The sequence below is a fragment of the Alexandromys fortis genome, unplaced genomic scaffold, assembly GCF_014885135.2.
Source record: "Alexandromys fortis isolate MF-2015 unplaced genomic scaffold, M_Fortis_MF-2015_v1.1 scaffold_21, whole genome shotgun sequence".
Lineage (NCBI taxonomy): Eukaryota > Metazoa > Chordata > Mammalia > Rodentia > Cricetidae > Alexandromys > Alexandromys fortis.
The window spans coordinates 15,028,987-15,089,891 of NW_026067905.1; the positions used below are offsets into that span (position 1 = coordinate 15,028,987).

General features: G+C 46.2%; 3 protein-coding genes across 3 annotated transcripts; all 3 read right to left on the reverse strand.

Annotated features, from left to right (window-relative positions):
* Positions 1-21,477: 21,477 nt before the first annotated feature.
* On the reverse strand, positions 21,478-31,039 carry Glul (glutamate-ammonia ligase). Its single transcript, XM_050135357.1, has 7 exons — positions 30,887-31,039; positions 28,125-28,303; positions 26,579-26,740; positions 24,792-24,938; positions 24,133-24,260; positions 23,775-23,974; positions 21,478-23,289 (listed from the first exon to the last, which is right to left on the reverse strand). The coding sequence occupies exons 2-7, from the start codon at positions 28,288-28,290 to the stop codon at positions 23,052-23,054; spliced, it is 1,041 nt and encodes a 346-aa protein (XP_049991314.1). The 5' UTR covers positions 28,291-28,303; positions 30,887-31,039; the 3' UTR covers positions 21,478-23,051.
* Positions 31,040-38,756: 7,717 nt separating this feature from the next.
* On the reverse strand, positions 38,757-39,674 carry LOC126497370 (transmembrane epididymal protein 1A-like). Its single transcript, XM_050135363.1, has one exon. The coding sequence runs from the start codon at positions 39,672-39,674 to the stop codon at positions 38,757-38,759; it is 918 nt and encodes a 305-aa protein (XP_049991320.1).
* Positions 39,675-50,280: 10,606 nt separating this feature from the next.
* Positions 50,281-51,174, reverse strand: LOC126497372 (transmembrane epididymal protein 1A-like). The gene has a single exon (XM_050135364.1). It carries the CDS (start codon positions 51,172-51,174, stop codon positions 50,281-50,283), a length of 894 nt encoding a protein of 297 aa, XP_049991321.1.
* Positions 51,175-60,905: the final 9,731 nt, after the last annotated feature.

Below are 60,905 nucleotides of genomic sequence, written 5' to 3' on the forward strand. Positions count from 1 at the left end.
CTGATGAGGGAGGGGGAATTGATTGGGGGAGGGGGAGGGAAAGGGGAGGCGGAGGTGGGGAAGAGACAGAAATATTTAATAAATAAATTAATTAATTAATTAAAAAAAAGAAAAAAAAAGTAACCAAGACAAAAGTCAAAGTGGGAATGGTGGACAAAGTTAGAAGGAGAACCTACAAGAGCAACAGTTAAATGTTAAAGGGGAAGAGCATTTGGGGAAGTGAGCCAGCCACATTCTTTTTGAGGGCAGGGAGGACTGGGATGAGTCGGCTTCCCAGATAGATGTGTGAGTAGCTGTGTTTGTCTGTCTGTCCTTTCTTCCTTTTTTGCTTTTTGTTTTTTGTGAGGTGAAGGGAGTGGGAGTGTTTCTGAGACAGGGTTTCACTTTATAGTTCTGGTTGTATGGAACTCACTCTGTAGACCAGCCTGGCCTCGAACCAGCTTTGAGAGTGCCGGGGATTAAAGGCATGCACCACCACTATCTGGCTGTCCACCTTTCCAGAAGTCTTTGGTTAACAGAGGGTAAATACACTAACAGCTTAACAAGGGTGATGTTAGGAGAAAAGGAAGGTGGGGCTTGTCTAGGTGAAAGCAGCCTGTTAGACACCAGCTTACTGGGAATTCGGTGTTTGTGCCAGGCCACACCATGTCCCTCTGCTGCTCCACCTCAAAGGTAGGGGTGTCCTTGCTTCTCTTTTACTTAGAGTCCATTCATCTTTTTTTATTTTATTTTATGGTTCCCCCAGAAGATATGAACTTCAGTTGGATACCCTTTAAAAAGCTAAAGCCACCACAGAAAGGGCAAAATGTACACAAAGTCCTACTCCTAACCAAGAAGCTATATACAATTTCTGCCTGCTGGGACAGAAACAATCAATGTTCTCCTGCACAGCAGCACTGGGTATATCAGCCACACTCCAGGAGTAGCAGTTAACCAGCACAAAACACACTCTCTGTTTCTGTATGCTTTTTATTTTGTTTTTTTTTTTTTTTGAGTTAATGGTTGTTATTTGTTTGGATTTTTGTGAGTGGAGGCATTTTGGAGGAGTTGGGGCATGGGAAAATATGATACATATAATATGATAAAAATTAAAAATTTCTTAGTTAAAGAAAATGACTGTTAACAAAATGTCACGAGCCATTTCCCCCCTAAAAATCATTACAGGAACCATCACCCTGGGGAGTCTGCAGGGAACCCCACACCCATAATTATATTCTATTGACAGAACCTGCCCCACACCCAATTAACTGTTATCTGTTAGCGGAACGCGCCTCACATTCCAGCTATCCAGGGAACCAGGTGTGGCAACTTGTGACTTCTTGGCCTACCTGTCCGAACGTCCTGGCCTACAAGACGAACCTGAACCACGTGACCTGGAACTCGCGGCAAGAATCTCGTTTCCCTACCCTTCAGGGGCTATATAAGCAGCAACCATGATCCTAATAAAGGGGGCTTTGACAAATCTGCTTGGCCTCATTCTTCTGTCCTAGCTCATTCCCTTCCAGATAGCACCCCTTCGAGACCCTGGAATAACTGATTGCAGGGTGGGTTACAAACCCCTAGACTGAGTAACCCACCCAACGCAATTGACAACAAAATGCATAATTTGTTTGATTGTTTTAAACATTGACATTTGAAATAAAAAGTGACATCTCAAACAGAAAAAAAAAAAGCTGAAACCATGTGTAATGTCCAAAGACACACACTCATAATGGTAGATGCCAAGTGACCAGATTAATGTGACCACTTAAATTATACAGCAGACTGGGGTTCAATCCCCAGCAACTCAGAATAAACTAAATTAATTTCATTGTACAGGCAACACTGTATTGCCAGACCTCTATAGAAACTTGAGTGTTTTCCAATAAGAGGCTGGGAACCTAGAACTTGAATGTTGGAAAGAACTTGTGTAGTAGGTTTTTTTTTTGGATCCCCAGTCCCCAAATCACTACACAGAGAATTATAATAATTATGAAAGCTCAGCCTTAGCTTAGATTTGTTTCTAACTAACTCTTGTAACTTAACTAACCCATTTCTATTAATCTGCATGCTTCTGTGTGGCTCATGGCTTTTACCTCTCTTCCTGCATATCCGACTTCCTCTGCATCCAGTTGGAGACCTCACGTTTTTTCTTCCCTGAGACTTCTTTTTCCCCAGAAGTCCCGCTTAACTTCTTCCTGTCTAACTATTGAACTTTCAGCTCTTTATTAAACCAATGACACATCTTCACACAATGTAAAGGAATACTCCTCAACAAACTTGGGCCGCCCAATTCAACCCTCTTAACCTTTATAAAACCGAAGGTCAGAGAGGAAGTGAGTGACCTAAGATGCAGAGCTGGTTTGGGGTTGTAAAAGCAAACACAGGGTGTGTACACCTTCGCTGTACAAGTCACGTCATAAGCTCCTAGGATGTGCATTCTCTGATAGGCTGAGAAATTCCCATAACTCAGGGCAGAGCTGAGGCTTGATGGTGAATAATCTGGCTTCAGAGCTTTGCCTGGGTCCTCAGTAGCTTTTTCTCCAGTGTCTAGCAGCAGCAAGAGGGAGGAGTAAGAAGGAAGAAGGAGTTAACAAGAGGGTGGAGTTAGCAAGAAGGTGGAGTTAGCAAGGGGGTGGAGTTAGCAGGAGCTGTGGTCTCAACCCAGAACAGGATAAAACCGGCTGTGAGTGACTCCAGCCCTCCTTCAGAGATTCACTCACCGCAGAAACCAGGAAGACCATTACTTCAGCCTTAGGCCATGGTTTTGAGTCAGTGCAAAAGCCACAAAAGCTAGGTGATAGCAGCTGGTCGTAGGGAAGCCTCAGCATTTGACTTGAAGCTAGGCTGACACAGCAAGCACACTTTGCCAGTGCTCTTTAGTTTGCTTCGAAACTTATCTCTATTTAAAAGGAGTGGCAGCACACACCTTTTATCCAAACACTTGGGACGCAGGCCCGCATCTCTGAGTTCCCCACCAGCCTGGTCTACAGGGTGATTGCCAGGACAGCCAGGGTTACGTATAAAGGCACTGCGTCAAAACCAAAACAGAAATCTTACCAGATGTGACAACCAGCACCCTGACAGGGCCTTTGGGGAGGATGAACTATCTTTGTCATTTGGTCCAGTCTGAGGGGTGTAGACAGAGCTCAGCTGCGGGAGGGGGAGAGGACTTTCCTCGCCTATGTTTGATCTTCAGGACCTGGGGGAAGAGAAGACTTTCTTTTCCCATAAAACTTCCTATTAAGAAATGCATTTTAAGCTGGGCCATGGTGGCACTTGCCTTTAATCCCAGCAGAGGCAGAGGCAGAGGCAGAGGCAGAGGCAGGTGAATCCCTGTGAGTTAAAGGCCAGCCTGGTGTATATGGGGAGTTCCAAGACACAGACCCTGTCTGGAAAAGAGAGAGAGAGAGAGAGAGAGAGAGAGAGAGAGAGAGAGAGAGAGAGAGAGAGATTAATTTTAAGTATTTTCATTATGTTTTTAAAACATTTAGAAAATGATAAACTAAATTGTAGTTCTAGAATTTAATTTTAACATTTACTGTAATTTTTTTCTAGCTTTACCATACTTTTCTTTGTCTTAACTTTAGTAAGAGGTCCACTAAAGACACACACACACACACTTCTGGAGCTGGAAAGATGGCTCAGCAGCTGTCTTAGTCACTGTTCTATTGCTGTGAAGAGACAGCATGACCAAGGCATCTCTATAAATGAAACACTTCACTGGGAGCAGGGTGTTGTTAGTACATAATCATCATGACGGGAAGCAGCCAGACATGGAACTGGAATAGTAACTGAGAACCATCCTGATTCACAGGCAGCAGGTAGAGCGAAACAGACCTGTTGCAGAATTTGAAATCTCAAAACCCACCTCCAGTGACATACCTCCTCCAAAGGCCCACCTGTTCCAAAAAGGTCAAACCTCTCAATCCTTCCCAAACATTTCCAGCACTCAAACACTTGAGCCCATGGGGGCCATTCTCATTCAAAGCATCACACTCTACTCTCGGCCCCCCAAGGGCTTGTAGCCATTTCATTTGCAAAATGCAGTCAGTATAACTTCAAAAGTCCCCATAGTTTTTTCAGTCTCAAGATTGTTTGTTTAAAAGTCCAAAATCTCTTGAGACTCAAGATAATCTCTTAACTGTAACCGGCTGTAAGAACAAAAATCAAGTTACATACTTCCAACATGCAATGGCATGGAATGCCAATTAGTATTGTAAAAGGGGGGAAGGAAACAGGTAGGAAATACTGGACCTAATCCAGACCAAAACCCAGCAGGGCAAACTTCAAATCCTGTATCTCTATGTCTGATGGAAAGGACTTAGATGACCCCCCTCACCCCAGCTTTGTTGACAGCAACACTTCTCTCTCTCAGTCTGGTTCCATGCCCGGTCTGCAGCTCTCCTTGGCAGGTATCCCACATCTCTGGCATCTCTAACAGCTTAGGTCCCTAACACAACCCAGGCTTCACCTTCACAGCTTGACATAGTGGCTTCTCTTGGCCTCCACGCAGGGAGGTCCCTGGCACAAGCCTGGCCTTGGTGGCTTTCCTTAGCCTTGGAGGAAGATTCCACAACCCTTTTCTTGTGTTCTTCTTGACTTTCAATCCATCCAGAACCATGTAGCCAAAACTGCTAACTTCTGCTTTCTGGGGTCATTCTCATTCAAACTCTTTTTTTTTTTTTAATATTTATTTATTTATTTATTTATTTATTTATTTATTTATTTATTATGTATACAATATTCTGTCTGTGTGTATGCCTACAGGCCAGAAGAGGGCACCAGACCCCATTACAGATGGTTGTGAGCCACCATGTGGTTGCTGGGAATTGAACTCGGGACCTTTGGAAGAACAGTCAGTGTTCTTAACCTCTGAGCCATCTCTCCAGCCCTCATTCAAATTCTTGTAGACTAGGCTGGCCTTGATCTCACAGAGATCTTGCCTGCCTCTGCCTCCCAAGTGCTGGGATTAAAAATGTGTCCCCACTGCCCACCCTTTTTTGATTTTTCAAGATAGGGTTTCTCTGTGTATCTCTAGCTGTCCTGGAACTAGCTCTGGTATACCAGGCTGGCCTTGATCTCACAGAGATCCGCCTGCCTCTGCCTCCCGAGTGCTGTCAACCAACCTTCTATTTCTTTTTTTTTTTTTGTTTTTTGTTTTTTGTTTTTTTTCGAGACAGTGTTTCTCTGTGGCTTTGGAGCCTGTCCTGGAACTAGCTCTTCTAGACCAGGCTGGTCTCGAACTCACAGAGATCTGCCTCTGCCTCCCAAGTGCTGGGATTAAAGGCGTGCGCCACCACCGCCCGGCCTCAACCAACCTTCTAACTACAAAATCCAAGCACAGATTGCACATCTGTAATCCTAGTATTCAAAGATGGAGGCAGGAAAAGAGTTTGTGCCTCGTGTATATAGCAATGTGGTGGTAGTGGGGGAAGGTTAGTGAGGGGGAGGGACAGAATTCACATTTGATCATTTCTTTTATTTAATCACAGAATAGAATTTTAAGTGTGAATACATGGTGTATTCTTTGGTTCTCTGAGAAGAGAAGATGAAATTGATAGCATGGAATATACACATACATTTCTGACAAGAGAAAAGAGAGATTTGTATTAAGAAACTGCCAAGGGCTAGCTCTGGGTTCATTAGTAGAGTATTTGCCAGCATGTGTGATGTGTGATGGTTTGAGACTCAGTGCCATAAAAGAAAGCTGGGGCGGGGATGGGAGAAAAGAATGGGCTCATGTATGTGTGGAGGCTGTGTGAATCCAGGCTCTGATGGGTAAACCAGTTGGCTGCAGACTCTGGGAAGAGGAGTGGTCATCTGGGTCTGAAGGTGGTCAGGTGACCGCATCCCTTCTCACTGTGGAGGTCAGGGTTTGGTTTGAGTTTTGTGTTTGTTGTTTTTTTTCGGGGGGGGGGGGAAGTTGTAATGGTCTGTCAAGTCCCTTTAAGAGACAAGCCTTATCAGTATTTGCATCCAGCTTTGGAGAAACCATCTGAGGTGTCTGGGTTCCAGCTCTCTGAAGGAGGAGTTTCCTAGCTGTTGTAGTGTATATAAGAAGTGGTTTTATTGGGGGAGAAAGCACATTGTTTGTGGGATTTTTGTCACTGTTGTTGTTTCCAGTCTGCAGTACATGGAACTGAACCTGGAGCCTTGGACGGAGCTCTACTACTAAACTAAGTAATTTTCTTTGCTGTGGGACTGGGAGTTGAAGCCAAGCCCTCTCCCATTGGATTAGATCCCTAGCCAAACACCTTCTCCTTGTTGGTTTTGTTTTGTTGTTTTTGTTACTGTTTGGGATTTGTTTGTTTGTTCCTTTGGTTTTGGTTTTTCGAGACAGGATTACTCTTTTTAACAGCCCTGGCCATCTTGGAACTCCTTCTGTAGACCAGGCTGCCCTTGAACTCACAGAGATCCTTCTGCCTTTGCCTCCCAAGTGCTGGGATTAAAGGTGTGTGCCACCACCGCCCAGCTGTTTGTTTGTACATCCTAGGCCAGGTTAGAATTTGCTTTGTAGCCGAAGATGATGTGGAATTTTGGATTCTCCTGTCTTCTGCTTGCATGATGAATTACAGGTGTGTACCACCTTACCTTAGTTCAGGTGATGAGAGAGAGACAAATAACATTCCCAGCCCTAACCATTAGCTCGTGTTTCTAAATTCTGTTTGGAGACAATCCTGCCACATTGCACAGGCTGGCCTCCAACTCTCTTAATCCTTCTGCCTCAGCCTCCCAGGTGGCTGGGATTCCAGACGTGAACCACTGTGTTTGGTTAAACACTGGATTTGTTTAGAGTATTTGATGCTGGTTCAGTGTGTCACGGTGAGAACATGGTGAGGGTTACAGAACCCTGGATTTCCCAGGGATGCTAGCATTTGGGGGTAAGAGCAGAAGGTCTGAAGACCAAGGTCATTTTCAGATATGTAGCATTTAAGGGCACTCTGCACTACATAAAACCAGGCCCAAATTAAACAGAATGCCAGCCCTTCTTCTGAGGGTATTCCTGAGTTTGCAGGATCCTGACAAGGAAATGGGTTCCTGACAGTGCCTCCAAAGCAAATGATAAAATAATTCTTCCAGATTCACATCTTCTGGAATGCCTGTCTGCCAGCCCAAAGCTGCGACAAGACTCCAAGACCCTCAGGAAAGGGCTCAAGACATCAGCAGGAAACCAAAGCTCTAGCTACACTGGACCAAAGGGAGGAGGGAGCCTGGAATCCCACACTGCTATTTCTGTCTTCCCCAAGATTGCTGGCAGGCAGACCTCTCCAACAAGAGAAATCTGCAGCACCCAGGAGCCAGAAGATCATATGGGTCTGACAAATAGACAGCCCCACCCCTGCCCCACCTCCCAACACACCCCCAGGAACCTCTGTCGTAGGCCATCTTCGTCATCACCTGCCTAAGATAGAGGCTTCTGGAGCGGTTACAGGAAAGATCAGTTGACTTAAAATAGCTGTCACTGAAGCGACGACTTTCCTGGCTGGAGGAAAGAAACCCAAGTCATGAAAGATGAGGCACCGTGGGGCTCTACCCACCTCTGGGGTAGGGGAGCAGAGGACAGAAAAAGAGACTAACAAGATTTGTCCGACATCTGCTATGTTCCTGACACAGTACTTTGGCACGGCCACAGAGTGGCCTTACTTAGTCCTGAGTGAGGACTGTAGGTCGACATAAGCACTTCAGAGGTGATGAAACTGAAATCTCAGAGAGATTAATGACGTGACCTACCCCAAAGGTAACAGAGTCAGACGCTCTTCTCTACCCCCGAGTGTCCCAGAATCTCAACACTATTCTCTGAGACAGTCATAAATCCGTGATTTTAGAATCTCCCCACTGTAGAGAGAGACACAAACAATTCTTTTCCATCCTCGTCTCCAGGTTCTCTCCTCAGAATGTCATGGCTATCAGTAATCATTATTTTGCTTTTCGTTTTTTGGTGATTTAAGACAGGAGTTCATGTAGGCCAGGCTCATCTGGAACTCCCTACATAGCTGAAAATGGCCTTAAACTGCCGATCCTCTGGTTCCACTTCCCCAGTGTTGGGATTAGAAGTCTGTGTCTTGGTTTTTTGTTTTAATTTGTCTACTTGACACACCTTAGAGTTACCTTGGAAAAGGAACCCCAGCTGAGAAAGGCTTCCATCAGATTGGCCTGTAGACAGGTCTGTTGGGCTTTTCTTAATCACTGATGGTTTGGGGAGGGTCCAGCTCACGGTGTGTGATGCTATGCCTGGGCAGGTGGTCCTGATGGTATCAGAAAGGAGGTTGAGTCATGGTGGACAAATTGGTAGGCGGCATTACTCCACGGTCTCTGCTTTAGTTTCTGCCTCCGGGTTCCTGCCCTGACTGCCCTTCTCTTCATACAGAGCATGACTCTAAGCTGAAATAAACCCTTTCCTCTGGAAGTCGCTTTTGGTTGTAGTGTTTGTCACAGCAATAGAAACCTAACGACAACAGCATGCGCTACCGTGTGCAGGTGTTGTCATAACTGTACATCTCCCAGGGATAATCTATGAATAAAAGCATACATTATGTGATTGCTATCTGTACAGGAGTGTGCATAGATATCTATGTATTTGTATACTACAGAATATACTTATGTAGAAATAGATGTTATAACATATCTAAATTCTCCCATATATAAATAAATACATGCCTCTGCACCCCACCCCCACAGTTGCTCCCTTATTCAGTCTCAGTCAGTTCAGGGTGACCTACATCTGAAAAAAACACTAAGTGAAAAACCCCTGGCTGTGAAGGTAGATCGGAAGTAGGGTGCTTGCTTAGCATGAGCGAAGCCCAAGGTTTGGCCCTCTCCATCCAAAGACAAACAACTCCTAAGCTTTAAATTGTACACAAGGCATTCTGAATAGTAAGAATAGCCATCCTCCTCCGCGCTGCCTGGGTGGTGAATCACCCTTTGTTCAGTATTTACGCTAGCAATGCTAAGCAGCGACTGGGTAGCAGCCTCTATCTTCAGATCAAGGTGCTTGTGTTAAGTACCCCGCGTTAATTACCCCGTCTTCCTTAGCGAGGGCAGGAGTGGTGGCTGATAATCGGGATATATCTAAGAGAAGCCTCGGACTGCTCTACGTGGCAAGATAAAAGTTCTCCAATAACTAATGACAGAAAAAAAACATATACCAAGCGCTGAAAATGCTAAAACACATGGTTAAAAACACGTCGCCTGGCTGTAAAATAGGACCAACAAAAGAAGTGTGTGCTCTTCTGACTGTGAGGCCTCAAGCTGTGAGCGGTTCAGGCCAGAGCAGGGTAGGCAGTTATGAAAGGCAGCCTGGCCTAGGGGCTCACACCTGAAAGGCCAGTTTTGGACAGCCGACAGGGAGAGCGCCTCTGGTTTGAGTCCCAGAGGGGTGAGTTTTATTTCCCAAGGATTTATTTTTAATTCTGGGGAGCAGGCATGTCCACCTTCTGCACAAGCCAGAAGGAGTGTGTTTCCTGGAGCTAGAGTTACAGGTGGTTGTGAGCTGCCCCAGGTAGGTGCTAGGAACTGAATTTAGGGCTTCCTGCAAGAGCAGTGTGTGTGCTTAACCACTGAAACATTTTCTGGGTCCCTGAGCTTTTAGTTATATATGAGACCTTATTAAGAGAGAGAAAGAGAGACAAAGACAGAAACAGAGAGAATGAATAACCTGTGTGTGATTAAGAAAAAATGTGGCATTTATGGCATTCATTCCTATCTGAATTTTCTTTCTTTTTCCTTTTCCCTTCCTTCCTTCCTTCCTTCCTTCCTTCCTTCCTTCCTTCCTTCCTTCCTTCCTTCCTTCCTTTTTTCTTCCTTTCTTTTCAAACCTTTTGGTTTTTCGAGACAGAGTGTAGCTGTCCCGAAACTCACTTTGTAGGTCCTTCTGGCCTCAAACTCACAGAGATCCTCCTACCTCACCCTCCCAAGTGGCCTGTGCTACCGAAGCTGGCTCCTATCTGAAATTCTGAAAGCCTCTAGCATCATGGGATGCACCCCCTTTAGATAAGAGGCTGCTTAGCTGTACCGCCATTGCTCTCTAATAAGTTTATCTGTATTGGCAATCAAGAGTGGCCTTGTCCTTAACCTGGAGTGTCCCGGGACTCTAAGGACAGGTTCTGTCAGCTTGGGAGCAGATTCTATCTGGGAATTCCTAGGCTTTCTGGACCTGCCCGAGCTGGAACTAAACAGCTACCTGGGGAGGTGATAAGTGGCTTCTGCTGCAGGGGTCCCACCGCAGATCTGGCTTGCTCAGTGCTCTCTCTGCTCCTGCCCCTTCGAGTAAATCCTACAATCCTTCCCTTAGGAGGGTCCATTGTCCTCCTATCTCACCCTGCAAAACTTGTCTACACCCTTTCCGCAGTGAAAAACTTCTTAGATGCCCCTTCCTATTGTTTCCTTGTTGTTTGTGCTTTCTCTAGGGACTGCTGGAGGGAGGTTTTGCCGCAGTCTCCTGCATCCACCTAGCCACCTTAACTGCTAGCAGGGTTGGGGGTGTGGGGCTGCTGATGTCTTTCTGGGGCCATCTTTAGTAAACTTGGTGGTGACACCAAGAACAGAATCTTGGCCAGGGTACAATGCACTGGGTGTGTGATAATAACCTGGTCATTTCCAAACAGGCTGATGAAGGGGACGCCATGATAGCGCCTGGCTGTGTTTTTGCTTTGTTATTTTTTGTTTCTCTTCTCCTTTTTTTTCTCTCTTCTCCTTTTTCCCCCATTTTTTTTTTTTTTTGCCTTTTTTTGTTTTGTTTTGTTTTTGTTTTTGAGACAGGGTTTGCTTGTCTCTTCTAACCCTGGCTGTCCTGAAACTCCCTCTGTAGACCAAACTGGTCTCGAATCCAGAGATAGGCCTGCCTCTGCCTTCTGAGTGCACCACCACCACTACGTTTTATTTGTTTCTTAATCTGGGTAACTTTAAACATTTATCTGTTTACATACACACTGTCTGTCTGTGTCCTCCAAGGTCAGTAGAGAGCCTCAGATGGATTTCCAGTCAGTTTGAGGATGCCAACTGAAGGCAGGATGCCTGGAGGACTAGGGAGCATTATTAACCACGGAGCCAACTCTCTAACTCCTTTGTTTTATTTTGAAAGATCAATTTATTTTTATGTTATATGCATGAGTGTTTTGCCTGCTTGTACGTTTGGGTACCACATGAGCGTCTAGTGCCCATGGAAGACAAAAGAGGGTGCAGGATCGCCTGCAACCGAAGCTTTAGAAGGTCGCGAGCCATCATGTGGGTGAACAAAATGTGTCCTCAGCTACGCGACACAGCCCACCAACAACAGACTAAAGGAACTCTTGCCCATAAGTCTGGCCCGGGGAACCAGCGCGCTGAGTGGGCTTTCAGGAGCATGGGGGGGGGGGGATGACAGTGTCCCAGTAGTTGCCCAGATGGAACTGATAAGGGCTAATGGTTGTCACGCCAGGAGGACAGCATTCCACAATACCAGGCCTGTTTATGTCCTGCCAGAACCGGCCACTGTCTCCAATAAGGACAGTCATTGGAACAGACCCTGGGGTGATACCCGCAGGCTGCTGGCATGCGGTTCAGTCCTTCAGAGTGAGAGCTGGAAGATGACCCAATGTCTAGATAACATGGAGAGAGGAAAGAGTGCTTTTCAGGATAATATGTGCTGTCCCTCGGGACCAAGAGCTATGAACAGGCAGCAAATATTAAATAATCTCACCCATGTCCACTCTCACCTCTTTCCCCCTCCCTTCTCACTCCCTTTCGTCATTCTCTCGGCACTTTCGTGACCATCCTTTCTCCCTTTCCCTCCTGATGTGACCTCTAGGTTGGCTCAGAGCCACTGTTCAAGATGTTTATGTAACATGGCTTATAAAAGCAAAATAACCTGCTGTGGCCCCGTCCTGCCAGGTTGTGAAGCCCAGTGCAGGGAGGGAGTGTGGGGCTTCTGTGGGGGTTGCTGAGGCTGGAGAGAGGACTTACAGGTTCTGCCTGTACTTGTCTCTTTTTCCCTCCCCCTCCTTTCTTCTCCCCCTCCTTTCTTTCCTCCCTCCCCCTCCCTCTCCTTCCTCCTTCCTCTTCCTCTCCTTCTCCCTCCCCCTCTCTCCTTCCTTCACGCCTTCTCTCTCTCCCTCCCTCTCCCCAGGGTTTCAGGTATCCCAGGCTGGCCAGCTCACTTCTGATTCTCGGACTTCCACCCCTGCCAAGTGCTGAAACCACAAGTGTGTGACACCAAACCTGATTTATGGTGCAGTGCTGGGGATCAGACCCAAGGCCTTGTGTGTGCTAGGCGGACACCTACCAGAGCAGTTACAGGCCCAGTTCTCAGTCTTCTTTTTAAAAGGCACTCTGCCAGATCCGCAGAGAGGGAGCCTATCAGAGATAGGAGACAGTAAGGTAAAGAGAAGCTGGGGACCAAGTAAGGCAAGAACTAGGGTAGAATCTTGGGCTCAGGCTGTCCTGTCACAAGCTGTGGAGTTCTCCTACGAACTTTGCGTGACTCACATTAGCTCAGTAGCACCTAGAAGTTTCGTGTGTAGCCCTGTGTGTGTGTTTATATGTATGTGTGTTTATATGCATGTTTCGTGTATACCCTGTGTCTGTGTTTATATATATGTTTAACTTTCTGTGTGCTAGGCAAGCACTTCACCACGAAGCTATCCTTGTGGTGGTGGTTCTCTGAGCAAAAGGGTAGAACCTCAGCAATATTTACAGATTCCCAGGAGGGATTTTCAGTAACCTTGTCCCCTGGGGAATGTCCATGGCTCCCAGATTCTGGTTATTCAAACAGAAATATCTGCTTAAATAAACCCCAGTAAGAGTCACTCCTGACAACAGGTCAGTAAAACCATAACAAAATTTTGCAGCTTCTGGGGTTTTCTTTCTTTCTTTCTTTCTTTCTTTCTTTCTTTCTTTATTTATTTATTTATTTATTTATTTATTGTTTCTGTTGAAGACTTAACTGTCTTCTCTGAGGGCCAGGAGAAAGACTGACCCATAGAATCACTTGGCTCAGGGTACTAAAGGAATTAATGTATATGTTTCTGTAATTAAAAAGAAGTATTTTTTTTGCATTTTTGAGACAAAGTGAAATACCTTATCTTTCTACTTTTTGTTTGTTTTTTGAGATAAGAATTTGCTCGTAGGACGTTCTGGAAATTGCTGTATAGCACAAGCTGGTGTGACGCTTGCAGCAAGCATCTTGCTTTAGCTTCCTGGGTCCTGGATTGTAGACATGAGCCCCTGTCCTCAGTCAATCCAAATATTTTAATATAGGTAAAGTCTGATAATGGCTATTATCAAAGGAGTCTTCGAAGCTAGTTCTCGGAAGAATATGCAGTTGTGGGGTTGAGATCAGGCAAACTATATAAACAGTGCAACTGGATTTGTAAAGTGCAAGGACCTAGTCTGCTAATTCTCTTCAGTGCATACATACTTTGGAGGGTTTGTGTGCCTGTGGATATTGTCTCTTTATTCTTCCCCACTCCATGTGTGTTAAGAAGCTTCTAGAGGGCTCTCGCTGTCTGAGGGTGGAAAAGTAGACAGGAGTAATCGACATTCTCTGTGTAGACACGGACCTGGAAATGCTTTCTCTCTGTGTGGTGCTGGGCGCCTGACAGAGTCTCGCAGCTGGGCAAGCACTTTATGACTGAGCAACATCAGAAGCCCTGATTTGGGTATCCTTGATGCCATTCTCCGACAGACAAGAGGGTATAATTAAATGAATTATGGATTAAGGAATTAAAGACATCAAAAGAAACCCAACACCTTAAATAAAAGACTTTCTCTCTGGGTAACATTTTAACCTGGATTTTAGTCTCAGGGCCAAGCTGCCTGTTGTAAATGGGAAGAAGTTCACAAATTCTTTGATAAGCCTTCTGAATGAAAATGAGGCTGTGACTCTCCAAGGCATGGTTGAATGGAAGGGTTTTAACTGTAGATACGAAGCAGAGTTCAGACAGAGGATTCTGGAAGGGTTCAGACTGAACCAGACCATGAGAGGAGAGAGGAAGCATTGAGGGGAGGTGGAGAGAGAGGAGAGGAGAGGAGAGGAGAGAGCAAGTGGACCAAGAGAGGAGCTGAAGACCAAGGGAAAGCATGGCCAAAAACGGCAGGTTTATGTAGGAAAGAAACTGGGGGAAGAGAAACCCAGCCTCTGGGCTAGAGACATTTAGGGTAGGGGTGGGGAGGGACGTTCTGGGGGAAGCCACAGGTACTGAGGTGAGACTTGTCCCAGGTTTCTTTGGGACCTGACACCTTCCATCTCAAGGTGGAGTTTTCCTTTCGGCTTCAGTGAGCTGAATTTAGCCTTCCATCCTCTCTCTGACCACCAGCCTGGACAGAAACATATCAGGGGATAGTACCATAGAGGGGCCCCTGTAGCAAGGAACCTAGACAGAGTTCATGCTCCACCCCAGATGGAGACCCCAAGGCAGAGCCACTGAGCAAAGCACTTGCACATTCCCCGTCCCCAGAAGCAGTATCCTGATGTGCCTTTGCTGCATTAAGCTGCCTGGCATAGCTTGTTATGCAGTGATGGAGAACACATAATGATTCAATCAATGATGTAGATCCCTTGGGGATGGATTAGCTGGGTTAGCTCTCAAGCTAATTAGAAATTTTTAGAGAGTTTAAGAACTCCTATAGCATCAGTACATAGAGGTAGAGTTCTCAGAAAAAAATGGACCTCCCTGAAAGAAGTGGGTTAAAGTGCCCATAGTCACCCCTTTTCCAGCTAATGGAAGATACTGGCTCTTTCCCTCCCCCCAAAGAAATACAGTCTTATAAATTGGAAAAGCACTCTTACCCTCCAAAACACAAATTTGACTCAACTGTTTTTTGTTTTTTTTTTTTTCCATGTGGGTGTGATGGTTCATGGAATGGAATTGTAAATCTAGAAGGAATTTGGGGGCTGTGCAGGCTTATCACAGTCAAATTCCAGAGGATGTTATCAGTTCCTGTGGAAGTTAATCATTTAATAGATCACTAGCCGCATTTGGAATCAGGGAGAAGAAAAGTGGTCCCGGACAAGGTACCCGACATTAAGTGTGACAGCTCACACGTAAGTCAGTAATACCCAAGACTAAAGTTATCTGACCCCCCATGTACCCCTACCCTGCTTATACATATACTTCCAGGAGTCCTGGCAATAACTTTCCTCTTTAGTTCAAGTTACTAAAGACTTTCTTGGCTAAGTAATGGCCCCAAGCGTATTTATTGAAACGTTGATAGGTTGGTAGTTTCTAGACCCTAAATTCGCTTAGAAATGAGCTTGCTTGGGAAGGTGAGTTGTTTTACAAGGGAACTCTGATTGGATACTCCTACTGAATTGTGTCCTTAAAGTTAGCTCCTAATTGGATCACAAGTTCCTTCTCAGAAACGAGTTGTGTTGACTTCTATGTAAAATTCCCTCCCTTCCCCAACATATTGCACTACTTTTTATAGCATTATTTGAGTAGTTACCAAAACAGCCCACACGATCATTCGAAGATTAGCTTGTTGGCTGGGCGCACACCTTTAATCCCAGCACAAGGGAGGCAGAGGCAGGTGGATCTCTGTGAGTTCGAGGCCAGCCTGGTCTACAAGAGCTAGTTCCAGGACAATCCAAAAAAAAAAAAAAAAAAAAAAAAAAGTTACAGAGAAACCCTGTCTCAACAAACAAAACAAAAAAAAAAAATTAAAAAAAAAAAAGATTAGCTTGTATACATAGCAGAAAGTTCCAGAGCCCCACACTGCTTGGTAGTCCCAATGAAACATGCATACCCTAAGAACAGACCTAGGAGGAAGAGGAAGTACAGAAGAGGAAGAAAGAGAAGCACCCCCACCCCTCAGTCACAAGCTTGTATCACAACATCAGCTGGTGCCCATTAGTGCCTCAATTTGCTCTCACGTTCATTTGCTTGGTTGAGACGGGCTCATGTAGCCCAGGCTGGCGTCAAACTGGCTACATAGCGGAAGATGGACTTGATTCTGCCCCTTCTGTCTGCATCCTGAGTGCTGGAATCAGGCATTTCACAGAACTTCTTAATTTCTTTTTAATGTGCTGTCCAGGGCCTCTTGCCCGCTGGAGATAAACTGGGTTATGTTGTAGAATATTGTTTTAAGGGTGGGCAGTGGTGGCGCACGCCTTTAATCCCAGCAATTGGGAGACAGAAGCAGGCGGATCTCTGTGAGTTCGAGACCAGCCTGGTCTACTACAAGAGCTAGTTCCAGGACAGGCTCCAAAACCACAGAGAAACCCTGTCTCGAAAAAAACCAAAAAAAAAAAAAAAAAAAGAATATTGTTTTAAGGTGTATCACTTTGTTTATACCACATTTGTTTAACCCTGTGAAGCTCTGGTTCTTTGCCTGTCTGAAACCCCTGATGGTCAAATAAAGAGCTGAACCTCCAACAATGAGGCAGGAGCAAGGATAGGCGGGGCTGGAGGGCAGAGAGGATAAACAAAAGGGGAAACCTGGGAAAAGGAGGAGGAAGGAGCAAGGAGAGAACAAGGAGAGGAGGATAACTAGGGGCCAGCCACCCAGGCACCTAGCCAGCCACGGAGTAAGAGCGAAAGTAAGATATACAGAAGTAAGAAAGGAAAAAGCCCAGAGGCAAAAAGTAGTCAGGATAATTTAAGAAAAACTGATTAGAAACAAGGTAAGAATAAGTCTCCGTGTGTATTTATTTGGCAGCTGGGTGGCAGCTCCCCCCCCCCCCCCCCCCCAGAAAAGCAAAAACAGCTAACAGGGTTATATCCCCACCCCCACCCACCCCGTTTACTTATTAAATCTTCCACAGTGTCTTGACTGCCTCTCTGGTTTAGCATCCGTAAGGCAGAATGATGGAGTCACAGGGAGGAGTTATCCTAAACTTTAACTGGAGGGCAGAGGCAGGGAGCCCTCAACACAGTTAGATACAGTGACTGAGTGTCCACTGAGTTCAAGCACGGGATCTGCCTCCGCAGCAGAGGAGCTAGCCAAGCCAAGCCAATGCAATTCCAAAACAACCCAAAGAACTTGCTGGGTGACAAGGCTCCCAGAAGAGCAAATCATAGAATGACAATTGGAAGTAGAATACTTCTGTCACGTGGGACTGAGCCACCATTCTCTTCCTTCGTTGGGAGCCACACTGCAGACGTGTCTGTTGATTGGACGTGAGGGAGGAGTTCGGAGCCTTGCTACTGGAATGGTTAGAATGTTGGGCATGGTAATACAGTCTGTACATTCCCAGCACTCAGGAGGCCAAGGCAGGAGGATTATTACAGATTTGAGTCCTGCCTGGGTGATATAGCAAAATCTTAAAATAAATTTTTTTGTTTGTTTGTTTTTTGAGACAGGGTTTCTCTGTAGCTTTGGAGCCTGTTTTGGAACTAGCTCTGTAGACCAGGCTGGCCTCGAACTCAGAGATCCACCAGCCTCTGCCTCCTGAGTGCTGGGATTAAAGGTGTGTCACAACCACCCGGCTTAAAATAAATTTTAAAAATTCAGTTTGTCTTTCCAGTTTTTCAACCCAGCCAATTTCTGAAAGATAAATTCCCAAGCCCCTTGCCTCCTTTTAAAGATGTTGTCTTGCCAGGCGGTGGTGGCGCACGCCTTTAATCCCAGCACTTGGGAGGCAGAGGCAGGCAGATCTCTGTGAGTTTAAGGCCAGCCTGGTCTAGAAGAGCTAGTTCCAGGACAGGAACCAAAAAGCTACGGAGAAACCCTGTCTCGAAAATCAAAAAATAAAATAAAATAAAGATGTTGTCTAGCCGGGAGGTGGTGGTGCACACCTTTAATGTTGTCTTGCCCGGAGGTGGTGGCACATACCTTTAATCCCAGCTCTGGGGAGGCAGAGACAGGCTTATTTTTGTGAGCTCAAGGACAGCCTGGTCTACAGAGCTAGTTCCAGGACAGGCTCCAAAACCTCAGAAACCCTGTCTCAAAAAACCCAAAAATAAAAATAAAAGATGCTGTCTCTTTGTTATTCCTTGGAAACTACAGCTCCCAGACTTCTCCTGGATTACCGTCACCTGTGTGCGTGCTGGCCGCGCCCAGGTGAAGGCCATTCCTCCCAGATAACCTTGCGCCCCCCGTTAAAAGCGAGGGTCCACGAGGTTTCGCTCTCTCTTGGCCCTTTTCCCCCTACCCTTGTGTGTCTGCACGTCCCACCCCTTGCTGTGTTCCCCTCTCCCCATTAAAGCGCACCCACGTGGGAGCCGCGTGTCCGTCTCTTCCTTTTTGCGTCTCGTCTATCCTGTGTTTGTCCACACACCCACGCCGCCGCCGTTTTAAAGGAATAATACTCTTGACGGGAGGGCTCCTAAATAGGATCAGTACTGGATATGTAATGTGTGCACATGTATGCTCTTACAAACTTGATGCTGTGTATATACTTCTGCATATGTGGACCGTGAGTTATCTTTATTCTTCACATATTTTCAGTACTTATACTTTTATGGCTGGTGATTAAGCCAAGGCTATAAAGTATAGAGGCTCTGGCTGCTCACTTTGTTGACAGTAGCAATTTACTTCAAGCCTTTGGGGGTTATATGAGGAATAGCCACTTTATACTAGTTATAACCCTTAAAGTAACATGAAGCTCACAATTTCATTCCAGCCAGAATGAAGAGCAGGCAGGCATTCTTTCCCTCCACACATGCTTACCCAGGCTGCAGCAGGGTCTTGACGTTTGAAGTGAAAAATAATGTGTTCAATTCTTTATCCAGCCCTGGACAACCAGGGCCTCATAGATTTGACAACCATCCAGGAGAGTTGTATGTAGGCTTAAAGCTCACAAAACTGACTGACCCTTAAACAGAAATCATTCCAAGAAGCAGTGTAGGCCACGTGACTGGTCTGGGGACACGGTGGTGAGCTAGGAAAGCAAGTCCCTGCTTACATGATGTTTGCAACGGAAAAGTCCTGAGCGAAGCATCCATTTTCTCTGGGTTAGCACGTTATTCTCTAGACTTTGCACCGTGCTGGAACGGGGGAAAGCAGTAGTTGGACTTGTGAAACTTAGGGTGAGCTATTTGGAGCGCCAGCACCAAGCATCAGGTCAGACTCATCGTCCGTCGGCGAGTGCTCCATCCTACCTAGACAGAGAGCCCTGACTTTCACATGGTAAGGAACTCCTGAAAACCCTGGTAACCTGAGATGCCTTTCAGCCCTTACTCGCTGACAGGATACTAATTCATGGTTTGTTTGTTTTTTTGTTTGTTTCTTTGCTTTTGTTTTCAGAAAGTGAATGTCTCAGGTAGCTCAGGCTGGCCTCAAGCTGGCTATGTAGTGGAGACCGACCCTAAAATGAACTTGTGATCCTCATCTGTTTCTGCTGAGCTTACAGGCATGCACCACCACACACCTGATTTCCATGGCTGCCTACTTGCTAGCAGCCTAGCTCCAGCTCTGGCCTGGGACTTCAGGATTAAAGTTTGTGAAGCATTTTGATCCAACACCTCACAGTACTGAGAGAACTGGGGCCTCACACTCTCCACGGAGCCAGAGCCATAGTCTGTCTCTTTAAAGGCTGAAGGCTTGGCAAACATTGTTTAATACAGCCCCTCATTCTGTTTAATCTATCACTGATAAAGTTATCGTGTAACTGCACCTGTTAAATGAGAAAAGAAAAGAAAAAAAAAAACCAAAAAACCTTAGAAATACAAGGGGATTGGACCATGACCTGGATGTCAAACCTAAGTCTAGCGTTCAGGGTGGAGGAAGGAAATCCCGATCCTATTAAGTTAGAATTCCTTTCCACGTCATCTTGAGGACTGGTTACAATCAAACGCGTCCTTCAGTTCACCTGGAGAGTGACCCAGTAAAAGGGAGCTACAGCTGGGAAGGGGAAGTAGAGGGAAGGGCTGTTACTTTTACCATGAAGACCAGAAAAATGCTAAGGCAGAGAAGGGCACTTTAAAAAAAAAATTATGTGTGTGAGTGTTAGCACGCATTTTACATGCCCAGCACCCAGGAAACCCAGAAAATGGGTACCAAATCTCCTGGGGATTGAAGTTGAGTGGTGGGCTGTCTGATCTCTGAACTGGGGTCCCCACAAGAGCATCAGGTGCTTTTACCTGATGAGTCTTCTCTCCAGCATCAGGGCTCTCAGTCACGCCAGGCTAACAGGTGGCAAACTGGGGCCATGCTCAGCAAACGACTAGATTGCTATCTACTCTGTAACATGAACAAGAGAACACTTGTCTGAGAAAACGGCCAGTTTAAGGAACCGTTGCAGCAGGCCTCTAACTCCTAACTCATACTACGTAGTAGTATGTACCACCCTTAAGTGAATACTGCCCATGACAGTAAATGTGCAACTCATAGTACTAGCCTGGCACATCTCTGAGACTAGCCTGGTCTACAAGAGCTCCAGGCCAGCCAGGCATACACAGCGGAGACCCTCAAAACCCAAACACACCAAGCAGAAACAGTGGAGCTAATATGCTAGTAGCCAGCCACCTTTTCCTATCTGGGCATGTGCGGAGCGCCGTGGTGAAGAGAGCTCCTTTTATTTTTAGCCTAGTGAGGAAAAGTGCTTAAATAACAACAGGGCAGACTGTCTGAGGGATTAGCTGGGCTTGGTGCCACACTGTGGGGACAGGATTAAGGCTCTCCGGACCCCTGGATTAGTGAGTTCCAAACTGGAACCTTCAGAGGTGTAAACACGGGAGGTTGGAATCGAGGCTCAGCGGTACACATCTGTAGTCTCGGCTGCTGAAGGTTTGGAGCCCAGGATTTTCAAACCAGGCTGGGGACCTCGAGACTCCAACTCACAACAAAGCAGGACAAAATGTCAAGAGAACTGAAAATTCACTGGCTAGTGCTGGGCCAATTAAAACCTAGGAAAAGCCAGTATGCCAGGAGCACACCAGCCTCCAGCAAGTTTACTGTGTAGGTGGCTCATGGCAGCTGGATCCAGGAAGTTCCCGACAACAGGGGCAGTAAGACAGTTTACCACACTTTTAAATAATCTGATGAACTGGGGCTGGCCCCAAGCCCTGGTTCGTGGACCAGGAAATCCTAGCATATCCAACCTGCAGGGGCACGTTGAGCCGTGGACAGTTGTGCAAGTGGCCAGGCCCAACATAAGCCGTGTTTAAAATGTTCCTTAGGTTTATGTGCAGCTTGCTTGCATGGATTCTGAAGCCTGCATTCTGCAGATGACAACACTGCTTTGAAATGTAAAACGATATAAAACAGGGAACTAGGGATTGCCAGGACTCAATAATCTATAAATCCTAGTTGGAAGCAGAATTGCAAGACAGAAGCCAGCCTGGTCTACCAGAGTGAACTCCAGGTCAGCAATGGGTTGCACTAAAACCCTGCCGAAAAAAAAAAGAAAAAAAAGAAAAAAGAAAAAAAAGAAAGAAATGAAACTAAGAACTCTCACTTTACCCCAGATTATAGGTACAAGAAAAAAACTGGCCAACGCTCGACTCCATCTTAAAAACTAAAAAGCAGATAAACAAGACAGAACCACCTCCTCCTCTTTCGGCAGGAAAGACCAAAATATTGCACGTTGGTTTTTTTTTTTTTTTCTTCCCCAACCACAAAGAAACAAGTCAGAGGAAATCTTATAAACGTTAGGTTGATTTATAAGTACTGCTCTGGCAGCAACAGCCTGTTTACAATGAGGAGTTATCTAACTGAACATACTGTACATGGCAATTAGAAGTCGTCACGGCAAGAGAAAACCACAGGCAGCCAGCCTGCTGCGGATGGCACACAAGCAACCAAGCACAGCAGGGCAAGCTGGGGTGGAGGTGGGGTATGTTTATTATAAAAGGAAAAAACAAAACTCCATAGAATTCTTAAGGAGGGAAGGAATATTCTGCTGGGAGAGAAGACACTAAAATACAACATGACAAACGTTTTAACTCCAGGCCTGTCCTCAGTTCCTCCCAGAGCAAACTGGAAGGAGACACTGATGTAAACAGGCAGTTCTGCAACGTTAGAAACCCTACCCTACAGAGCTGATTAAAAGCTGAACTTGTTTTGCTTTACAAAATATATCAAAAGGCCTGCTTTAGTGACATGCTAGTCCCATCGAGAAATAATCCCCACCCACCCCCACCCCCCGTCAGTAACAATGTTCAAGTTGACCAGCCAACTCATACCTCTAACTCGTGTGTGGATATATATGCATCTTAGCCTAAGCATGGGATCAGGTGGTGGCAAACACTGGCATCCCACCTGCTACCTGTCCAGCATCTGCTCCTGCAGAGTGGGCAGGGAAACCCTATGTAGTAATGAAGAAGCCGAGCCCCAGACAACCAGCATTCCTGGTACTTCATCCCCATCCCTGCTCAAGAGATCCTTCCTTCCAACCAAGCTCTTCACTTAAACTTGGCAAACCCAGGGATGAGGGTGGTTTTCTCAATTAGAAAGACACATATATCCACACATCCATATATATAACTTTTTTGTTTTTACATTTAAATATAAAAATACTACTTTTCTTTGTTATAAATGGAGGACCAAGAACTAAGGACCTTCTCTTCTGTTACAGCAGGGCTGTCCTGTCCATCAGGCGACACACTGAGCTGTCTTCATGGAGGGCATAAACTCCCCTAAGCAAGGGAAACACGGTACAAGGGAGCACCCTCCAACTGCTCCTCACCTAACTTCCACTGGGAACAGAAAGTCGGTTTTACCGGAAGAACTAACAGCTCTCCACCAACAGGGAATCGTCAACGCAAGCAGTGGACCCGTGCTTTCAACTATCCTGAAGAAAAATTCCTCCTCTCACAAATATACCCGCTCTGTGACAGCCATGCCTACTGGACATGCATTCCTGATGAGATGAAGCAGTGGTTACCTTCCCTTCCCCTCCCCCTCCCCCACTAAAAAGCTAGATAGAAAAACAAAGATGAGGGTTGGGTGTGTAGAGATTAAGAACTTGACCCCTCTATTCTGACCAATGAAAGCAAGATTAACTGGGCATGAGGAATAAAAAGACCTTGATATTCCATCCTTTGAGTTACAGTGGGGGCAGAGCTGGGACAGGAAAGAGTTGGAGTGGGATGATTAGGAAGGGCTCAGGATCATTCAAAGCCTAGTCCACTTAGTTCTTGTATTGGAACGGCTCATCGCCAGTCTCGTTGAGAACGCAAGTGCGGACAATGGCCTCTGTCACGGCAAAGGGGTCACAAGTTGGCAGAAGGGCGACGGTCTTCAAAGTAGCCCCTCTTCTCCTGGCCGACAGTCCGGGGAATGCGGATGCTGGCACTGCGGTTGGCAACGCCAGCAGAAAAGTCGTTGATGTTGGAGGTTTCATGGAATCCAGTCAGGCGCCGGGCATTGTCCAGGCCCCCCTTGGGATCGTAGGCACGAATGTGGTACTGGTGCCGCTTGCTTAGTTTCTCAATGGCCTCCTCGATGTACCTAGTGGAAGCGGTAAAGATGAGTGTCTTGACTGTCACTAGAAACCTGACCTTCAATCAAGGGCAGGGGCAGATATGAACCCAGAAAGAAATCAACAAGTACTCCGTTGCAGGCTGCGTCTGTCTGCCTTGTGACCCGAGTCTCGGTGTCTCAGACCAGTCCTTAACATGCAGTACAGATGATCTGCTGGATGGGAAGACCACCATCACCTGCCTCTTCCCACCGCTAAGAATTAAGTTACCCACTTGCTTGTATTTTTACTCAAGACTTTCAAATGCCCGAACCCACGTGACAACTTTTCCATATCACAGCTGTAATTCTATTCCTAGGAGTATCACTTCTCCAACAGGTACAATGACAGACTTACGACAAATATGGAGAGTGACACGTACAGCCGTGTGAGGAATCCAACTTTCCCAACCCTAACAAAGCCCCTCCACGCCATGAGGATAAAAATAAAGACGGATCCAGAGGAAGGCACTCACTTCAGACCGTTCTCCTCCCGCATGGCCTTGGTGCTAAAGTTGGTATGGCAGCCGGCACCGTTCCAGTTCCCAGGGATGGGCTTGGGATCAAAGGTTGCTATCACCCCAAAGTCTTCACATACACGATGCAAGATGAAACGGGCCACCCAGAGATGATCTCCCATGCGGATTCCTTCACAGGGTCCTATTTGGAATTCCCACTAGAAAGAAAGCGTTGACCTTTAGAATAAGCCCGTTCAAGCTCCAAGCTTGTTCTACTACCTCTACCATGAACCACTCTTAAGTTACCCTTGCTAGCCAAAGTCCCCACGTGCCAAGTCTTCAGAGGGGAGGAAAGTGACAGAATAGTGCCATTTACCTGGGCAGGCATGACCTCGGCATTTGTTCCTGTAATCTTGACTCCAGCATACAAGCAGGCCCGGTAGTGAGCCTCCACGATGTCCCTGCCATAGGCTTTGTCTGCTCCCACACCACAGTAGTATGGACCTGAAGGAGAATCAAGACCCACACTCAGGGAAGAGTCAGAGAATCCATAAACCCCCAAAGCCAGAAAATTCGAAGGTTCTACCCTTGTTTCCAGAGCCACTTAGTCCTGCCTTCACCTGCAGGGGGGGAAAGGCATTGCCTCTGCCACAGCCTCAGCAGAGCCGCTGCCCACTCTGAACGGTTTCTCTCACACTTCGTGTGTACACGCATGTGCAGTCTGGCCAGAGGATAAACTGAGGGGGTCATTCCTTGCCATCTATCTAACCATAGTGGGTCTCAGGGATAAGACTTGGGCTGTCAAGCCTGGTGGCAAGCACCGCTACCCACTGAACCATCCCCCCCCCCCCCAGTCACTTTAGATTCTAACTACCTCTGGATGTAAGGGATGCAAGGGCAGTCCACCATTAGTTCCCACTGCCTGTCTGCGTGTTTTCTGATTCGGGAGTTGCTCCTGTCTCTAGAGAAGGGGGTTTTTCCTGGACGTAAGAACTTAGGGGAGGAAGCTTTTCTTTCTCACCCAGGTGAACTTACCTTGGGGCCCAGGGAAGCCATTGGAAGGCCAACCAAAAGGGTGTCCGTCTGTTCCCATGAGAGTATATTCCTGCTCCATTCCAAACCAGGGGTGCTGGTTGCTCACCATGTCCATTATCCGTTTACAGGTGTGTCTTAGATTGGTCTCTAGAATAAAGCATCAGCGTGCTATATATAAGGAGTGGTGCCCTCGTAACCTCTCACACAACTGAAGTCATCACAGGCTGGACTGACCCAGGCCCAGCCACTGTGTGCTATCACCGAGGGAGATGGAAGAAGCGGTAATTGCAAATTTGCAGGAAAAGGCTGTGAGACTCTTTATAATTAAAGTCAGCTATGAAAATCTCATGGGAATGGAGCGAGAGCAAAACAAGAGTTCGCCCTATCTGCATGCTGGCCACGTTCCAAGCACCACACGCCAGACACTAACACCCTCTGTTCACAAGACAGCTGCTTCTAGTTGTCAAATGGATTCCCTGGTTTCTCAGGCACTTAAGGCCAGATCTGTCATTTTATTGAGAATAATTTGTCCATTAGGCATCCATTGCAGGTGAGTTTAAGTGCTCAGTTACACAGTATTGTCTGGTACAAAGAGAGAGAGAGAGAGAGAGACAGGGAGAGAGGCGAGTAACTGGAAACCATTCCCAAGCTAGGAAATCGTGAACCATTTAAGCGCGTCTGTGGGGAGTACCAGCAGTCTTCCATTTTCTCAGATGAGAACACGAAGCCCCAGAGGTGTCAGGTGACACGCCCAGGTTAAAGGCAAGCAGCAGAGCCAGGAACCCCATGTCTACCACGCTCAGGGTGCACGCCCTTTACCAAGAATATTTCCTTTCAAAACAGAGGCCCTGAAGGTGTAGGGCTACCAAGGCAGGGCTGGAAGAGACTTTGCGGAAGTGAAGTCTTTTTTAAGAAATGATGTAAAAACTGAGTAGGGACAACATGGCACAAACACAACTCCACGCATGCAGGTGGAGTAAGCCTCACGGAAAGACAACTTCTCCGGGAACCCCAGTGCTCACAGTCGTGGGCAGACAGCATCAATATGCTGTCTTGAGAACAGTACTCCAGATGATGCGCACGTAATAATTCATTTGATCTTGCAAATGGCTTTGAGACAGACTTTATCTTAAAAAGGATCAGCAGCTGCCACACAACCCTGGCAACCTGAGTTCCACCTCCAGAACCCAGATACAGGCAGAAGAGAACCGATTCCATGAGTTGTCAGTTGACTCCCACACCCCCGGCACGGTGTGCCCTCCCCTCAAGCACAAAACCACGCACAACTCAGCAAAAACAGAAACACAGGGGAAAAGTATGCCAAGGGCACTGGCAATAAACAGCAGATCTGGTATTTAAACCAAAACTCTTCCGAACTATTAAGTGTGGAATACAGGTTCTTTTTTTTTTTTTTTTTATTTTTTGGGTGGAGTGTTCTATAGATGTCGGTTAAGTCCATTTGCTTCATTACCTCCAATGATTCTCCCAATTCTCTACTAGGTTTCTGTCTGATTGACCTGGGAATACAGGTTCTTAAATGTACACGCAGGTCAAGACTCACTGGGGACACCTATCAGCTAACAAATGGAAGAAGAGTTCCACCGTTTATGCAACCAATACAAGGGACCATGAAAGGGTGGACCACACTTGTTTTTCAGCAGGAGAGTTCAGGGTATGATGGACATTCAACTAGCCTTAGATTCTTAAAATACTTTCCAAAGGACAGTCCCTGCCTTTTCAGAAATCACAAGACCGGACTAGGACAGCCACACCCACCCCATACACACCTGCAGGCTTCCGGTTGTACTTGAAAACTTCACAGAACACCAACTTGTTGGGCTCTTTGCGGAAGGGGTCCCGGAACATGGCGACCGGCCTGAGATACATGTCACTGTTGGAGCCCTCAGACTGAAAGGTACTAGAGCCGTCGAAATTCCACTCGGGTAATTCTGGGCCAAATAAAGAGAAATTAATTTTTTTTTAATTATTATGTATACAATATTCTGTCTGTGTGTATGCCTGCAGGTCAGAAGAGGGCACCAGACCCCATTACAGATGGCTGTAAGCCACCATGTGGTTGCTGGGAATTAAACTCGGGACCTTTGGAAGAGCAGGCAATGCTCTTAACCTCTGAGCCATCTCTCTATCCCCGAGAAATTAATTTTTAAGGAGACGCATTCATTTTTTATTGTATGGGTATTTTGCTTGCATGGATATATGTGCTGGTGTGTGTGCACCTGGAGCCTGCAGAAGTCACAAGAGGGACACACACATACACAGGCAAAACACATACACAGGCAAAACATTCATTCATACAAAGTAAGTTTCTTTAGTTTCTTTTGCCTCTTACAGATGAGGCAAAGGCTGGGTCCCTACCACGCTTCCTATCGCTACTGTTTTAATGGCTGGTTTCTCTCTCCAGTTCTTGAAGGCAGAGACCAAATTCTGCTAAGTGCCAAGTGCACGATACATGCTGTCTCCTAGTCACTCAGACAGCACCATCTCTAGAAGAGGAACTCATCCTACACTAGGTAGGTGACAGCTGCCCAGCCCCTTCCCTGAAAAACAAAGGGTTTCTATGTCTAAGAGTCCTCACTGTACTGGAACTTGCTTTGCAGACCAGGCTGACCTCAAACTCACACAGGCCCACCTGCTTCTACATCCTGAGTGCTGTGATTAAAGGCGTGCACCACCAGGCCATTTAAAAGCTTTTAAAACACCCCCAACTAAAAACAAACGGCCAGACCAAGAAAAACTTCTTTGGAGTATGTGCTTTGCAACACAGCACTCTAAAAGGGTCTGTTAACAATGGTTCTCAACCTGGGGCTCACAATCCTTTGAGAGTCGTCTAAATCTTTTCACAGGGGTCTCTTAAGACCATCTGAAACCACAGACATTTATGTTATGATTCTTAACAATAGTGAAATTACAGTTAAGAAGTTAGCAGTGGTTGGGGGGGGGTCACCAGCACATGAGGAATTGTATTAAAATGTCAAAGCATTAGAAGGTTGAGAACCACGGCTCTATAAACTACACAGCATACATATCCCAGTTACAACGGTTCCTTCAAACTAGGTTCCTGGGTTTGGCCAGGTTAGAGGTACTCCAACCTCCCACCCCCTACAAATATGACCCAATATTTTCCTTCGGTGTACCAGCACACACGCGATTTCTAGCTAAATAAAGGTCTCCATTGTTGCTATGACTCCAGACTGCTCAGCAGCTTACGGGTAACTGACTGAGGTCTCAAGAGCCCTGCTTTTGAAAGGCTTTGCCAACAAAAACAGAAGGAAGGCCAACTCTCAGGCTGCTCGTCCACGTCCAGGTGCTCACCTTCGACACACTTGGGCTCGCAGTCCAGGGTGCGGGTCTTGCAGCGCAGCCCTTCGCCGGTCCCATCAACCCAGATATACATGGCTTGGACTTTCTCACCCTGGGGCAGGGACATGTACATTTGCTTGATGCTTTTGTTCAGGTGGGAACTTGCTGAGGTGGCCATGGTGGAAGGTGTTCTGGGGAAGACAAAAAGCATTTTATTAACATCTACCCCGAAGAGGGTCTCCCGGCAGGAATGAGGATCAGAGCGTGTGGCTGATTTCTCCTTTGGAAGTCCACACACTAAAGGGTGCAGTATTCGCTCTGCTTTCAAGAATTAACGTTTATAATTAGACAAACATCATCCCCCTCAGGGTGGGCTAGTTAAGGGATTTTAATATCCCTCGACTTTGAGAAAGGTGACAGGAGGGCACAATAAGATGACAAAAAGTTCATTAATAGGATGTCTTATTCCACCCAACACAACAATAAATTACTGCCATAAAGAACTACGTAATTGACATTGGTTTAACGGACATACACCTCCCCCCCACACACACACCTCCTAAGTTCCTGCATTTAGATTATTTGAGACAAAAATCTCACTGTGTAGCCCTGGAACTTGCTGTGCACACCGGGACAGCTTCCAACTCAGAGATCTGCCAGCCTCAGCTTCCTGAATGCTAGGATCAAATAAAGGTGTGCTGCCCCCATGCCTTGACTCCATAGTTAGATTTAAAGATAAAACAAGGGGACTAAGATTTAAAAGGCTAACATTCCTGGGAGGAAATTAGCAAAAGATCCGTACTATTTGCCATCATCAGGGTGGTAAAGAGGAAAGCCATAGTCCAAGGACCACACCACTGGTTTTACTTTTTTTTTTTTTTTTTTTTTTTGAGACAGCGAGTCTCTACCTTGCCCTGGATGTCCTGGTACTGACTATGTAGACCATGGGTCTATCATAGAGATCCACCCGTGTCTGCCTCCGTAGCCCTGGGATTAAAGGTGTGTTCCTCCAGGCCAGGTCTCAATTGCTGACTTTTCGCTGGCTTGACAGAAAGTCATTAGTCCACAGACAACTCTGACTTCAATGTAAAAACGACCATATTTGAAGATATCACTAGATAGTATGTTTTGGTAAGTAGAAATTTCCCAGTTCAAATGACGATGTGGGGGAAAATCTGCTCTAAGAATCTGAAGCTACAAAACCAGCTTCAACACAAGAGGAAATGTCCCTCCTCCCTAATCGCCCAGGATGGCTGGAAAGGGAACATATTGTTCTCCAATGACTTGGGCAACTTTCTGAAGTACAGTGGCAAAGTTTCTACGGGCAACTGTCCATGTTTGCCCAAGTGAAAACAACTGCTTCTCCCTCCAAAAGCCTCACCCTTCCCCTGGGGAACAGAAGAAGCTCCGTGGTCAAGTCCTACACAGAACTAAAACCTCTGCCTACACCACCCTTAGAGACCAGGATTGCGATTCTACACGGCCTTGGGTTACACATCCAACATTAATCAAATGTTAGGTGAACCTGGCTTCCTCCTCCAGTTCTTCTTCGAGACCAGCTGGGTGCCAGCTACCTAGTATATGTTGTACCGACTGGCGCCAAGTTCACATGGAATGGGTTCCTAAGGTCTGAGTAGTTTCTGCTGTCGCCAGATGTACCGGGGTCCTGTCCCTGCCCTTTTACTCACCCCAGCCACAGAGTATTAATTGTACGGTTGGGGTTGCCCTCTCTAGCCCTCCTCTTTTTAGAGCTGTGTTCGTGCCTCTCCTCCGACTCGGTATCTCGCTGGTCCAAGCAACGGAGCTTTCTGGGCGAGGGCGATGGAGTGGGGGACCCAGAGCGTTCGGAGGGGGAGGTGGAGGAATAAGTAGGCTGGTGGGATTTAACCCGCGATCTCTCCCCGGCGTTCACAGAGTAGGCAACGAAGCCAAAGCAATTGCCAGGGGACTCTGAGGATCGAGAACCTCCATCTTCATCATCTTCTATCGAGGGTTTCCTTGAGGATTTGCGGCTGGGGGAGGATCCCCGCTTCCCGCCCCCGGAGGAGTTGGGGTAATCCACTTTGAGAGCAGCCCTTTCCCACTGAAATGTCCGGAAAGTCGGCGCCCCGACCCTCGGGCCCGCGTTGACTCAAGGCCTCTCCCAGGGGGCCATAACCCGAGAGGGCAGAGGCCGGGTGGAGAGAGTGGGGCGACCGCGGGAGGCACCGCGCGCCGCTGCTGCCTCCTCCCGGCCCGGTCTCTCCACCGCGGAGCCCTCCCACCACACCAGGGTCCTGGCTCTCCATTGTTCGGTCACACGGTAAAGCAGCCAGGACCCCTGCGTTGGGGAAGCCGGCAAGCGGCGCCACCACTCGAGACCACCGGCCTCAATCAGACCACCCACAGCGCAACGGCGCCCTCCAAAACCGCGCCGCCCAGGAAGAGAGGATCTAGGCGCCTGAGCCCACCTAAGGCGTGAGTGCACTCCCGCAGGGACCACCCGGTCTCACGATCCGGAGCCTCCGCCAACCCCGGGACGCCCGCCTCCCGGGGCGGCGCCTCAGGCTGCAAGTGGAGAGCAGATCAAAACAACCCGCGACCCCGCCCTTCCCGGAGCCTGGCCCGGAGCTCGCCCCACAGCAGCCCAGCAGAACCCGTCCGGCCGCACGCTACAAACACGCGGGAAGCACGAGCGCAGCATCCCCGGCCCCATAGCTGCGGCCAGGAGATGGGAGATAGAGTGCGGGTATTACAGCCCGGGCCACCGTGCAATGCACTCTCCGTGAGCTTACCTTAGTGGTGGCCGGCGGGATGATGGATGGGGTGGACAGGCCACGAGAGCGAGGCGAAGAGTGCGGAGAGGAGATCGGTGTGGGACTCAGTCGGTGCTCTCAACTCCCATTCTCGGCTCTGCAGGGACCCAGCCCGCTCAGTACTTTTTATTGGCAGTTCGGGCCCGCCCCCGGCGCTCTGATTGGCTGGCGTCGGCCAGGAAATCCGCGCCAATCAGCTGCTGTGCGCCGGGGGCTCGAGGCCATTGGCCGAGTAGCTTTGCGGGAATCGCGGGGTGGAGCGAGCGAGCCCGAGAAGAAAGAAAGAGAAAGGGAAGTGGGGGAGGGGAGACAGCGGCGGTCGAGGAGGGCTGGGGGCCGAAGGTGCTGGAATCTTTTGCAGGCTCCATTCTTTAGCGACCTCTGGACCCTCCGACCCGGGCTTAGGCTTTTTCGGAGTCACTCGGGGTTTGGCTCTTGCTGCCTAACGGTGCAAAGATTTTCGAAGAGAGTTGCTGGTGAAAATCCAGAACCGAATTTTTACCCTTTGTTGTGCGAGATCTGGGGGAGGTGGGTTGGGGAGTTGGACCCTGATCAGGCCTGGAGAGAGACACTGTTCCAAAGCCTAGACGAGTCTATCCTTCTGGCTTGCTGAGTGGGTTTGGGGAAGTGGTTGAAACTGTGATTTCCTGGTTTAAATACAAGTGTCATGTTCCTATAATTTCATGGAGAGGATTCTGGAGATCCATAGACAGGAGACCTGTTTGATGTCGCCTCGTTCCTGCCATAGGCAAATCTTAGCCTTTCAACCTCTGGGCTCCTAGGATCTGCAAAGTAAAGCAGATGGAAGGACTTTGAGAGCTGTTTACCAGCCTTGAAGTTAGGGTGCACACTGTTCGCTAAAGAAAAGCTATTCTTCCCAGGAACCCTTTGAAAGTTGGGATTCAGCAACTATTTAAGGTTCCCTAAAGAAATATTAGCAGGCTGGTAGTGGCACTGGTCTTTAATCCAGGAGTCAGAGGCCAGAACAACCAGGGTTACAAAGAGAAACCCCTGCTTTGTTTTAAGGCAGGAAAAAATGAGTGTCTTTTCCCTCTTCTAACCCTGCCGTGATGGCTGAGATAATGTGTGGATACTGTAAAATGTTGATACTGATTACATGCGCAGAAACTACCCGTAAGAACGGCCCAATACTGTTATTAGTACTATGTCCTGAGCATCCTGTTTCCAGCGCATGGAATCCACCTGGGCTTTATTAATCTTTCTGGAGCCTTGGTATTTGAGATGGAGATTTCCTGCTTAAATACCAGAAATCCATGCCCTCGGTGCCTTTTGGAAGAGAAAGGGAAGAAGTTTGTTCTGGTTGTGTTTTGTGCCACAAATATGAAAAAGCAAGGCTGCCTGTGACCACACACACATAACTTGGCTTCTTGGGTCAACCTCCGTCTATTTCCTGTAAGAGTGTCTAACACGGTGGCCCACAGAAACAGCATTCATCTCAGCTGGGGTTTGGGTATGCTTTGGGCTGGAAAGGCACCTTGCAAAGTCCGTGGCATGCTCAGTGCCCCGTGAAGTGTGGAGCGTTTTATGGTGATGGTCACTAGAAGTGAGTCTTCAGATCAGACAAACCCAGGACCAGATCTGAACCTCAGTTCCTAAACACCTTGATTAATAGCCAAATCACTTAGCCACACAAAGCCTCAGTTTTAGCAAATATAGCAGGGATTACAGAGGGACCAGGAACATGAGGAGTGTTTAGAAAACACTTACCATTTTAGAGGTCAGTATAATGGGAAGAGATTGGACCATTCCTTTCTCCGTAAATACTGTGTACATGTGTGTGGAGCCCAGAGGCGGGTGTCTTCCTCCCTCACCTCCACTTTTTTGTTGTTTTTGAACAAGGTCTTTCACAGACTTAGCTAGACTTGCTAGCCAACAAATCCCAGGTCTCTTTCTGTATGTACCTCCCCAGAGCTTGAATTAGTTACCTGCCATTGCACCGGACTTGTTACATGGTTGCTGGGGATCGAACTCGGGTCCTCCACCCGTGAAGCCCTCTTACCACCCCTGCATGACCGCTCCTGCAGTGCAACTTGCTGTCTCCGTATCATGTGGCCCCTTGCTTTAATAAAGGACGTTGTTAGATTTAGTCCCAGCTACAAGGTCAGCTGTCTTTCTGCCGCTTTCTTTTAACTCTTCGGCTTAGGTGGTTGGAAAAGGGATCAGGCAAAGGGAGAGGTGATGTTCTTATTTTAGAAAACGGTGAATCCGAGATACCAGGTGCCCAAGTATCAACCAGCGCCTTCAGGACTCTTCGGCGCTGCCCAGAGTGGGCACAGTGAACAGAACAGAAAGTGCGCCATTCGGAGCAAATGTGTTGTTTTCCTTAGGTTTCTTGCAGTTCTGCCGTGGGAGTGCCTACTGCCCTTGCTAGGCGTGCGAACCGCCTTTGCGGCTTACCCACCTTCCTTGTCCCCAACCGTGTCAGACCGAGGGTTCAATAAACATGTATCGACCACACAGAAATGTCAGCGGCAGCATCAAGAGAGCATAGAGAGCGTGTGCCCTGCTTCCAAGAATAGAAGTGGATTTGCTTTGATCTTTCATGTGACCAGGGCCATCTCACGTGACCACCCACTTTCAGGGGGTAAACAAGAGGCTTTGCCCCCTTGGTCAGCCCTACACATGTCTAAACCAACCAAAGTAGAACCCAGACAAGCCCAAGGACCAGCCTGGGGGAGCTTTGAGTGGACTGTGGGAGAAAAAGCAGAACAGAGTCCCTCAATCAGTTTGCCCTCAGAAAAGCGACCTGTGCTTTTAGAGAAGTTGAAAGAACAGCCTGTTTCAGCTCCTTTGACTTTGCTGTGTCTCTGTCCTTTGTTCTTCCCTAAATTGCCACCCCCTCCCCCCGTTTTCTGCCCCCTCCATGAAAGCAGTAAGATGATTGAACCCATGAACTTTTCAGTCTAAGCCCACACAGTATCGAAGCTAACGGGGAGGGGTGGGGTGTCTGATGGCAAGTGCTTTGAAGTTGAGGTGCTTGCTGAGCGGAGTTCCTCTGTCCCTGGGGTGGGTGGAGTGGGAGAGCAAAGTTGCAGGGAGACTTTTGACCAGATTTGCAGAACTAACCCCACCTCATCAGTGTTGTTTGGCCACCTACTCTGATGGCCTTGTCTTGGGCAGACCTTTCCTATGAGTTCTTACAGTGTCTTCCTCTGCATGTCTGAAGCGCTTGTTCTAGAGGCATGGGTACAGCCTGCCTGATTGCCTTGCATTCACGATGCCAAATTTAGGATACGGCTCCAGTGAGCCCAAACCCTCAACTATAACACGCACATGCAGTTGGGAAGTGGAGTTTGCTTGCAAGTGTGTGGCTGACTTTAGTGGGCAAGTCGTGAAAACTTTAAACCAAGCTGAAGAGATACGGGCGGGACTCAGAGTTGCAGTCACCCTGAAAACCAAGTCCAGAATGTAACCTGTTTTGTTTTTTAGAAACCCAAATTAGTTCTGATCCCCCCCCCACACCCCTAATAGAGCCTAACAGATGTCAAACCAAGCCCAAACAATAAAGTAAAGGAAGGGCACTGGAGGTGGATAGCATTCCTGGACCCTGTAAAATGAGCTTTTCTGGAAAGTCATATTTAGTCTGCCTTTCAAATTCCACTCTATTGCCGGGCGGTGGTGGTGCACGCCTTTAATCCCAGCACTTGGGAGGCAGAGGCAGGTGGATCTCTGTGAGTTCGAGACCAGCCTGGTCTAGAAGAGCTAGTTCCAGGACAGGCTCCAAAAACCACAGAGAAACCCTGTTTCAGAAAAAAAAAAAATTCCACTCTATCCAATGAAAGCAGGAAAGAGCAGATTTCACTTGAACTCAGTCACCTAAGACTGAGCAGGAGAAACTCAGTCACTTAAGACTGGCCTTACCTAGCTTAGTTCCTTGATACTCGTTAGTTCCAGAGAAGAAATTCAGAGTTGGAGTATCAGTTGTCTTTCACCTGATTGGAGTTTTGCCAAATGCTCAGTGAAGACATTCACAGAGATGGAAGAAGCGTCCCATTTCTCAACCTGCGCGTTAGAGTGGAAGGTCTGCATCTGCTTGGGCTCCACCTCAAATCTTACCTCTGCTAGGAAGAACCAAGTTCATCTGTCTGACAGCGTGGGAAAGCAAGTCCTATTGGGACTAGGAGAACCATAAATACAATTCTAGAATTGTACCTTCCTGTCCTGCTAACCTACTTGGTTGGCTTTTTTTGTTGCTGCTGTTGTTTTGTTTTGTTTGTTTATTTATTTATTTATTTATTTATTTATTTATTTATTTATTTATTTTAGTCTGAAGTGAATCCAGGGCCTTTGGCTTGCTAGACAAGTGCTCTGTTGTTGAGCTGTGTTCCCAGCCCATTGTTGTTGTTGTTTATTGTTATTTATTTTTATTCTTATGTGCATTGCTGTTTCCCCCGTGTGTATGGGTGTCAGGTTCCCAGGAACTATAGTTACAGACAGTTGGGAGCTATCATGCAGGTGTGGGGAATTGAACCCGGTCCTCTGGAAGGGCTGTCAGTGTTCTTAACCTCTGAGCCATCTCTCCAACCCTGTTTGTTTGTTTGTTTGTTTTTGAGACAGGATTTCTGTTTAGCCCTGGCTGGCCTGGAACTTAGAGATCTGCCTGCTGCCTCTGCCTCCCAAATGCTAGGTTTAAAGGTCTATGCCACCACCACCAGCTTAGAGAAAGAATGGATTTTGAGCAAGTTTTCATTTACAACAACCTATCACTAATTAAATCTAATTAATGTCACTAATTGATGATTCCCCCCCCCTCTCTCTCTCTCTCTCTCTCTGTGTGAGTAATGAGGGGTGTACACCTGTGTATGTGTGGAAGACAGGGGACCTTTCAGGAGTCTGTTTTCTCCGTCCATCATAGGTTCTGGGCCTAAACTCAAGCTTCGTGTTTGCACAGTGAATGCTTTTATCCATCTCCCTGGCCACACATCCCCCCCCCCTCCAGGTATACATAGCTCTTTCTTCTCTACATAGCTTGGAACCTATTAAAGCTTACTTGAAAGTTCAGAAAAAGTTGTTCTGTGGTGGAAACATTACTCGGATCAAAATGTGTCTTTTAGTTTTCTCACAGGACTCCTCAGCTGGATCCTACACAGCTTTTTTTATCCCTTACCCCTGGCCCCATTAGCTGTTTCGGTTCCCAATTTATTTCATGTTTGTCAACTTTTAACAGAAAACACATAGCCCTATGGCATGTATTTTGGATTCTTGGGCAACATTTTGCCTGCTTCTGGACTTTTTCTATCCTTTTTTTTTTTTTTTTTTTTTCCTTCCTAATTTCTTTTTAAACTGATTCTTATGAGGCTTGTTTCCTGGAACTGCAGAACTAGGTGCTTGGTCGGGTGATGGTGACCTAGCGCCCTCTGGTGGAGTTTTGTGGTAATTTCAAACTTCTCCCCAGAAGGCTTGCGTGTGAAGGTCTTTAACTTGCTTCTGTTTCATAGTATATATAATAAATTAACAATGCCCAATGCTTTCCCTACACTGACTACTTGAGAAATACTGTATTCATATTATGGCCCCATTACCAGAGGTTTATCATAAAATTAAGCTTCAGATACCCAGAAACGGGCAGCCAACTCTACTTGCGCCTCACCCCACATCAGTGTGCGAGGAAGAAGAAGAGAAAAGGCCTCTGCAAAAGCAACTGAGAAGGGTCTAGGGATCAAGAATAAACAGGAAATGGATTCGAAGACTTGGTCATGAACGTGTCTGACCCTCAGCCCTCACTCGGCTCTGAGCCTAGAAACTTAAACCAAGCCAACAGTTGAGAGAGAGTATGCCAGGCTCTCTTCTCAGGGCAATCAGAGTTAGGTAGAAAGTGTAGCATAAACTAGGCCTTTAGGGGTGTCTGGGGTATTGACACTGTGCCATTTCCTCTACCAGGACTCTGGTTGGTCCTGCCTCTGCACCCCCCCTCCCCCCTTCAGGCTTTGTTTAATCCCGGGATCATTTCCTTGTTCATTGCCATTAGAAAGGCCTCTGTAGCCTGGGTGACACCGTCACAGACTTGAGTCTGACACAGAGCTGAAATTGCTGGCTTTTCTCGTCTCCAGCAAGTGGACCCTCAACGGAGCCAGCGTTCTAGACTTTCCGTGCAGAAGCACATAAGACCATAGTGATGATAATGAGAGCTGGGACTTAGGACTAAACACAACCAGAGCACCACCACTAACATCAGAAGACTAAACAATTTGGGAATGGATCTGGGGGTTTTACTCTCCCTGAGAACAAAGAGAGCAGGGCATGAGCAAGAAGATGACATCAGGCTTTAGGATGGTTGCAATTGCCCGGGGGCTGGCAGAGCCTCTTACCTGTTGAGCAACATGTTTAGAGGGAAGGAGTGGTGGGCTGGGCAGTGGGACCAGATGAGCCTCCAGTAACCATTAGCGGTCACACAGCTGGAATACACAGGAGGAATTGTGTAACTTGGATACCACAAAGTCCTTCTTCTTCCGAAACCTACATATTAGCTGGTGAGGAGAAACTGCCCAAGGGAAATGATTTCAAAACCAGGACAAAGCCAGATGTGCCAGCTGTTTTTGGAAAACTAAGGCAGATTTTCTGTAACAAAGAAGTCTATCTGAGCTCTCAGGAAAAAGCGCCTTGTGGGTGCTCACAGCCTCGGCAGTGGAAGGGGTTACAGTCTGTGTATCTAGTGAGAGGCAAAATTGTGGCTGTGGAATGTGAGCTGCAAGGGGGAAAAGTTGCAAAACCCAAGGATTATGTGTAATAAGTTCCACATGTAAGGGGGTAAAGCAAGCTTTGGAAAAGTAGGCACGCTAAAACACGGAGTTGGGAAAGTACCAAGCATGGACACTCCATAAAACTCGGATTATGCAAATTTATGCTATTATTAAATTTCTTTTTAAAAATGACTGTAAAGTTTAAAATGAAGGCAATCAGCCAGGCATGCCCTTAATCCAAGGACTCGGGAGGCAGAGGCAGGTGGATCTCTGTGAATTCGAGGCCAGCCTGGTCTACAAGAGCTAGTTCCAGGACAGGCTCTAAAGCTACAGAGAAATCCTGTCTCAAAAAACAAAACAAACAAAAAACCAACAACAATAAAAACCCATCTAAAATGAAGCCAATCATTAAAGATCAAGGATTTTTTTTAAGATGAGATTTATGAGATTTATTAAATTATCTCTGAAATAGGAATTACTCCGGCTGGTCTAAAATTCAATATGTAACCAAGTATGATCTTGAACTCTTGACCCTCCTGTCTCCATGTAAAGGACTAGGATTGCAAGTATGCCCCCACCATGCCTGGTTTTTGTGGTCCTGGGGTTTGAACCTAGGGCTATGGGCATGCTAGGCAAGCGTTCTGTCAACAGAGTTCCAATACCAGCCCAAAAGAATATGATCTCAACCTGCGTCTTTCCCAACTTTAATCCCAGCACTCGGGAAGCAGAGGCAGACAGACCTGAGTTTGAGGCTAGCCTGGTCTACATATATATTGAGTTCCAGGCCAGCCAGGGCAATGGCATGAGATCCTGTCTGAAAAATAAAATAATCAGAAGAGTCAATCTCCTTTACAGAATGAGACAACTGATTACAGTTTTGAGCTGTGAGGAATCTTTATTCCCTCGGGTGAAGGCAATCAGTGGTGCCCAGAGAAACAGCTCTGACCCTAGAATTCTGGGCTGTGGTGGAGACCCTCCTCTTTAAGCCATTCTGTTGCATTCTCTTCCCCTGGCTTGGCTTCCTCCTCCCTCTCTACAAGTCCCATCAGCGTCTCTGCTGTGCCATAGGGTCATTACCTTCTCCAAGGGAAATAGTACCCAAGAGAGCCAAAAGATGGAAGATGGAGTGACCTGTATGCTCAGATATTCTAGGCCCTGTCCGTGGGAGAGCTCTTTGAAGGGACAAGAGCTTGGCCATCATTGTCCTCCTGCTCTGCATCCTGCAGCAGCCTGTAGAAAGTTCCCGAAGAGCTCTCGTGGTACAGCGCTTCCTTGGACCCCATCAGCCTCAAGCTGGGGCTGTAACAATGATGCCAAAAGGAAGAGATGCCATAGATTCCCAACAGGCATAGGGCATTGATCATCACATGCCAACAGAAGAAGGTGGTGACGAACATGATGTCACTGATGTCATCATCCTCCCATGGGAAGCCGGAGACCGGTCTAAACAGAATGAAGCCTGCCTGAATTAGCCACGAGCCCATCACCAGGAACAGGAAGGTCTCTATCATCCAGAGGTGAAACATCTCAGGAGCCCACAGCCCTGCCGTCAACACCAGCATCAGCAGGAACACCACCAAGACGAGGAGAGAGTGAACCTGTAGCTCCACCCCGGACGAATCCTTAACATGGGACACCAGCAGCAACAGCAGCACGTAGACACCCAGGATAGTGGAACCTCTTTCTAGGGTCACCCACCTCTGCCGCAGCACGCTCTTGCTCACAGTTTCTATACAACCGTCAAGGGTGAGGAGGGTGAACATGGTGAGGTGCTGCCACTCCTTGGGGTACATAAACCTTGGTGGCATCCCTTTGCTCATAAATTTCAGCCCTCCTTCAATACAGTTGACCTCATAAACTATCAAGAGGGAGCCAGTCACTGCCTTCAACCAGCCTGTATGGGCTAGTTGCCACAGCCTGGCCCATCTTCCCTTATCCGTAGGGTTGTGGGAAGGATGCAGAAGGGAGTCACTGAATATCACAGCCCTGGAGACGACTATTGCTCGATACAGTCCATATAAGACCAGAAACAAGCCTGGAGATACGTGACCGAGAAAGTCTCCCATTGAGATTCTAATCTCACAAAATGCAAAACTCAGGCGGAGGCCCTTCAGGTTCAAGGCTTGGGGAAGAACCGTCTCTCAGTTCGTTTTATCATCTCACGGCACCCACTGCTCCCCACAGAGAGGAAACATTTCTTGAGACAAGCCTACACATTTGGTGGGAAAACGGTCTCATTAGGCCGTTCCACTCTGGCGCACCGGGGACGGAGTGGGCTTTCAGGGGTTCTTTGCCCTAGCTTCCGAGGGGCTTTGGCTCGTACTCTGCCCTGGCTCCAGTTCCCTTCCTCTCATCCAGCCTGGTACTCAAGTGGAAAGGCGGGGAGGGAGATGGTGGGGTGGATTGCAGTGGTGTTCAGAGAAAGCCTGTGCTCCTCATCATCTTTGGAGTAGTTCTCAGATCTGACTTCAGTCTATTTACAAAGGCCTTCGCTCTGGGCACAGAAGTTTTAACATTTAGGTGGGAGACCATATAATAGCATCCACCTGACTTTTCTAGTCTTCTGTAGGAAACATATCTTAAAGACCACAGAGAAGTTTCTACTTCTTCCCTCCTTCCACCCTCCTCCACCTTTCCCTGACTTCCACCAACCCATCGCCATCTTTGTGGGCTGTAGACAAACCTGCAGAGGTGCATTTTGAGATTTTTTTTTTAAAAAAAGGGACAGTGGTGGTGTACCTGTGCCAGCAAAGCTAAGTTTGAATGATGTTACCCAAAATTCTCTTCCCCACATGGCTCCAAGCAAAGGTCGTGGACAGGGAAAGTTTCACAAGAGTCATTTATAGTGTATCAGGAAGTAGTTCACCGGCTCCATTTCTCTCCGATGCTGGTTAGCAGCCAGTGAGCATGCGCAGAGGGGTTTATGCCGCACAAGGTACAGGAAGCAGAATTCGTGCGCAGTGCACGAATGGTTCTGGATTTATTGCTGTCGCCAGAACCCATGAAAAGTCCAGTTATGGTGGCACGGGCATGCAACCCCGATACTGTGGAAGCGGAAGCAGGCAGATCCCTGGGGCTCACTGGCCAGCCAGCCTATCCTACTTGGTGAACTTCAGGTCAGTAAGAGAGCCTGTCTCAACAAATGGATGGATGGTGACTGAGGAGCAGCACCCAATATGGCCGCCACATGCACATCCACATGAACACCACACACACACACACACACACACACACACACACATACACACACACACACGCACGCACGCACGCACACGCGCGCGCACATGCCCCACAGAACATCGGAGCAACAAAGTGCCCTGTAGGTACCATTGTTTGGCCTTGTGATCTCAAGCTGACTAGAGCCGGGGGTCTTCCCAGTGCTGGCAAAAATCCTAAAACAAGCCATTCTAGGCCAGGACCTCTGTAATCTGTTCTTTCTCAGGGCAGCTTAACACCAGAAAATTGAACCATCTCCCTCTGCCCTTAAAAATGGCAGTAATTCAGATTGCTCCTGGCTGCTGAGAAATTTGGTAGGCTGGGGAATGAGTGTGAAGACAAACTGGGAAAATAAAGCTTCGTTCTGCCTTCTAAATGAACCTCTCTTGCTTATTTGAATTTAAAATTGCGTAGTGTGCAATCGCTGTAGGGAAATTGGGGAAACTGTACAAGCAAAAAGAACATTGCAAATCGCCCATAGGCAACCTTTTCTTTTCGTCAGCTCCCCTCCCCTGGTTATAGGGAATTGTTTATTCTCAAAACACTTTTCTTGCTTTCTTTTCAAAAAATAAAGATCACCAGCAATCTTACAACCTAGTTGTGACCATTGTCACCAACGAGGTGGCGATTTGGACTTAAGTGCACAAACAAGAGGAAAATACATTTATGTATTTGAAGTTGGAATTTGGATTCTACCACTAGCTCATGTCTGACAGGGTCCTACTGTGTAGCTCTGGCTAGCCTGGAACTCAATATGTAGACCAGGGTAGCCTTGAACTCACAGAGATCTGCCCGTTTCTGCCTTCCAAGGGCTGAGATGGAAGAGGAGGAGGTGGATGGGGACTTAATTTCCTGTAAAGCGGAAGTAAGAAGGTATGGGTGCTGCTGTGTAGAGGTGAGCCCTGATTTCTCCCTTTTGGTGAATTAGTAAAATATCAAGCCTGGTAGAGCTGGCTGCTCCGCAGGAGGCCATTCAAAGGGGAGAATCTATAGTGACATTAACAGGGGCGTGGCGGGGTGACTCTGGGGCTCTCCAGCTCTTGGATTCACCCTGGACGAAGCATAGGACTCATTGGGCTACGTGTCATGGGCCTGTGGGGGTAGAGTCCCATGTAGCTCAGGCTTGCCTCAAACTCCAGAGTCCCACGTAGCCCAGGCTTGCCTCAAACTCCAAACATGATGAAGAATGACCTTGGACTTCTGATCCCTCTGCCTCCCTCCTGTATATTGGGATTGCAGGCATGCATGGCCATGCCAGGTTTATGTGGAGAGCAAACCCTGGGCTTCATGAATGTCAGGGAAGCGTTTTCCTAACTGAGCGATATGCCCAGTCCTGAATGTTGCTTCTCATCCGCTAGGGCTGTGGCAAGGTGGGAGTGTCAGAGCTGGCCCCGTCCTGCCCTCATTTGTCCGACTATGCCTGGCAGCTGTGAGCTGAGCATCAGTGGTCAGAGGAGGACGAAGAGCCGCCCTGGCCTCGCAGCAATGAGAGGCTCGAACTGACATGTGTGCAGGGCACGTCGCTCTCTGAGGCTCCCATCTGGGGTGATCAGATCCCCACCTTGGCCCAACATTGGAGGATACACACTGCTTATTAACACATGAGCGTCCTGATCTCAGGGCTTCAAAGAGAAGACTTGTCCATCCGAAACCAGACCTGCCCACGGTCGTGCTGAAGGAAGCCAAACACGGTGAATGATTAGCAGAACTTCCAGACAGCTCCGCAGTCTGGGAACACAGAGTAACTGAGAAGTTATTCAGCTGGGGGAAACTCGGTTTAACCACGGAAACCTGTGAAGATCTGTCATGGCCTGGCTGCTCCACGCTCAGGCTCACCCCAGACCCAACTTTTCTACCAGCCGGGCTCCACTTCTGAGAGACCCACAAGAGCCTGGTGCCGTTTGTACTAACTACATCATGAGATTCCAGAGTGAGCAAGCAGGCACTCAGGAATTGCTGACCGCTGGAATCCTGCTGTGTATGTGAGGGCATGTCAAGAACTGGGCGACATAGTTCTTACCCCAGCGAGCTTACAGTTCACCTGAAAACACATGCGTTTATAGACCTGTGTGTCCCCTAACACTGTCTAAACCACCTCTACACCATAGACCTAAAATTAACTTTCTCACTACCGTATTAGATAAATATAAGAGCTAGTGGGATATTGTAATCGTTTTACTTTATTTAAATTTTTTTTAAAAAATTATGTATTTTGATCATGTTTTCCCCTAATTCCTCCCAGATCTGATCTTTTCCACCTCCCTGTCCACCCAACTTCTCTCTCTCTCTCTTTCCCTAAAAACAAACAAAAAATGAAAATTAACCAAAAGACAGAAATTGCCAACACAAAGCAAAAGTACACACACACACACACACACACACACACACACAAAAAAAAACCTTATAAAACACATGGAGTGGTGTTTGTGGTGCCCGACTGTTCCTAGGTATGGAGCCTGCTCTGCAGTGTTGTTGATAGACCCAGTGACATGCCACTGGAGAAAACTGACTCTTCCTTTATCAGCAACTATCAATTGCAAATAGATTCTTGGTTGGGGGGCGGGGGGCTCCATATCTACTTCCCCTTCTCGGTGCAGGGACCCCATCTGGCGTAAACCTGTGGAGGTCCTGTGTGTGCTGCCTCAGTCTCTGTGAGTTCGTATGTCTATCAGTCCTGTGGTGTCTGGAAGACTTTGTTTCCCTGAAACTATTCATCGCCTCTGGCTCCTAACCTTCTGGTCTCCTCTTCTGCACAGATCCCTGAGCCTCGAGATGCAGGACTGATAAGGACATCCGAAGTCTCTCTGCTCCTTGTCCAGTTGGGGGTCTCTGTGTTAATTCCCATCTCCTGTGATGAGGATCGTCCACGCACGGAGCTGTAGGTTTAGCACTATGCTATGGGATGTATTGATCATATATTTCATTACACAACATTATTCCAACAAGTATTTTTTCTATATAAATTAAGAACTGGTTGTTGCCAAGCTTCTGAATTCCAGAACTTCCATTTTCTTCTCCTCACATGTCTCTAGACAGGTTAGGTCATAGTATTCCAGTCTCATGTGTCTATGTGACTATGCTCACGCGCTAGTGACCAATACGTATCCTTTGATGTCTGGCCAAAATGGGGATCTGATCTCTCCAGACAGCAGACTCAGAGTGCGACGTGCCCTGCACACATGCCAGTTCCAGCCTCTCATTGATGTGAGGTCAGGGTTGTTCTTCCCCTGTTGACCCTTGATGCTCAGCTCGCGGATGCCAGGCCGAGCTCAGGGAAAGGAGGGCAGGACAGGGATAAGCTGTGGTACCACCAGTTCATGTGCCCCATGGCCTGGAAGACTAGAAGCAGTATTAAGAGTGGTTGCTATAATGGGCTGTACACATTAGACAGAATAACATATTATATGAAATGTGTGTTTTAAGTTTTTAGTTAATGAGGCAGGGGATGCAGGTGCACGCCTTTAAACTCAGCACTAAGGAGGCAGAGGCAGGCAGTTCTCTGAGTTCAAGGCCAGCCTGGTCTACACTAGGCGTTCCAGGACATCAGAGCTATATAGAGAGACCCTGTCTCAATAAACAAAGCCACACAAAACAACAACAAAAATAAGAAACAAAACCCAAAACATTTTAGTTAGTAGGGCTGGGCGTATAGCACAATTGGCAGAGTGTTTGTCTACCATGAAGGCCTGAGTTCTGTTCCCAGCATCTCATAAACTGGGCATTTGTAGTGCAGGCCTGTAACCCTAGCACGGGAGAAACAGAAGCAAGAGGATCCCAAGTGTAAGGCCATCCTCTGCTACACAGTGAGGTCTAGACCAGGAAGCGCTGCATAAGACCTTGCCTCACAAAACAGCAATGACAAAAAACAACAGCCAAGATCTTAGTAAAAGGACAAGTTCATTGGAAAGGCAGAAGTTTGATCAGAAATGGTGTCTTGAGAAATGGAATATAAGCTTAATGAATGTGGGATTCTAGTATGTTCCCTAAAATAAATTTTAATTTAACCCCTTTCTGGTTAGGAGATACATCTTTACTTTAAAAAATGATTGCAATCCAACATGCTACAAGGCAGAAATACACCCCTGGAAAAAAAAAGCAAAAGATGCACGCTTGAGAGGGTCATGAAAGGTAGAGTCCATAGAAATCAGCACACGGTCTGATAAACTGTTATTTCAAGGGAGGGTTACTAGGCTGTGAGGTTTATTACTGGCCTAGCAAGGCTCACAGAGGTGGGAAGCAATGTTCTAACTTCCCAGTTCCACAGGACCTACAACTTTGGTTCACCACAATTCACCAGCTCAAAACTCTCTCCACTTTTTTATGCGAGCCTGTGAGGCCTTGCACAACTGTGACTTAGGCTGTTTGCCCACCTGTCATTGATCTCAGGTACCTCCCAACTATTTCAACAGCTGCAACTTTCTTCTTCTTCTGGAAATCAGGAGCTCATACTCCCCGGTGCCTCCCCGTATGCCTGCTTTTCCCAATCCTGCATCTTCCCCACGCATACCAGGATACAGCAGGGTATACACCCCTGCGTTAGGAGTTAACCAGGATATAGTAGGGTATACACCCCTATGTTAGGAGTTAACCAGGATATAGCAGGATGTGCACCCCTGTGTTAGAAGTTAACCTTTATTCCTTTAGTTTAGAATTCCTTTTGGGTTTGACATATTTAGGTTCTTAAGAAAGAGTTTGATGCCGGGCGGTGGTGGCGCACACCTTTAATCCCAGCACTCGGGAGGCAGAGGCAGGCGGATCTCTGTGAGTTCGAGACCAGCCTGGTGTACAAGAGCTAGTTCTAGGACAGGCTCCAAAACCACAGAGAAACCCTGTCTTGAAAAACTCAAAAAAAAAAAAAAAAAAAAAAAAAAGAAAGAAAGAAAGAGTTTGATGTAGGCTAGCCTCTCTTTTTTTCTCCCTTGAGACAGGGTCTCTATTAAGTATTTCTGGGTGCCCTGGAACCCATTATGTAAACCAGACTGGCCCCAAACTCACAGAAATTCACAGGCTTCCACTTCCCAAGTGCTGGGATTAAAGGCATGTGTCACCATACCCAGCTAGCCTCAAACTTATCTTCTGCCTAGCATTGGAGTTACAGGCATGTGCCACCATGCCTGACTTTCTTTTCTTTATTTTTTTATTTATTATGTATACAATGTCCTGCCCGCATGACAGAAGAGGGCTCCAGATTTCACTGTGGATGGTTGTGAGCCAACATGTGGTTACTGGGAATTGAACTCAGGACCTTTGGAAGAACAGCCAGTGTTCTTAACCTCTGAGCCATCTCTCCAGTCTGACTTTCTTTTTCTATTCAATTTTTAAATTATTAAAAAAGCAACAAAAAATTGGAAGAAAAATAGTTTTAAATCACAAAATAAAAAGTAAACATGTATTCCATATCTTATCAGTTTTTCAATCACCAAGCTGAAACACGCTGTTCTAAAAAGTAGTCAATCACTCAAAATGGTGTTAGTAACAGGAATATGGATCAACAGCACAACCCCAACATAGCAAAGCCTACTCCTGTTACCATGGCAACACTGCAGCATTCTTTTCTATCGGGTTTGGCATGTCTTTTGAACCAGCCAGATCTAGTCCCCTAAACTGCCAACATAGATTTGTTACTGATTTATGCTACCAGTCCTGATCCATGACCGCCAGCCCCAGCACCAATTCAGAGGCCAGGGACCTTTATAGGAGTCTTAATTCTTCAGCTTGGGAACCCTAAACTTTAAACTTCATGATGGAACTATATTCCTCTGCCCACCAAAGATTCTCAGTCCTCCCACAAGGTGCTATTATTACTGGGAAGCAGGGACATAAACAGGGATTGTGCCTCCCAAACTCCCAGTGACAAACTTTGAGCCAAGGAATCTCTCACTAATCCAGAGTCCTTTGACTAGTAACTACTTATAGGAGTTATGCTCCAGGCCATGGGGATGAAGTGGGGGCTTTTCTGTGACTGCCTTACAATGTGGAATGAAGCTTTAGAATTGTTTTTAAAAAAGGATTTGGAATCCTCGTTAGTATAGTGGTGAAAAAAAAAAAAGGATTTGGAAAATTTTAAAGATAAAGGCTAGATAATCTCAGAACACATTTAGCTCGACTTAATGGGCAATTCTAGTGGGAGCTGAGAAGCAAAGAGTACAAATAGGAATATGAAGCACTCATGGATTACATACGGGCGTGAGGACTCTACTGTAGACTGGACTAGAGGTCATTCATGCTACACCATGGCAAGAAACCTGGATATTTTTTGTATGTCACTTATTTGCCTTTTGAGATGGCTCTCAGCTAGCCTAGGCTTCCCTTGACCTCACAATGTAGTCAAGGCTAGGATTAAAAGTGTGTGCCATCATACCTGGATTCTCTTCTTTCAAGAGAAAGTTGGTGGACAGATATCATTTAAACTTTCCTAGGGAAACTGTTTTGGTGACCATTCTGCTGCATGCCTTGGTGTGTTCGTGTATTTCTGGAGTAGGTATGTTAAGGTTATTAGCTACAGACAACAAGAATCTATCCTGGCTACTGTAAAAGAAAAGGAGTTTATTAAACAGGTTAACAGCGTCATTGGGAGGGCTGATAAGGGTTCCAGGTTAAGTTCGAAAGACCCATGTCTAGCACCTCACTATTGAATGCACTTAAGATGACTCCTTGGCCGGCCCCATGGACCAGTATGCACAATGGACAAGCCACCTTGATGAGAGAGAACCTCTGAAGGCTGCCATCTTTGCTGCTTCTTGTGTGGCAGAATGGAAATTCCACGCCGATTCAGTTTCCTCATTTGAAGTCTTCAGTAGATTGTATAAGTGAGTTGGTCATATGTCTCTACTCTAGCTAAAAATAATTTTATTTTATTAAAAATAAAATTCTGTCAATGCATTCCTTTCTGTTTCTCTGTCCAAATACCTGACAGAACAGCTTGAAGGAGGACAGCTTTTATTTTGGTATTAGAGGCTTCGGTCCATGGTTGCTTGGCCCTCATGCACATGGACAGAACATTGTGGTGGTGGGAACACACAGTCAAAGAAGGCTATTCACATCATGATGGCCATAAAGCAGACAGTCAGACAGGAGCCAAAGGTCAGATATAACCTTCAGAAGCACGCCACACTTTTCTACTTTCTGCACTGAGGCTCCACTGCCTTAAAAATTTCCCAACTCCCAAAATAGAGTCACTTAAATACACGATCCTTGGCAGATAGATCATAGTCAAACCATAGCATTGGAAAAGGGACCTGACAGTGTGGAACTGGTAAGGAAATGAAATTGTTTGCTCAAAAGATATTTGTGCCTAACATTTTGACCTGCTGGCACACCGACTTCACAAAACGTGGACCACTTTCCTTTGCTACCTACACTGTATGAGTCCCTCCCCCTACATCCTCTCCCATGATAAATATATTTTCTTTGGTATTTTGACAATATGATAGGGAAAAAGAGATCTCAGTTTATTAGAATCTGTTTTTCCCCAAATAAATTAAGTTAAAATTATTTTTAGCCAGGCCTGTGTTATCAGTTGCTCCAGAGACTGAGGCAGAAAAATCACAAGACAAGCCCTGTAGGGTAAGGGCAAGGCCAAGCTAGGCAATTTAGTGAGATCCTAACAACAACAACAACAACAAGATTAAAAGTAATGGGGATGAGGGTAGCTGGGAGAGAAGACTTAGTGGCTAATGCCTTGTTCTGATCTTACAGAAGATCCAAGTTTGTCTCTCAGGATCCATGTCAGCCATGGGCTTCTGAACTCATGTGTACATAACCCCATACAGATACACATCAGTATTCTTAAAATAAAAAAAAAACTTCAGAAAAGTAATGGGAAGAGCTGGGCGTGTACCTTCATGGTGGAGTGTTTGAGAACCTGCAGCGCCCCACGCACGACTGTGCTCTATGCGCTACCATACAGTTCGCGAGCTTCAGGCAAGGGGCTGGAGATTGAAGCAAAGACACACAGAGGGACAGAGACACGGACCTCTAGTCACTGGTAAGAAGCCCTTTCTTCAATAGCACACTGGAGGCTTATATACCCAACACAGTCAGGCGGGCCAACAGGTGAAAACCTTATCCTCTGATCCTCAAGGCCAAGGCAACACGTGCTCGTGAAGCAGAGCTGGTAAACAACTTTGACACAGCTTTCAGTAACTCAAATCTTTACAGAAGGAAAGTAAAGATCTCTAGCAGGGAAGAGCAACTGGAGGCCAGGACTCCAAACTGTCCCAACATGAACCTAAGGTGCACAGAGTCCTGGGTTGATTTTCCCCATCCCCATAACAGAAGGAGCATTGAAGGTTATTGTTCCTGTGACACAGCTACCTAGATTGCCCTTCTTATTGTTAATATTTGAACACACACACACACATTTTCTGAAAATCGTTTTGCCTGCTGTGTACGGTGAAAACACTTCTTCACAGGGCCCCTCTTATCTTTTCATTGCGAGACAGGATCACATTATATAGCATAGGGTCCCACTCGCCATGTAATCCAGGCTGTCCTCAACTTGCAAGCTTTCTGCTCTGTGTCCCAAGTATTATAATTGCAAACATGTGTTACCACACCCAGCTCTGACCGCAGGAGGTTTAAATAAAGTTTTTAAAATCATTTTTGTGATTATATATATATGATTATATATATATTGATGTATATATATATAGTACCGTTACATATATTTGCCAAACTCATACAATTTATCTTTAAAATATATTTATTCTTTGGCTGTTATATACCTGTATGTAATGTGTTTTGATCATAGTTATACATCCTGATTGCCTTCTTTTATGCCCCTCCAACTGCCTTTTGGACCCTTTTCAATACATTCAGTACGTTTGCCTGGAGTAGGGGGTAAAAAATAAGAACTATGGTAGGGGTTCATGAAAATTTGGTTCATGTAAACTTTAAAAAAAGTGAGATATGAAAGTATTAATTCTTATTTTATTTGTATTTGAAACAACGCTAACCCACACACATTAAATTCCACATACACGGGATTCTTCTAATTCCATCCAAATGGAGTAGTGAATTTTCTATATATGTTATGCAGTTTCCACACAGAACCACTTTAGTTGTCAGCAGGGGCACCCACACTGCTTTTTCCATTTGTGGGAAGTCTTTATTCTAACACTTAGAGAAGCGTTTTCACGGTAGCATCCTTACTGAACTCTGCCCCTCCTTCAGAGGTTCCCTGCCCATGCCTTCCCACTGTGGGTAGTTCTTGTGGCCCACTCTTCTCAGCCCTCTTAGTCCACTTTGTCTTCCCTCTTCTCCTGACCAGCATAATCTAAACTATGCCACTTTTCCAGGTTATCCTTTTCCCTCCTCAACAGTACAGAGTCAATGACAGGCTTTATAGTTGGGACTAACTACCATCCTCCAGGGCCATTACCTTCGCTGAGGAAGAAGGGATGCATTACAAGTACTCGAGAGCCCACAGGAGAAAGATGGGGTGGTGTGTATATTCTAGGCCCTGTCAGTGGGAGAGCTCTTTGAAGGGAGAAGAGCTTGGTCATCCTTGTCCTGCTGCTCTGCATCCTGCAGCAGCCTGTAGAAAGTTCCTGAAGAACTCTCGTGATACAGTGCTTCCTTGGAACCCATCAGCCTCAAGCTGGGACTGTAACAATGGTACCAAGATGAAGATAAACCATAGACTCCCAACAAGCATAAGGCATTGATCATTACATGCCAGCAGAAGAAGGTGGTGGCAAACATGACGTCTTCATCCTTCCATGGGTAGCCAGAGACTGGTCTAAACAGAATGAAGGCTGTGTTCATCAGCCACGAGCCCATCATCAGAAAGAGAAAGTTCTTGATCAGCTGAAGGCGAAAGGACCCAGCAGCCCACAGCTCTGCTGTCAACACCAGCATCAACAGGAACACCACCAGGATGAGGAGGGAGTGGACGTACAGCTCTACCCTGGATGAGACCTGAACATGCGACACCAGCAGCAGCAGCAGCACGTAGATGCCCAGGGCCATGGAACCTCTTTCTAAGGCCACATACTTCTGCCGCAGCACGTTCTTGCTCATGACGTCTACACAACCGTCGAGGGTGAGGAGGATGAACATGGTGAGGTGCTGCCACTCTTGAGGGTACATAAACCTTGGAGGCGTCTCTTTGTTGATCAGCTCCATCCCATCATCAAGACAGAAGACCACATAAAATGTTAAGAGGGAGCCGGTCACTATCTTCAGCCAGCCCCCAAAGGCTATTTTCCACACCTTGGAAGTGCTCTTTTGATACGTGGGAGAGTCATTAGCCATCATGGCCTTGAAGACCACTGTTGCCTGATACAGTCCATACAAGAAAAGATATAACCCTGGATAGAAATGGCCACCAAACTTTCCATTCCCCATGAAATGACAGATCTATTTGTATAAAAAGTAAAGGACAGAACTGCAGACTTCTCGGCCTTCTTCTCCCTCACTGGCCCATCGAGTTTTGGTTGTATGCACGGAGATAATGTCTACCTATTTTTATCGTCTCCTTCAGCCCACTTCTCTCTCCCACAGAATGGAAAATTCTGGACAGCAGCCCTACACCTTGGGTGAGGGGCATCTCATTGTCTCATTCCCTTCTAGTGCAAAGCGAATTGACTGACTGCTGCCAAAGGAGGGGGCGTGAATGTTTCCGAAAGTGCACCTGCAGGATTGTGTGCTCTCATCAGCTCTGCGTTTGGGGCCCTGCTGGAGCCTCTGCTCAACCCCATCCCCTCTCTTGTGGCTTGATTTCTCCTGAGCCTGTCTAGTTCCTGGAGCGAGGCAGTGCCTGAGCATATGGAGTATCTAGGGAAGAACTGGCTAACTCATGACTCTGTGTGCATCCCTAAACACTCCTGCTCACTTACCGGCTCGTATACTGAGGGCAAATATTTGTGGGTTTGTCGATTGGTGTAGGCCTTGCTATGAACCCAGACTAGCCTCTAACTCATGAATTTCCTGCCTTAGTCTCTCCAGTACTGGGATTGTAGGTGCGAACTACCACAGCCCGGAAATATCTGGGTTTGTACTCACACGTGTAAGGCTCCTACTGAGCTCATGCTTGGCTTCATTGCTCTTTTGCAACAGGAAGCTTAAGGCCACCAGGAAAGCCTCTCACCTGCCCTTCAGCGGTTCTTAGTTGGATAATAGATGAACACACAAAGCCAGCTTCTGAGATCAGTTTTGGAGCACTATGGCAAATATTTTAGTAAAATCAGACACCAATCTCTTGAGACATGTAAATCTAATCAGCTGTTTATATTTTGATGAGAGCACCTCAACTTCATTCTCTCTTTAACTATAATTGTTATGTGTCTGATAACATAATGGCAGAAAGAGCCCTGCACACTAGATGTCTGCTAGCTGCATGCATGGGATTTCAATTAAGCTGAGAGTCTTCATACTTTTTATTTTGTTCTTGAGATGGTTGCAGACGGGCCTCAGACTACTGATGCCACTCACTGCCTCCCCTCCTAAGTGCTGAGGTGACAGGCACACACCACCATGCATGCACAGATGTGTGTTTGTATAAATTAAGGCATACAATCTATTGATTTGATGTACAGAGACCTTATGGCATGTTTACTATCATCAAAATAATTAACCTGTCCATCATCTCACAAAGTGACATTTGTTTGTGGCCAGACCACAAGTTACACTCAGCCGGTTTCAAATGCATGCTATAATGTTAGGGTCTAGAATCCATATGCTGTATATTAGAACTCTAGAACTTACCCATCCCACAATACTGAAGTTTATAGCTTGACCAATATCTCCCTGTTTCTGAACCCTCCCCACTGTTCCTGGGAACTGTCATTTTTTTCTCTGCTCCTATAAATTCAACTTCTTAAAGATTCCACATGTAATGAGATAATGCAGTCTTTGCCTTTGTCTTAACTATTTGATTTAACCTAGGGCATTCTGTGTTCATCTGTGTTGTGAGTGTATACAGAGTGTATGTGCCCATAGAACCCAGAGGCATTGGGTCCCCTGGGGCTGGAGTTACAGATGGTTGTGAGCCGTCTGACATAGATCCTCAACTGGGAACCACACTTGGGTCCTCTAGAAAATCTGCAAGTGCGTTTAACCACTGAGCCATCTCTCTAGCCCCGTACTTAAAAAGCGTGTGTGTGGCGATTCAGACACACTGTGATGTATGTGGGGACTCGGAGGGTAACTTACAGTCTCCTTCCACCTCATCAGTTCCAGGGATTGAACTCAGAGGTGGCAGCAGCCGTCTTATTCTAGTGGGCCATCTGGCAGACCCCAGGATTTCTTTTCTCCCTTTGTATATTGACCACATCCCCTCCCCTTTGCAGTGAGAAGTATTCTCACCACTGAGTTCCTGCCAACAGAATGTGAATGTGAGCAAATGATGGGTATCACTGTCTGGTAAAATCCTCCCTCACAGTCGTGGCACTTCCCTTTCTTTTAGCTTTAGACCAAGTGCCTCGTCTTACTTAAGAGTTAAACGTTGAACTCAGCGTGGTGGTGCACATGTTTATTCCCAGCATTTGGGAGGCAGAAGCAGTGGCTTCAAGGCCAGTCTGGTCGACATAGTAAGTTCAAGCCAAACCAGAACTACATAGTGAGACCCTGCCTCAAATTAATAACAATAATATAGTGAGTTCTGTGTTTCTGAGGATGGGAACAGAAGCACTCATATTTGGGGTTATATATGATGTGATGGTTAATCTTGATTGTCAACTACATTGATCTGAGAGATGCTTAGGAGATGAGTGAAGTGTATCTGTAGTTTGTTTGCGGTAACATTTCTAATATTTAGCAGTTAGTGAGTGTGTGCACGTGTGTCTGTGTGCGGACACGAGTGTCATGGCATGCATGTGGAGGTCACAGGACAGCTTGAAAGAGTCAGTTCCCTCTTTTTATCCTCTGGGTCCTGGGGATTAAACTCAGGTATTCGTCTTAGGCGCTGTGGCCTTTACCACTGTGCCATCTCACTGTCCCTGTGGTGACATTTCCAGTAACAATTAGGCCAGGAGAACTCTAACCTAGTCAATGATTTAGTTCACTGCTAGATTTTAAAATATGGATAGAATTGTTGGGCAGGGTGGGACCACACTGAAGGAAGTGGGTTCCTGGGGCCAATCTTCCGGTGGCTCTCTTGTCTCTAGTCCCTTCCTTTTAGTCCCCTTTCCTCCTGAGGTATGAGGTGAACAACTTTTTCTACCATCCATTCCCATACTCTGCCTCGCCTCTGTCAAGTCAAACTTAGGCAGAAACCTCTGAAAACATGATCTACAATAAAATAAAATAAAATAAAATGTTTTCTCCTTTAAATTGTTTATCTCGGGTGTTTCCCATAACAATAGGGAGTCTTATGAACGCATGTGAATGAGAGTTTTTGTTGGGATTGATAAGGAAATTACCCCTTTGTTAGAGCCCGTTAGCTCACTAAAACTAGTGTAAAACCGATACTGTCTTTTAGAAAAATCTGAACAGGTACACAAGGAAAATGGGATTAAAAGTAAACATCTGTAATATTATTGCTGATGATAACCAGTGTTAGTCTTTTGTTGTAGGAATCTAGTTTTAGGGTAGCAGGGCTGTGGAATTAATATAAAATAAATGACTGGAAATTAAGATCAAGATTTCAATCCCAATTTCTCCTAGATTGCTGCTTCTTCTTCTTCTTCTTCTTCTTCTTCTTCTTCTTCTTCTTCTTCTTCTTCTTCTTTTTCTTCTTCTTCTTCTTCTTTTTCTTCTCTTTTTTTTTTTATAAGATTCTGCTTCTTTACCATAGACAATTAAGAGTTTTGACAACTGTGTTCTATAAATGAGAAAAAGTGTAATTTTTGTTTTGTATTGTAGCAGGATCTAACTGTCCTGGATAGCCTAGAACTCACTGGGTAGGCAAACCTGCTGCCACATTCCTGCTAGCAGAAATCTGCCTGCCTTTGCCCTCTGAGTGCCAGAATTAAAGGTGTACACCACCATGCCCAGCTATATAAGTAAGTATTCTTAAGTGGCCTTATATGCATATATATGTGTATGTGTGTGTGTATATATATATATGGAGAGAGAGTAAAATGGATCGTTTACCACCCCAACAAGTTTTCTTTTCTTAGCCAATAAAAAAGATATTAAGAAAGCCTTATGATCATAATAGCCAAAAAGCTCCAAAGGATGTACCAAGACAGAAGCAGTACAAAGGGAAGCCATGAAGATGATGACAGAGGGGACCAGAAATGAATGTTCCCTGGCAGTCACCTTTGTTCTGGGAAATCCTGAACTACTCTGGGTAAACTTGGTCCTTTGTCGTCAAGTCTGCCATCCCACTGAGTCTTTTCCATGAACAGACATGCTTCAGTGTATCCCGCCTCTGCCTGGGACAGATTGTAACCTGGGGAATGGCAGTATTTTCCATTAGCAATGGCCTTGGGGCTGTAGGGTCTAGGGACACAATGAATGTGGGGGCACAAGCAAATGCCATCCATCTCTTGACCACCACTTTTATCTCTTAACTTCCTGGAAATGGAGACGGGGGTGTCAGCAGTCAACGGAGGAGAACAGAACATTCGCCAGGACACCTGAAGTTCAAGGTTGACAGCGGTGCGGAGGTAGAGCAAGTGAGCCCACATAATGTTCCGTTTGTGAAATTTAGCCTGCATACTGGCTTAACATCAAGGCTGGGTGCTGTTCATTAAAACATGAGCATTCTGATCTTAGGACTTTGAAGATAGGAATCACTCATCCCAAACCAGACACTACCCACAAAAGCTGAGGAGGAAGCCAAACATGGTGAATGATTAGCAAAACGGCCAGACAGCTCCAAAATCTGGGGATGTAGAGTGCATGGAAGGTTATCTTAAGAGGGAAAAAAGCCTGACCACAGGAAACCCATGGAAGTCCTTCACTCCTCTCAGGCCTTCCTCGTTCATCTGGGCATCCCCCATTTGTCTGACTCCATTAGGTGATAAAAATAGGGAAAGTTCCTCAGAATTCATTTCAAATGAGTTTGTTAACTGTGGTGAAACACTCCTCACAGAGCTTAAAAATATAGTGTATACACATACGCGCGCACACACACACACACACACACACACACTTTACAAATGTCCCTTAACAATGAATCTTTAGAATTAGAGAATAGCGAGCCCGGTGTGGGGACTTGTGTGTTTATCCCATCCCAGCACTTGAGAGGCTGAGGCAGCAAGAGTGTCCTAAGTCTGAAGACAAGTTGAGCTATGTAATGAGGTCTAGGCTAACCTTGAGCGGGGAGGGGAGGGGGGAAGCGGAAACAAAACAGACAGGGAAAGGAGGGCAACCAGAAAATGTCCCAAGTGCTGTCTAGAATGTATGTGAAGAGATGTCACTGGCCAGAGTTATCAGGGGAGAGACACAGGGTAGACTAGCTGCCCGGCATGCGCATGAAAGTGGCGCTTGCAGGGGGCACTGAAGTGGAAGGAAGGTTCAGAATCGTCTTTTAGTCTGACTTTGGTGACTTGGGTTGCCACCATGATCATCCCCATCTCCCTCAGTGTTTGTAAGCCATTTTGTTTCTTCTTCCAGTGGGAAGAAGACAGGTTGTGTGGCCAAGGCTTAGTGAGGGACCCACAGGAGGCATTTGGGTGAGGATTCTAAGTCTAGAATTTTCTTACACAAAAGCATAAGGGCTGTCTTGTTTACTATTCTAGAACCCTCTCCACCCTATCTGTCTGCTTCTGTATCTCAAGAGTCGGGGCTTAATGGGCAGTAGTGGAGACCTTCACTCTGCTTCTGCTTGCGTTTGCTAATGAGGAGAACGGCAGAACTCTGGTGAGCAGTCTTTCCCTGGAGCCCCTTATGGTAGGTTGGTTGTACCATTACAGAAGGCCATAGATAGCTCCAACAGTGGGGCTAACTCCCATAGTTCAAGCTACCCATTTCCCTGGACATCAGGTAGATGTAGTTAACCATTGCTAACTCTTGAGTGCTCATAGCATCCAGGCCAGCGTGCCTTAAGTGGTTCTTTAGTTATGTATTTAATACTTTTACCCTGCTGGAGCATGGGGTTCTGCATCAGTGGATGATACAGTAGTAGATATCAAGAATGGCTTCAGGAGTGCCCTCAGGATGGAATTCTGGACAAGATCCTTGTCGTAGGGTTACGGTTGCTGTGATGAAACACTGTGACCAGGCAACTTGGAGAGGAGAGGGGTTATGTGACTTGAACTGCCACATCAGAGTTCATCATTGAAGGAAGTCAGGATAGGAACTCAAACAGGGAAGAAATCTGGAGGCAGGAGCTGATGCAGAGGCCCTGGAGAAATATTGCTTACTGCCTTTCGCCTCATGGCTTGTTCAGCCTGCTTTCTTAAAGAATCCAGGACCACCAGCCCAGGGATGGAACCACCCGCAATAGGCTGGGGCCTCCCTGCATCAATCACTAATTAAGAAAATGTCCTACTTAGTTGCCTACAGCCAATCTTTTTTTTTTTTTTTTTTTTGGATTTTCGAGACAGTGTTTCTCCGTAGCTTTTGGTTCCTATCCTGGAACTAGCTCTTCTAGACCAGGCTGGCCACGAACTCACAGAGATCCACCTGCCTCTGCCTCCCGAGTGCTGGGATTAAAGGCATGCGCCACCACCGCCCGGCTCCTACAGCCAATCTTATGGAGGCATTTTTTTCTTAATTGAGGCTCCCTCATCTCTGATGACTCTAGCTTGTGTCACATTGACATAAAACTAGCCACTACACTTCCTTGTGTATTTGAGAAACACACGTGTAATCAATCTTCGCAGAGAGAAACGAGACATTTCAGTTTAGCACGCAGTGACCTCACAGTTCCCCCTAGATGCATTGCTTGAGTTGCAAATGGGAGAACTGAGGTTGAGAGGAAATGGCTCCAGCAATCTGATGCTGCGTTAGCAATAGGGATTGTAAGCATCTGGGGCCAGCTGCTGGTGCTCAGCAGGTGTGCTGTTCAGCAGACACTGACTGTGACTATTTACATTAAAGTTAATTAAAATATAAAATGTATGAGGAAGGAGGATGACTTAGAACAAAGTGTAATGATGCCGATGTATAAAAATATCATAATGAAATCCCTTACTTTGTGTGTTAACCTAAAATATTTATCTGGAGCTGGTGAGATGGCTCAGCGGGTGGATGCACTTGCTATGCCAACTCAGTGACCTGAGTTCCATCCACAGAAGCCTCAGAGAAAGGCAAGAAGTAGCTCTTGGAAGTTGTCCTCTAGCTTCCATATACAAGTAAACACAAAATTCTAAATTAACCATGCTCACTTGACACAGAGAGCATCTTTTATTGCAAAGACTCACGCTGGAAAAGGCAGCCCAAGACAGTGCCTGGAGCAAGGAGGCAAGGCGAGAGCCTCAAACACACAACTCAGAAGATAAGCACAGGATCAAAATGAATGTGTGCCTCTCTCAAAGGAATTGCTCACTTCTTGGAGTTGGAGGGCAGATATGATAAAATATGGTGTCATGTTTTATGGGATCTATGCAGGGGATTCAGTTAGTGCTTGGCTCTGCCGCTCTAATGTTAAGTCAAGGGTGCTGGTCTGGTGGAAGAGGAAAGAAATCCTAAAATACATGAAAGGGGAGAACAAATTAGGTTAAAACTTTGGTTTGGTTTGGGGTTTTTTTTTTTTTTTTTTTTTTTTTTGTTTGTTTGTTTGCTTTTGAGAGAGGATTTCTCTGTAGCTTTGAAGCCTGCCTGGAACTAGCTCTTGTAGACCAGGCTAGCCTCGAACTCACAGAGATCCTCCTGCCTCTAGTACCTGTCTCCTTGCTCTAGCACTTTAATCCCGAGTGCTGGGATTAAAGGCATGCACCACCACCACCCGGCTGAGGTTAGGACTTTGACTTTCCCTATTTCCCCATGTCCTGTCTTTCTATTTGAGAACACTCTCCCACCAGAGAAAGAAAGCCTTCCTCCAGTTAAACCCCTCCTGGCAGCTGTATATGGGAGAGTGGCACCCAGAGGATGTAACCAGAGGCAGGAACCTCTGATGACCTCCAGGGCTGTAGCAATAGGTTCTCGCAAGGCCCAGGAGACGATGTACAAGGCCTGGTCTGCAGTAGGATGGGAAGTCAATACACCAAAGTAATTAGACCTTCTTGGTCAGTGTTGGCCACTGTGGACAGCATGGATGCAAATAACTTCTACAATGTTTGACCATGTACAGTGAAACTGAGGAGTTGGTGGGACCACAGTTATCAACATGAGGCTATTTTTCTAACACTCTGGATTTCATATGTTTAGACATCTAAGAGTGATTTAAGTCATCTGTTGAGTGAACCAGTTAAAAACTAGGTATCGCTGGTCGGTGGCGGTGCACACTTCTAATCCCAGCCCTCTGAAGTGAGTTCAAGGCCAGCCTGGTCTACAAAGCGAGTTCCAGGACAACCAGGGCTGTTACAAAGAGAAATCCTGTCTCCAAAAACAAACAAAAGGAGGAGGAGGAGGAAGAGGAGGAAGAAGAAAGAAGAACAACTCGCTATCTACATTTACTGACACTGGCATGTCAGAACTGCCTTGGTCGCTCTTGTCAGATTAAATTTTCTGCAGAGATGGAATTTTCTAGTATTTATACTGTTCCAAATTTTGTAGCTATCGTGGGCATTGAACAAGTAAAAAGCAATCATCACAACTAAGGGATAGAGTTTTACATTTTATTTCATCTTAATAAGTTTGCTTAACACCTGTGTCTAGAAGCTACTCTGCTGGAGAGTGACGCTCTGGTTTAAGGACTGGGAAGGTTCAGGAGAATGGACCTATCTGTATGAAATAAGCTGCCTAGCCATCCCTGGTCCCAATCATAGGGACTTGTAGTACTTTCCTCTGACCCCCCTCTGCCAGGTTGATTCTTGTTATTTTTGTTTTAATTTCTTATAAAGAACCTGTAAACAAAAAAAAATACACAGCAAAATTAATCAGACCCTAGGTATGTGCATCTCAATAAACTACTATACAGTCAGAATAGCCATTTGTGAGCATGGAGGTTTTGATATATGGAGTTATTATCCTTCTTTTGGGAGGGGTAGTTTTTCCATTTCTGTTTGTATTTTCTCATTAACCCCCAAACTATCTACAAGAACATCTTTTCTTAAATTACAGTTCTTTAGTGTGTTGTGTGTGTGTGTGTATGTATGTATGTGTGTGTACGGGGTGTGCACATGCACACATGCATGCACATTCTACAGATCATATGTGGAGGTCAAAGGACATCTTGAGGGACTTGGTTCTTCTTTAACCATGAGGGGGCTCAGGGATCAAACTTAGGTGGTCAGACTTGATAGCAAGTACCTTTACCTACTGAGGCATCTCACTGCTCCTAGAAAGATATCTTTTAATTTCAAAATAAATTGTAGTTGTTTTTATATTGATGCCATTGCTTCATTTTTTGAAATATCCATATTGCTTTTCATTATATCTGTTCCTTGAGTAATATTCAAATCATCTATATTCATACTGATTTTAACCTGATATATTTAAGTCTAGGTGGGTACGTTCTGCTCTTTGACTATGGCTCTGGGTTATTACCTTCTCTTTCTATTTTTACCATTTTTATTTTCTGCGTAGATATGCATTTGTACCCAAATATCACATCACATTGTCAATTTATTAAGGTTAATAATTGTTATACTTTCTTGGCAAGTGAACATAATAGAAAAAGACAATGTCTTTGTCCCTCTTTGTTGTCAATGTCCTGACCTTGCATTTTCTTTGGTCTTATAGTACTATTACGGCAACATCTTTATTTTTCATTAAAGCCTACATTTCTCCTTTTTTGTATGTGTTCCTTTGTTTTAAGCATGTGCCTCACATGTAGTTTGACTTAGATTTTTACCTTGTTCTAAACAATTGTGTTACTTTGGCAAAATTTAAGGTACTTAAATTTATTATGCTTATTGATGCATTTGGATTTACTGCTGAATTTTAAGCCCTAATTTTCCTTTAAAAACTGGTTGGAAACCAGATAGGGCATGGTAGTTCATGCCTTTAATTCCAGCAATGGGAGGTAGGGACAGGCCGACCTCTGTGAGTTTTTTTTTTCTTTCATTTTTTTTATTTTATTGAGAATAAGAAAAAAAAAGTTTCCGCCTCCTCCCAGCCTCGCATTTCCCCCCCCCTCCCCC

Excerpts from the sequence above, each read along its gene's own strand:
- LOC126497370 (XM_050135363.1), bottom strand. The coding sequence starts at position 39,674 with ATGGGAGACTTTCTCGGTCACGTATCTCCAGGCTTGTTTCTGGTCTTA.
- Glul (XM_050135357.1), bottom strand. The coding sequence starts at position 28,290 with ATGGCCACCTCAGCAAGTTCCCACCTGAACAAAAGCATCAAGCAAATG. Across the intron at positions 24,939-26,578 it reads GTACAACCGGAAGCCTGCAG|AGACCAATCTAAGACACACC; the intron begins GTGTGTATGGGG and ends GCTTTATTCTAG. Across the intron at positions 24,261-24,791 it reads TGGCTTCCCTGGGCCCCAAG|GTCCATACTACTGTGGTGTG; the intron begins GTAAGTTCACCT and ends ATTCTCCTTCAG.
- LOC126497372 (XM_050135364.1), bottom strand. The coding sequence starts at position 51,174 with ATGGGGAATGGAAAGTTTGGTGGCCATTTCTATCCAGGGTTATATCTT.